This window comes from Capsicum annuum, chromosome 4 (genome assembly GCF_002878395.1).
Source record: "Capsicum annuum cultivar UCD-10X-F1 chromosome 4, UCD10Xv1.1, whole genome shotgun sequence".
In the NCBI taxonomy this organism is placed as follows: domain Eukaryota; kingdom Viridiplantae; phylum Streptophyta; class Magnoliopsida; order Solanales; family Solanaceae; genus Capsicum; species Capsicum annuum.
The window spans coordinates 223,968,597-224,029,249 of NC_061114.1; the positions used below are offsets into that span (position 1 = coordinate 223,968,597).

The 60,653-nt window shown below is 31.8% G+C and overlaps 5 protein-coding genes, 1 long non-coding RNA gene and 1 pseudogene across 8 annotated transcripts in view; 5 read left to right on the forward strand and 2 right to left on the reverse strand.

Annotated features, from left to right (window-relative positions):
- LOC107867125 overlaps positions 1-3,681 on the forward strand; it is a 4,130-nt gene extending 449 nt beyond the window's left edge. The window contains exons 2-12 of one of the 3 annotated variants that reach the window (XM_016713239.2): positions 16-88; positions 662-763; positions 853-969; positions 1,151-1,406; positions 1,527-1,681; positions 1,765-2,126; positions 2,219-2,318; positions 2,460-2,519; positions 2,656-2,739; positions 2,831-2,962; positions 3,012-3,273. In XM_016713239.2, coding sequence (XP_016568725.2) covers positions 29-88; positions 662-763; positions 853-969; positions 1,151-1,406; positions 1,527-1,681; positions 1,765-2,126; positions 2,219-2,318; positions 2,460-2,519; positions 2,656-2,739; positions 2,831-2,962; positions 3,012-3,038 — 1,455 coding nt within the window. In that variant the 5' untranslated portion in view covers positions 16-28 and the 3' untranslated portion in view covers positions 3,039-3,273. Of the gene's footprint in view, positions 1-15; positions 89-661; positions 764-852; positions 970-1,150; positions 1,407-1,526; positions 1,682-1,764; positions 2,127-2,218; positions 2,319-2,459; positions 2,520-2,655; positions 2,740-2,830; positions 2,963-3,011 lie in introns of all 3 variants that reach the window. The other 2 variants (XM_016713238.2, XM_047411193.1) reach the window with 2 other exon arrangements.
- A 7,664-nt stretch (positions 3,682-11,345) lies between these two features.
- Positions 11,346-18,090, reverse strand: LOC107868594 (histone-lysine N-methyltransferase ATXR6-like). The gene is made up of 3 exons (XM_016715276.1): positions 18,082-18,090; positions 11,707-11,807; positions 11,346-11,619 (listed from the first exon to the last, which is right to left on the reverse strand). Exons 1-3 carry the CDS (start codon positions 18,088-18,090, stop codon positions 11,346-11,348), a joined length of 384 nt encoding a protein of 127 aa, XP_016570762.1.
- Positions 17,967-19,557, forward strand: LOC107867124. The gene has a single exon (XM_016713237.2). It carries the CDS (start codon positions 18,177-18,179, stop codon positions 19,131-19,133), a length of 957 nt encoding a protein of 318 aa, XP_016568723.1. The 5' UTR covers positions 17,967-18,176; the 3' UTR covers positions 19,134-19,557.
- Positions 19,558-23,793: 4,236 nt separating this feature from the next.
- Positions 23,794-25,544, reverse strand: LOC124897786. The gene is made up of 2 exons (XR_007054733.1): positions 24,474-25,544; positions 23,794-24,063 (listed from the first exon to the last, which is right to left on the reverse strand). It is a non-coding gene; the product is annotated as an uncharacterized LOC124897786 (long non-coding RNA).
- A 15,221-nt stretch (positions 25,545-40,765) lies between these two features.
- On the forward strand, positions 40,766-42,055 carry LOC107869439 (transcription factor MYB73). Its single transcript, XM_016715976.2, has one exon. It carries the CDS (start codon positions 41,084-41,086, stop codon positions 41,870-41,872), a length of 789 nt encoding a protein of 262 aa, XP_016571462.1. The 5' UTR covers positions 40,766-41,083; the 3' UTR covers positions 41,873-42,055.
- Positions 42,056-45,902: 3,847 nt separating this feature from the next.
- On the forward strand, positions 45,903-49,425 carry LOC107868593 (serpin-ZX-like). The gene is made up of 3 exons (XM_047411716.1): positions 45,903-46,172; positions 47,271-48,074; positions 49,150-49,425. Exons 1-3 carry the CDS (start codon positions 45,903-45,905, stop codon positions 49,423-49,425), a joined length of 1,350 nt encoding a protein of 449 aa, XP_047267672.1.
- Positions 49,426-56,891: 7,466 nt separating this feature from the next.
- LOC107869438 overlaps positions 56,892-60,653 on the forward strand; it is a 7,664-nt pseudogene continuing 3,902 nt past the window's right edge.

Consider the following 60,653-nt stretch of genomic DNA (forward strand, 5'->3'; position numbering starts at 1 on the left):
GGGGGGGGCTTGTAGGGAGTGAAAAAAGATGAATGCCAGAGTTAGGACTAGTCTGCAGTCTATGAAAACTCCATCAAAAAATGTAAAGGTGAGGCTTTTTATTGAATTTTTGAGTAGAAAAATTGTGGGTGTTGATTTGTTCTTCTTTTGTTATGGAAATTATGCTGAAATATTGTTAAATGCGTTTGAGGGAAAAAAATTGAATCTTTATTTGATTAGCATAGAGTGGTTCTAAATCTTGTTGCTGGTTGTTTTCTTTTTTATAACGTGTTCGGGCTAGCTTTCGCACACCTCGACTAATTTTATGGGATACGTGTCACCTCGAGATGACAGTTTTCATCTTCGCTAGGATTTGAACTCGAGAGCTCATGGTTAAATCTTGTTGCAGTTTAAATGATCCAAAAGATTGAATCTTTATTTGATTTTGGGTTTGTGATTTGTGTTTTGCAGAATTAAATTTGAAAAAATGGAAAAAAGAAAAAGAAAGAAAGTTGGAAGTTTTCATTTGATTCTTATCCATATCAGTTTCATATTGTTGTTTGCTTTTTTTTATTTTCCTCCCATTTTTATGTGCATTGTTTGTGCTTTATGCTTTTCAGTTGCATCTATAATTCCTTACTTGTGGAAGCTGAATTGTTTTGTCTGCTTTTCTTGTTTGTAGGAGAAAGTGGAAATGCAAGGAAACAGGAAAATGGGTACTGAGAAAACACCGATAAATAGACGAAAAGCAATCAGGGAGAGAAAGATGGCATTGTTACAAGATGTACACACCTTTGATTCTTGAATTCTTTAGCTTTGCAGTAAATGTGTAATTAGTTTGTATGATTTGTTGTACTTATGCGTAAATTGTAGGTTGATAAGCTAAAGAAGAAACTCAGGCATGAGGAAAATGTCCATAGAGCTCTTGAAAGGGCGTTTACTCGACCTCTCGGTGCTCTTCCTCGTCTTCCTCCTTATCTCCCTCCAAATGTTAGTATTACTTGGTTCTTCATTGATGTTATTGCAATGCACAATTTAGAGTAACTTGAATATAGTTGATGTTGTCATAAGTTTGAAGATGATGTTTTCTTGTTTCTACTTAGTTCGTTTGTGGCTCAAAGATTTGAGAATTGCAATTCTAAGTGTAATTCTTGTAATTGGAAATTCATAGACACTGGAGCTTCTTGCTGAAGTGGCTGTTTTGGAGGAGGAAGTCATTAGGCTAGAAGAGAAAGTTGTGCATTTCAGGCAAGGATTGTATCACGAGGCTGTGTATATTTCGTCATCCAAGAGGAATATGGATAATGTGACTGATGCCATTGATCAAAATCAAGTAAAGAGTCCGAAGCAGAAGCAAACGAAGTTATCACCTCAACTGGAATCAAATTCAGCTTCATTTTCCGGAAGACATGCGCCTTCTCTGTCTGGTAATCTATTGGGACTGGAATTCATCGTTGGTCAAATTTTAAAAGACAACTGATGTTCATGCTTGTCAAGGTAACGGAGTAAGAGAGTAATTTCACCGTTATGAAATTTATGTTTTTCAGATGATAGCTGCTTAAAAGAGAACCACTCATGGTCTACCACAAAAAGCAAGCATCAATCAGTAAATGCGAAAGTGAAAACTGGCAGAACTCCCGCCAAGAAGATTCCTGCTGAGAACAAATTATCAGAGAAGCGTGTAGATCCTCAGAAATTGCAGGTTGATAATTCAGTGACCTTCATTTTTTTCCAAACTAAGAATCTTGTGCAGCATAACGGATATTGAACTTTTATGATTTCCAGCTGGAGGACCAAGCAATGTACCACGGGAGTCTGGAAGAGAGAATTTTCGTTACTCAAGATAGAAAACCGTCATCAGATGAAAGTCCAAACACAATCTCGGAAAATGTATTGAAATGCTTGTTGAATATTTTCCTCAGGATGAGCTCCAGGAAGGGCAGGACTACAGCAGATACATTACCTTCGTTGACAGGATATAATTCATGTGAGAGCATTGAGAAGAAAGAGTTTGGAGATCCTTTTGGAATATGTTCAAAGTTTGAAAGGAGAGATATCGGTCCATATAAGCATTTATATGTAGTTGAAGCTTCTTCTATAAATCCAAATCGAACAACAATATCCGTTTTCCTAGTTCGTAGACTGAAGTAAGTTGGTAAATATATTGCTTAATGAAGTTATATTATCTTTCAAGATATTCTATTAGGATGTTTTCTCACATTTTCAGTCTTATTTTCAGACTTCTGCTTGAGAAACTTGTATCAGCGAATTTACAGGGCCTTAGCCACCAAGAAAAGCTCGCTTTCTGGATCAACATTTACAACTCATGCATGATGAATGTAAGATTTAGATTCCTACAGTTTATTGTGCTCTGTGTATATCTTACCAATAGGAATATGTGTTATTCTGTTTTATGAATATGCCGCCTTCCAAATTTTTTTTTATTTTTTACTCATTCCATCCTTTGGTTAACATTTCAGGCCTTCCTGGAGTATGGCCTACCTGAGAACCCTGAAATGGTTGTAGCATTGATGCAAAAGGTAATGCTTCGGCGTCCTATCCTATCCGTGCAATCACCTGTACTCTCTCATACGATAAGCCTGCTAATTCAATCAGTTGATAATGATATGATGCATATTCTTCGCTTTTTAATTGGTGAAATTCCACCTTATACAGGCAACAATAAATGTTAGTGGACACTTGCTTAATGCCATAACCATTGAGCATTTCATTCTGAGGTTGCCTTATCACTCAAAATTTGTAAGTCTTATATCAACTTTAGGGGGGAATTACATTTTTTCCTGTTCACGTATAACTTAAAAGTCCGCCCTGTTTGATTTGCTCTCACCAGACTTTTGCAAAGGGTGTAAAGAATGATGAGATGACTGCACGCAGCATCTTCGGTTTGGAGTTTTCTGAACCCTTGGTGACATTTGCGCTCTCTTGTGGAAGTTTTTCGTCTCCTGCTGTAAGTTATAAGCGCCTTTTTCCTTGAAGTATTACACTTGAGAAAACTTAATGTATTTAAATCTAACATTGGAAACGTTAAATCATTGTAACAATCTCAATTCTGTTACATAATTTTCAACTCGTAAACAACACAAGTGGTTTAATATAACAGTACCATGCACTGACCAGCCTGTATCTTCATATTTTGCATAAAAAGAGCCACTTTATCTAGTTTTCAACTCTTCCGTGCCTTTATTATACACAACAGTGCTAATTCCGGTGCTGTCTTAAATAGGTGAGAGTATACACTGCAGCAAATATTGAAAATGAGCTTCAAGTTGCAAAGAAGGAGTATTTGCAAGCATCCATTGGCATTTCAACATCAAAGAAGTTGGTAGCAATACCAAAGTTGTTGGACTGGTATCTTCTAGATTTTGCAAAGGATCTAGAGTCCCTACTTGATTGGATATGTCTTCAACTTCCGAACGAACATGGAAAAGAAGCAATCAACTGTCTCGAGAGAAGGAATAACGAGCCCCTATCCCATGTTCTTAAGATAGTACCGTATGAATTTAGTTTCCGGTACCTTTTACACATGTAAGTTTTGTTTTTCAACAATATATTAGACTTTAAGTTTTTGGTGGTGGTATAGAGGGGGGATTCAAATACATAGTTAAGTTTTAAGTGTATATCTTGTAAGTAAATTTTGACACTTGGGAGGAGTAATTATTTATAGAATTACCATTACATTAACTAGCTGAGTTCTTCATTATCCATCTTTTAGATCAAAGATACAATGTGGGGTGAATTCTTGATTAGGCTTTCCTTCTGTTTTAGTTTTTTGGTTTGTTTTTATTTTGTTTTGTGTTAGACCTCGCTTCTGAGGTACTGGTACGGACTGCCTATGCTCTACCCTCCCCCGACCCCATTGTTTGGAAATACACTGTGTACGTTGTTGTTGTTGTTTTGTATGTGAAAACTCCGATCTTTTTGGCTCAGTTTCCTTCTGCTTTACCTTTCTGAAAAATGTTGACTTCCAAAAACATGACAAGCTAACAACTCTTTAGTATAAATAACAAGAAATATTTTAATCTATTTTAATTTGATCTCCAAGAACTGAAAAGATTGCCAACTGTATACTTTAATAGAAAGTGGCATCAAGCAGATTTGTTCATTAAAAGAGCATTGGTGTGAATTGAGACATACCATTATACAATTCTGTCAAAGCATTGAATTCTATTGGATTTGTTTCAAATATAATTTGAAGAGAGATATGCAGCTGGATCTTCCCATAATGTTTACTAGAGACAAATATGGACACTAGAATCCCAATTGCCATCAACTTATGTCCTTTTGCAGTAGTACTTCTCATAATATCTATGCTGCTCGGACTCTAAAACGATGAAGAATAGGTGTCAGATTCTTCAAAAGTAGTGCATTTTTTAGGATCCGACACAAATGTGGTTACATATCTGGAGAGTCCGAGCAACACAAAATAACACAATCAACTGATCAAGTGCATTTTTTTAGCGACATGGTGTTTCGATTAATTTGCATGCATCACTATTACATCGAGCATATGCGTTAGGTAACTGTATCCACCAAAACTCACTTAACTTAATTAGGTTTTGACATAATTTTGAATTAGTTTGACTCTGTCAAGAGTGAAAGAAAATGAGGTTAGAATTAATAAGAATGAGTAGCTTGAATGGGATTGGCTGAGTTATATGGCATTTGTGCACATAGTTATGGATAGAACATGCCAAATGATGCTAGGCTGTTAATAATGTGCTGCTATTTATTGGATAGTGACTAGGTCAGAAATTTGTTTCATGAATTATTCAACTTTGACTTTATTTAAGTGTTAAATATTATAACATTCATAAATATATTTACCCTCCACTTCCCCCTTATGCTTTACCTTTGTACAAATGATGCATGCAAGTTTCGACTAGGATGATTGAGAAAAATTTGATCAATTTAAATCACTCACATAACAATAGTAATAGTGTAAAAGTCGTAAGCCGGAGGGCGGCTATAACACAAGGCTATTACTTTCATCACAAACAATATTGTTTGAACAAAAGATATTGAATTTGATCGGGTCGTAGCTGGTCTTCTACCTTTGCCCCTTGCTTAATAAGGTTATAAAAGTAATAAATTTTCCTTGAACCAACCTAAGCTAAGATAGGATTGTTCTTAAATGTGGCATAGCTTGCTAGAGATAATTGGTATTTAATAATTTATAGAACAGACCACGTTAGATGGTTGTTAAATGCACTATATTAATGCATCATTAAGAGACTATATTATATAGTTGCTTGTATATACATCAATCGAAAATGAATTAAATTGTTGTTAATAAGGAGAAACTTCATTTTAATAAGGCACTTAAATTTAGCCCCAAAAATGGTTCTTACTTATATTGTGAGCAATTCAAATCAAAAATTAAAAATTAGAGAGTAAGTTCATACTTCTATCACAAAAACCCAACAAAATATGGTTCTAGTTTGTCATATAAATAAGAGTAAAGCATCTAGTATTCCTAAACTTTGACTAAATTTGTTACAACACACTTCAACTTTATGGAGTTCTATTACCCCTGAACTAAATTTTAACATATTTTTATTATCTTTTTTAGTTGACGTGATGCCTTTTATCAGCCTTTTGAGCTGATGTGGCACCTTTGATGTGGGCTCCATTTTATGTAAAAAAAAGTGTCACATCAGCATAAAAGGGTAACAAAAATATGCAAAAATTGAGTTCAGAGGAGGTAATGAGAACCTTATAAAGTTGGAGTGTGTCGTAGCAACTTTGGCCATAGTTCGAAGATACTAGATGCTTATCTATTATTTATACAAACAAAACTTTTGCTATAAATGTGTGCTTAGTTCATCATGAACATAATGCAAACAAATTGTTTGGTTGATATTGCTTTTCGTTAACATGGGCTAGCTTACTATGTATAAATATACAATTTCCTTCTAAAATCCAACGAAAAAAAAATCTTTGTTTTAAAAAAGATTTTTGTTTTTATAGATGTTGGAATATAAAGTATACATATAATACGATTGCAATATATAATTTAGTTTGCATGCATCTCGGTTATTTCACAATATCCATCACCTTTGATCAGCAGAACTTATAAGTACTCAATAGCTCTTGTTCATTAAATAAAAAAAAAAGAATTTGTATGAAATTGATCTATCGTGTTTTTGTCATAAAAAATATCAACCTTATTATACTATAATTTTCATCATTTTATTATTGTTGGACCTTGGAAGGATGTAATTGGACTTTTACCTCTTAAAGATACAAGCGTCAACTACCCTCTCACTTGGGCAGAGCTAAGGTATCCGAAGAGTTCATTTGAACTCCCCTCATCAAAAAATTTATTATATATATAAGGTTACTTATTGTTTTGGGGCATGATACATTAACGTGTCTGTTAATTCGGCTTCAGCTGACATATGTGTCCTTCAACTTTGGTTTTGAAAAAATAGACATTTAAGCTTTCGTAAAGTTGATCAAGTAGACATAGGTATCCTACATGGTAAATCGCGTGAGGTGCACGCTTCCCACATGTCAAATAGCATGAGACGTGCCATGTAGAAGGATGTGTCTACTTGTTCAATTTTATGATAGTTTAAGTGTCTACTTGTGCACACTAAAGTTGGAGGACAGGTCATGTTTATCTATTATGTCTATCTTTTAATCTATTTTTAGTTGTTGTTGAATTCTCTCGACTTCTTCATATGTTCATATCTTGATATTTAAATCCTCTTACTGAAAATTCTGACTTCGACCTTCACCTTTTTTTTTCTATTTTTTGTTTTTGGCAAAGAGCAAAGAGTATGATTGAAGAAAGACACATGCTAATTCAGAAAAGGACTTGACAAGTTCATCTAGAATCCAACTTTGTCTCTAGCTCCACAAAAAATCAAAGTCTCCTTAATTAATTAGACGTAATAAAAAGTCTTTTTCAATGTGGGCCGGGTCATCAATATACCTTCTTTGTATAGTAAAGAACAAAATGCCTTTTCCACCCAAAGTAGACAGTTGCAGAGATAACAGTAGACAGAAAATGGGCCTAGGCCTGTACTTTCAAGGCCCATTACATTTGCATGCTTCTGAATTTCTTGCAGTAGGTGATTGTTTGTCTGTTTCTTGTTTTTGTCTAGACAAAATTATTTATAATTTCTCTGCAAGTCATAAATATATATAAATACACGTTGCTGACTAACAAAAAAGAATTACACATGTAATATTAGATTTTAAAAAAAAAAAAGATAATAAGTTATGAGTAAAAACATTGGGGGTAAAATAAATTTACAGATAGTGCGTAATAACATAAAGTGTAATCTATGGAGAGTAAGTGTACGTAAACCATATCCTTACCATAGAGATAATAGACTCTCAACTCAGAAAAAATAAAAAAGCTACTTCAATAGGTTTCAAATTTCATTTCTGAAACTATAAGATATTGTCGCGAAAATGAATTTGTGGAATTTGAAATACCTTTCAATTTTAGAAAGTAAAAGCCATAACTCCAACGGTAAAAGTTCAAACGAAAATATAGAAATATTGAAAGTACAAACAAGGATAGACTGAAGGAGTTAGGGAAACTAAATTCGGAGAAAGCGAGATGAGAAACATAAACTTTGTCTAAGCATGATCATAATTCTCGTAATCCTTTCTTGTTGGAGTCCCATATCGGTGGGTTAAAAGGTCCTTGATCTCCTTATATGATTTTGGGTAATCCTCCCCTCATGAGCTAGCTTTTGAGGTTGAGTTAGGCCCAAGGTCCATTTCTTATCATGGTATTAGAGCCAGGCCCACCCAGTTCATTATTTTCGATGTTGGGCCCCCCGTCTTATATTGTCCACGCTCCAGATGTCTATCCTCCTGGGCGTGCGGGGGGTGTTGGAGTCCCACATCGGTGGGTTAAAGACTCCTTAGCCTCCTTATATCGTCTTGGGTAATCCTCCCCTCGTGAGCTAGCTTTTGAGGTTAAGTTAGGCCCAAAGTCTATTTCTTTATCATTTCTTTCCAATACACGGTTGTATTTAAGTTGTTTCTAGTTGAGCCTGGATCCCGAACCAGTCTTTTTAAAGGCCTTTTGATCTTATTGCTACTTCTCGGCCCTATAATTTCTTTTGTGACATTCGTATTTAAGTTGGGCTGCAACTGATTGATTCATAACATTCCTACAAGCCCAACCTAATAGTTATAAGCCCATAAGACTTGTTTTAGGCCCAATGAAGCATTTCTCTCTGTTTCTTTTCTTTATTTTTCTTGAAATTTCTCGATGACTCGATTTAACCCACAAGTGAAAAAATGATGAAAAAATTTCTTACGTTTGGAGATAGGTGCAAAATGCTCTTTTAAATATAGTATTGAGTAACTTTAGTCAATTGAATTTGTTGTAAGTAAGCACTTTTTTATTTTTGTCAAATATTTAATAAATTTTAATTGTTAAATTTAATGAAAACTATAGTTATACAACGTGTCCAAGGAGGAGGAGAACCACATTGAGGTAATTTTAGTCAGCAATAGTTTGCATTTTCTGCAAATTTAAGTATTTTCTAGATACGTGATGGAAATAAAATCAATGCCATGAACCTCATACATTTACCTATTTTTTAAAAGCTCTTTTTGTTGCATGTAAATTAATTATTTCGAGATTAACGATATTTAAATATCTATCATACTCATTAAATCAAATGAGAAATTTCAGATAAAATATATTTATTAATAATTTTGGAAGTGTTCCAGCTGCTAATCAAACTAATAAAGATTAAAGAAGACCAAACACTTGCTTATTCGTTCGTTTGGGCTTCTATTTCAAATGTGATTGATTATGCTTTTTTTTTTTTTTTTGCTTTTGGTGGAAGATTGGCTTGAAAAATTGGGATATAAACAATAGTGCACCCAAACAAAATTGGTACTTCAAGATCGATCCTCGGGTAGCGCGGCAACCTTGTTGTATGATGAACACAACTTCACCATTAAGCTACCACAACCAATTGCTCAAAATGTTAAAAGTCAACATATTAAAGTTATTAGCTTAGAACTCATATCTGGTTTATATATTTATTTTTTTAGTATTATTCATATCATTGACGACCAATCGAATATGCTAATATTCTTTAATCGACACTGAAGGTTTTGCTAACGTCTATGTTAAGATAATATTAGTGCATCACAGTATTATCGAAAACAAAAAAACGCAAAAAAATATCAAGGTCCATTGTGTTTAAACACAGAGTATATATAAAACGTGAGATTAAACAAAAAAGGTATAAAGGGAGAAGAATATTAATATATATATATATAATCCAAGACTAATAATATAAGCATAAATGACAAATATATGAACAAAGAAAATAATATTTTTTTATAAAGTGAAATATCTTCGTCTCTTCAAAAAGCCTAATTGACACGGGAAAGAGCGCTCAACATATTTTAAGTCTTGCTTCAGGGCTTATGCACGTCTTTGACAACACTGATGCACCCACATATTTCAAATCCTGGGTTCGCCTCTACTACAAAATTTATCATTCGTAAAAGAGAAAATAAAAAACAAGTGAGGAATCCAGAAAATAAAATATTTATTCCGGTAACGAAAACGTTTATTCCTCTGATCTTAGTTTCAGCCTAGCACGTGTGTCCAATATGTCGTATTATCTAGTTGTAGTATCTATTTAAGCCAGAATTAATTTGCCACCTAAAACCCCCTAACCTTTTTTCTCTCTCTTAATTAAGAGGATAAATTGACTAATCCGTAAAGTTAGATGTTTAACACCCTAGTGACTAGTGCACAAAATGGAGAGTATTTTAATTATTATTTATTTTCATTTGATGTTTAATATTCATTTAAAGCATCATAATCTAAGCTAAATTCGCAAAAGAAATTTTTCTTTGGAATAAAACACATTCTATTAAATGTGATTTTATTTTTCAATCTCAACTCCAAAGTTACTCCATCACAAACTTTAGCTGTAAATATCCAAAATTAGGTTCTCCTCACGCATTAAATTAAATGGAATTATAATATAAGGAAAAAAAAGTCCAAATAACAGAGCAAACCACACTTGCACGAGTTGGATATTTTTTTAATAGTTGTATGAATATATTGTTCAGATATAAAATTAATTCAGTAGATCTCATATCTTATTATATATATTTTTTTTTCAACAAACTTTAGTAGTAGTTGATACACGTATTCTTGCGTTCTAGAAGGTGACTTTGAAAGACAATTTTGTCGTAGGAATCTAGAAATTGAAGTCTGAGACTTGCAATTTTCATTATACATCTATTACTTTGTAATAAAAAAAATTACTGTATTAAATTTTATCAAATACAGTCTATATTGTTTTTAAGATACTTTTATTCATTTTTTTACTTGATGGTCGATATCGATTTTGAATTCAACTAATTGATATTCGTGTCGAAAAGTTTTACTTTAATGGATAAAATATTCTCAATCAAAGGCGACTTGATATGCAGCCATGACTCAAGTTCGAAATATCTGATTAAGAATGAAAGAATATTTATCACTCCACCATGACCTTCGGCGATTTTAACTTCCCTTATATATCACATTACATATTCAATAGAAGAAAATAGAAAAGTGAAAATTATCCCAAATATACTTTTTAGATTGTTAATTATAAGTTATAACATAACTTTTCATTAATTACTAAATTTAAAGAAATAATTACAAGTTATGATGACTTTTGAGAAAAGCATATTTTAATTAAATTTTTGAAAATCATTTTATCAATATTTATTATTTATGTTATTTCCTTATATTTAGCATTTAACATTTATCACTCTTAATTAAAAGTCTTGGATAATTATGGCAAGTTAAGGTATCAATATTTTTTTTTAATAATTAAATATCAAAGTTTGTTCATAATTTAAGGAGTTATCTATGGTAAATATATTTTGTAAAGTTAAGAACTGATTTCATACTTTTTATTAAATTGAACGATTAACTTGATTATACACTTTTTCATATTTTACTATCTTTAATTATCAATAGAAGTCTTATCTCTTTATCTTTTTTAACTTCTTTTTTTCTTTTTTTTTACCCTTTTCTACAGAGCATTTTACCATAGTTGTATATCCAAAACATACGCAAGATCTTTAAATTTTTACCAAATATCAATAAAAGTCTTTATCTCATTATTATTCACTCTTTTCAACTTATTTTCCCTTCTTTTGATTATGACTATTGGTTTCCAACATTCATTCACTCTTGAGCTTAGTTTAATATCTTAAACGTTTTTTTATTTTCTTGAGACAGTGTCCGAAAAAATCAAGTTTGATTATACCCCTATTAGGAAAAGCCCTAGAATTATACAACAAAATAGTCCGATTAATCTTTCAAGACCTCGTTTCATTGTCTTTATTCATTGAGCATCGTTTGTTATTGATAGTATGTTATTGGTATTGTGCAAATACCATGTACTGCCCGATTTCAAATGCTTGTTATTGATGAAACGAGCAATATTATTGCGCTTATCAGGACAAATGACGAGGTCCTTTGATGTATCATTAGTACTTAAAAGAGTCATCATGCTATCTCCATCATCAGCTTCACGGTTATTCAAGTAATCAACATCTCCAACATACTCTGTAATTATTATCCAGTTTCTTATGAACACATCTGCTTCAACAGTAAATCTGAAAAATGAAAAACAAATAGATAAATGAAGCATCCCATATTGATCATATACACAGTAAAAATTCAACGTCTGTTCAAGCACATACCTTTCTTTGGGATAAAAAACAACCATAAGTTGTGGCCATTCACCTTGTTTCATCATGTTCTTGCACAAATCTAAAGTTTCGATATCATCTTTACATAATACCTGGAATTGAATAACAAAAGCATTAAGATATGAAACAAACAATTCAAAGATCGTGTTAAGAAACTTGAACCTTTTTTTCTCTAAATAAAAGGTCTATCCAAAATTTCTCCTTTTAATGTTTTATATATTTTCCACTGAGGGCATACTAAGTTGCTAAATAATATTATCTCCTTGTGAAAATTTTGAGCATCACAGGGAAGGCATCATATCCGTGTAAAACACTCCATTTCTTTTCATCAAAAAAACTTGAAAATTTTTTATTGAGCATATATGAATGTCACAATACTTTCTTATCTTAAAAATCTTTGGTTTGTTAATTCTTGAAGAACAAAGAAACAAAGTGTAGTCCTCCACCACATAAATCAAATAATAATTGTTAAATTTTTATTTTTTTAAAAAAAATCAATACTCAGAAAACAGATATCCGATTTACATACAAATATAATATCCAATTAAATACACTAAAAATACACAATTGTTTTTACCTGCTTGTGCTTGACCTTTCAGTTCGAGAATGTAACAATAACGAATTGAAGAAACACAAAAAATAGTGAATTGAAGAAATACAAAAAAAATAAATCTTTAAATTCGTTTTGAATGAAAAATACTCATTTTCATAAAAAAAAATTTAACAAACCTAACGAATTTCATCTCCCTCCATGACGTATCATGATTGAATGCAAATTAACAAAATTCATATTTGTTATCAAAAGAAATACTACTTGTTTTTGCATTTTTTTCAAATTATAATCCTCAGCAATTTGTTGACGCCGAAATTATAATATTTTTATTTATTGACAGAAATTAATCGTGTACAAAGAGGAAGATAGTGTATGAAGATGAAATTCTTAATGCAAGCATTAAAATAGGAGGAAAAACAACTGTTAGAGGGATTTAGGGTGGATAAAGATCACTAATTAAGGTTCACTATATTTGTATATTAATTGTATTAAATCTTAATTTTTCTTTTTCATTAATTACTTTTTTGTATTTTCAACAAAACAAAAAACCCTCTCTTATATATATTTTTTTAAATGAAAGTTGCTATAACTTGAAAACTTAAAAGTTTTGTTATAACTTGTAATAACTAATCTAATAAATTTATATAGTTAATTTTTCCTAAAGAAAATGATGATATAATAAGCTAATTTCAGATATCTGATGTAGCAACGTCATATATGTCAGTTGTTATACTTATTAGGCTCTTGAATTTCGATTTCTGAGGAACTCAGTGATCTATAAATTTTGGTTCTTTTACTAGTCTTGATATTACGTTAGTGCGAAGGAAAAAATACTAATCGAAACGCATTTTGTTCAGAGTCTCACATCGAAAGATAAATAAATAATTAGTCTTGAATTTAAATAATATTTTCCTCGTGAGTTAGCTTTTGGAGTAAAGTCAAACCTAAAATCATTTTCTTTCCAACCCCGCTCCACATCATCACCTACCCCGGTTATGTTATTGGTGATTAATCATACAAATTTACTATATCATTTTTTTAATAAATATAATAATAATGTCATTTTCAATGTTATGACCTATTATTTAACAAAGCAGGTGAAGTGATGGCCTCATAAGAAAAAGTTAGCCGATCGATAAGACTTTAAATGCACCTGAATGCATGTATAGAAAAAATATCAAGGTCTATTTTTGACATTCTAATTATAGTGTACATTTTAACTGCCTAATATCATCAAGGGGAATAGGGTACTACTATGGGTTCCTGATATAGTGATGAGATTACTCCATTCTTAATTAGAAGTCTTGGATTTGAGTTCTGAGTATGAAGAAAATCATGTTGAACGTGTCACTCCCAGAATGAGCCCTACAGTGCGCAATTCAAATTAGTCGAGGCTCCAATATGGATACCAGACATCGGGCGGAAACCCAAAAAAAAAGGGGTAAATAGGGTAGATCTAGTGGTATATGCTTTAAGTATGAAAGGATTTTGTAGTTTTGTTTTATATTTGGGTCCACATGGGGCTTTATGATTTGCTAAATACAATCTTAATTAGTCAATATGTCATAGGTTGATCCAACATATCTCATGCTAATTATTATAAACCCTATCTAGCATCTAGAAGTTATGAATTAGTATTTAGTCATGAACAACCTCATACTTAAACACACAATTTGAACATTCAATTAAAAATATAAATGTCAAAGTAGAATAATAGGTGTAGTTGTTAGTTTACTTCCAAAATTGGAGGATTAATAAATATAGATCGGCTGAAAATAGGTAGAAGGAATTTTTTGTGTAGGGGGTGGGTGAGGATTGTTTTAAAAGAAAATTAGGAATTTCTATCTAGAATTAGTTTGACATTTGGCAGTTAACTTCTCTAATTAGGAATTTATCATCTAGAATTAGTCTGACTTTTGATGGTTAACTAATTCTCTAGTTAATTAATCACACGTTTATAGTCAACCATGAGCTAGATTTACATTACCATCTAGGGTTGTGATGGACATGGGTGGATCTAGGTAGAAAGAATCGGTTTATTCGAACTCTCTTTGTCGAAAAATTACATATTGTATAGGATTAAATTTTTGTATGTACTAGTTTAATCGCACATGTAATGTTTGATTCTTTAAAATTAAATGATTTTATTCATTGCAGAGATTTTTAATGAAGTGTAAAAAATTTAAATCTTTTTTCAAAGATCCTTCACACTTTAACATAATAATTTAAACATAAATATATATTTTAGTGTAAGTACATATATATTTTACTATCAGAAGTTTCAAGTGATTGATGGATCGTCAATTTTACGTTTGCAATGCAATACCTCTTTCCTTTGCTGTCAAAGGCTAAGAGAGACGCATCGATTTGAACTATATTTGTGATACAATTATTTTTTTTTCTATATTTAAAATCTTTTATTATTTTTAAAGTCAAATCTTTACAAATCATTGATTACATTTTTATTAAGTACTTAAAACTTTCAAAAATTTGATACTTCTTAAATTTTTCATATTCTAATGTTTTTATATTCATTTCTAGATTTTTTTAATTTTCTTAAAATCAAATTTAGTTTATTTAGAATTCTTAAATTAATGAAAAAAATATTACTTGTGATTAATTCTGATGATTTCTAATAAGAAAATGTTTTACCATAAATTTATTTAATTAATTTTCAGCTCTAAAATATTAGAAAAAATTGTGAAAAGACGATTTTGTCTAAAATAAAGACTTTTAATGAAGGACAAAAAGTTCAAACAACATTTCTAAGGCCCTTCACACTTTTATATAATATATTTAAATATATATTATATATTATATTATATATTATATAAATTATAAATATAAATATAAATTAAAGATTTAGGTATAGATATAAATATAGATTATAGATTTATATGTTACAGATGTAGATATCAATTAAATGTTTAATTTCGTCCATACAAGCCGAAAGCTGACCCCAATGATAAAAAGGTTCAATTTTCTTAGAGGACAAAAGGTTCAATTCTTGCCAACCACAATTTTTAATCTTTTTAGCTTTAGGCGTTTTAATTTATTTTTTTTAATCTTTTTTAATCTTCTTGCAATTTTGTTTTTCTTTTTAATTCCTTCACAGCTTCACTTTTAATAAAGGGACGCAAATTCGAGAGTTGAAAATGTTTTTTTTTTCTTTTTTTTTTTTGAGAGGAAGCATTTTTCTCTTTTAATCAGTCTTTGCAGATTTGGATTATTAAAAATAAACAATAAGTATCGAACATCAAATATAAACTAAGAAGGAAAAAAAAGAACTATATTCACCATCATAAGGAAATAGTTCAATAAGAAGTCACTGTTAATCAAAACTGTTGTGTCATTAGTTGGAAATTCAGTGAAGATCAATGCTATCATTCGTATTTCAACCTTTTGCAAAAATATACTAGAGCAACATATTTGACTAATGATACATGTGAATAGCAATATTCACCTTAGCTTACCATCTGCACGCAATTTTTTTTTTTTTAAAAAAAAAATAAAAATTGATGTCCGCTATTAATATTAGAATTCGACTAAATCTAAATCAAACATTGAGGGGTCTATTTCCGAAGGCGGCGCTCCCAACAAAAACTTTTTTCATATTCAAGAATTCAAATTTGACACTTCTAATTCAGAGTGGAGAAATCTCAACCATCCTACCAGAACCGATATTGATCATCATTTGCATGCAATGGTCAACACAAAATAACAATTAGTCAAAAGTAAATCTGTATAAGTGCTTGACAAGGAAGAATTTACTTTTTATTCACTAGTTAAGCAGCAGTAATTTTGAAGCCTCACTTTCCCTTATTTAATTGCAACTAATAATCTTGCTTCCCACGTTAATTATATATAATATAATATGATTAAGAATAATGACAGTCTTACCTCTTATTATTCTAATTATCTCACTTACAATCAATTTGTCTTCACATTGGCCAACCTACTACGACTGTTTGAATATTACTGTGTGATACATCACATGAGCTCCAAACTCCAAGACTTATTTACTATAAACAACCCTTAATCTGCAAAATTAAGGAGATTTCCCCTTTTATTTCTTAAATACAAAATTAGTCCCTTTTTTTTTTTTTTGGAATTTGATACCATTTGGTCACTTACCATTATAAATAACATTTCTACTATTAACTAATCCTAAGTATTTGGAGTATACTATATAAATCTTCATTATGTATATCTCTCTGTTTATTATATATTAGTCCAATATTATTTACAATTTTTAACTTTCGTTATCAGAGCTCAAACATGATGAAGCTATGAAACCTTTTATTCGTTGTTTTGAAATTTTAAAAAGAAAGTAGAATGTTCTTCATTAATGTCTAATCCTACTGTTTTATTTCTTAGACTCCATCGCCTTTAATTCTTCTGAATAACTTATAACACGGTCACAACGATTTCATGTCGATACTTTTAATAATATAGTCACTTTTGATAGTGTTCATTTTATTTAAATATATCTTATCGACGTAAATTCAAATTAGTTAGGCCCGAAACAAGTATCGAATATCGACGAGCAGGAGTTATTCGGACAGTAAGCATTCCTCACTTTCAACACTGAGATTCTAAGTTTGAATTATCAAGGAAGCAAAAAGGATAAAAACTTGAATTGAGGAGTAAAAAAAGGAAAAGTATCGAACACCGTATAAAAACTTTAATAAAGGAGTAAAAAAAGAAAAAGTATCGAACACCATGCGCTAAACAAAAAGAAAAGAAAATTTTAACACTAATGAAAAATCTATGACTACGAGGATGCCAATATAATTATATAAACTATATAGGGTGTTTTTTGCAATTACAAATAAAAGAAAGAGGAAAATCAACATAACTACACAAGATGATGAAGCTCATTACGCATGGCTCTACCCCCTTCAATTAACTAATTCTTCATGTCATTTTCCAAATATCTTTAACTTTTACTTGAAGGACAATCCAAAATTTATATTCGTATATAATTTTGCGGGGACATCATTTACGTCAAAATCGAAATTCGAGTTTGAGCTACGAATTCAGTAACAATAACAATAAAATGTGCAGTTAATTTCATAAAATACAGACTACAAAGAATAGGGTGACTCAAGCTTATCTATACCTCAGAGATGAGACAGAAATATTATTTTTGATAAATTCAAAATAAAAATAGATGATAAAAAAATGTAATATAAGCAGAAGAGATAATAAATAACAATAAAAATCATGTACAGCAATAGAAAACTACACTCTCTTAGTTTTGTTTTAATTGATCAACTTTATAAAAATATTTGTTTCAATTTAGTTATTTCTTTGATGAAATTAAGAAAATTTTATTATATTTTTTCAATATTATCCTTAACATTAAATGACTAAACAAAATGAATTTACTTAAATTTATTTTTTTAAAATATAATTAATAAAACTAATTTAATAAAATGAATTCATAATTAATACTATTTATTTAATAAATATATTAAATTATTAAAAGATAACTAATATAAAACGAAGAAAGTAGAATCAAATAATACAATAATCGAACTGTACAAGATAACATATACTTATATATTACTTGTCCGAAGTTCAAATCAGAAACTCACTTTCTAGAAATTTATAATTTATATTAAACATTATAGGAGTATAAAAATCAAGAATACATGTGAAGCAAGAAAGCATGGCAAATATAATATTGTCACGTAGATAGAAAGGTAATAAAAGGCGGCTCTTTCTTGATTAGAATTTATACTCATTTGCCCCACATTAGTCAATTATATTTGCCTCTCCCATTTCTTTGCTCTTTCTAATCCTCTTACCTTCTCCATTTCTTTATATACGCCTTGTTCAAAAACTCCATTTTACTCTGTTTCTCTTAATTCAATTTAACAGAAACCAGCAAGAGATAAAAAAAATGGAAGTTATGATACCATATAATGAAAAGGATAATTTTGATTTCAATAGTGCAAGATCAACACCATTTACAAGTCCACCAGCAACACCAAAGCCATTTAATGGCGAATTTTACTTCAGCGCACCTCCAAGCCCTACTCATTTGTCCCAATTTTATCGTGAATTTGAAAGCTTATTCGTTGCTGATGGTGATGATGATGATAAAGATAAGGGTGAAATTAGTAGTCATGTCGATGAATTTGCGTTCGATGTTGGTCAAGAATTGGAAACTGGCTCTGTTTCAGCTGAAGATTTGTTCGATGGTGGTATGATCAAGCCGTCTCCTGTTATGGAAACTCGAAAGAAAAGAATAGGATTTTCTTCGACAAATAAACAAGTTGAAGAAGCAGAGCAGCAAAGGGAGAGCAGGGGAAAACAGAGAGGTTCGTTGTCGAACTCGTCAAGTAGAAGATCAGCAAGGTCACTTTCACCTATGAGAAGAACTTCACAGTATCTATGGCAAGAAGAGGAGGTAGAAGAAGAGGAAGAAAACGGAGAAATGAAAAAGCAATCGTGTTCATTATTGTCTTCTTCATCATCATCTAAAGGAAGCAAAAAATGGAGATTCAAAGATTTATTCTTGTTTAGGAGTGCATCAGAAGGAAGAGCATCAGATAAAGATCCATTAAAGAAATATACAGTTGCGGGTTATAGAGAAGGAAAATATTCGAGCATTAAGGGTAATAACGAAACCTCTTCTTCTTCTTCGAAATCGTCATCAAAATCGATCGTTACATCAAGAACAACAAAAAGGGGAAAAGTATCAGCTCATGAATTGCATTACACAGTAAACAGAGCAGTTTCATCTGATTTGAAAAAGAAGACTTTTTTACCATATAAGCAGGGGATTTTGGGACAATTGGCTTTTAATCCTGCTGTTCATGCATTGGCCAATGGGTTCGGATTATCAAAAAAATAGACTCGAGTGGTTCGGTCTTCCTGAATTCCTCGCATACCTAGGGCTCTAGTGGTTCGGTCCTCTTGAATCTCGTACATAGCTGAAGCTTTAATTTTGCATCAGGCATCGGACTGTCCTTTTGATGTTTTGAGATATGAAATCAGTTGCTCAAATCATACCTCTGGGTTGCACGGAGATGCTTTCTTTTGATATTAATTCCATTTGTTCTTTTAAAAAAAAAAAAAAAAAAATTGTATAGACAATATTTGTCTTCTTTTTTTCTTTCTTGTTTATGTAATGTTATTTTGTTTATGAGTTGAAGGAGTGGCTATTGTCAAAAAAAGTAGGTGACATATATCCATATTCCTATGTAAGTTTTGTAAGTTTTACTGTTGTAAGTTTATAAGATGAATAATTCCTTTTCTCATAAGGGATTTAACTTCAATTTATATGTCTATATATACACAAATAACAAATTTTAGCAAAATTTAGTTCTCTCACTCTTTAGGTGATTGCACTAACAGTTTGAGTTCTAATTGAATGTTCATCTTGATCAATAATAACTGTAACATTATTATTAGTAGTAGTAATCACATTAGAATTCTTTATATGTATGTATTCACAACAATTACATATCATATACTTTTGATCTTTCTAGGGGTGTATTGATGTTGCTTCTTTGATTGAAACAACAATAACATCACAATACGAGCATATTAATGATTTTGCTAGATCCTATTATTTGAATACACATTTACATTGATTCTCAAATATAGTTATTATCCGCTGCATTTTAAATGTGTGTGAGATTGAATTAATTTTTTTAATCTATTCTTGGACTACAAAGGATGAAGAAGAAGACAAAATGTGTGTTTAACCTATTACTCCCACCATTTCAAAATAAATAAATTATTAACTATTTTTTAATGTTCAAAATAAATAAATTGTTCATCCTTTAAGAGAAATGTTGGAAATTTCTTCCAACTTACTCTTTCATTTAATGAGGTTAGTAAGTACTTTACATTTTTCTAGGAGAGTAATTAGAACAATTAAAAGGATAATAGTGAAAAGTAATCAATAATTTATATACTAAAAAATTTTTCATAAAGAATGTGTCATACTCAAATAATTTAATTATTTTAAAATGGGGAGTATAGAATAACAATTATTGTTATTTTTATTAGCCTGTCGTTTTTACACCTTACAATTGTTTTGGTTATGTAAACTTTTTTCACGCCCTTCGATCAGTGTATATGATTAAATTACATTTTAGATTAATTTATATTTTATAAGAAATCGTAGATATGAATTTTTTATTTTTTTTTGGAAAGTAATCTTTCTATCGCTACTCTTTAAATACACAAGATAAATTTTATTTTGATATTTACGACAGTATAAATCTCGCTTCAATATAATAATTCACAAATTATATCGAGGAGGTAAAACTCTATTTCCTTTATATTTTCCTAGCATTAAGGGTGGACCTAGATACAAAAATTTAATTCTCCTCATCTATTAAATTTGATGTAAATTAAATATAATTATATAAAAAAATATATAAATATTAATATATAATTAAAAAATATCCTTAAAATCTATAATATAGCTGAATACTTTAATTTTTATGCAAAATCTTAAAATTTTAAATGTCAATTTTCTGAACAACCAAGCAAAACATGAGCATGTGCAAAATCCAAGACAAAAATGTGAGTACTACAATTTAGTCAACATTACGTGCAGTATTTTTTTGACAATTTGCAACCCTTTAATAATGACAACATGGATCCATCATATATTGAAAATTTGTTTTCCTCATGGATTGTTCGTTGAGATGTCATTTTTATTTGTTTTCTAGCCACTCAAAAAATCATGAAAATATCAAATCTATTTGAAATATAGTTTTATTTTTTGTAATGATTTTTAATTTGAAGAATTTGTGTTTTTCCTCTAAAAATCAACTATTAGATTGACTTCGACTTTTTCAATGTTATTCAATTACTTTCAGAAAAATTAGATCACACAAATAAATCTTATTGATAATGCTGTTCTAATCAGTTTTTCGTTGATTGATCTGAACTTTTTTTCTTTTTTGGTTATAGAAAGTACATATTATTTAAAAAAAAAGATAGATCAAAATTGCCAATAAATTATCTAAATTATTCTCATACCTTCCTATTTTATCTTTCTATGTAATAATAATATTATAAAATCCATATTATTTGGGCATCTACATGCTTTTAACCATTGTCAAAATTAACACCAATGGATTTTTGATTTTGTATTTTTTGATCACTTTATCCCAAAAGTTGCTCTATAAAGTAGACACAGAAGTAAATTAAAGGAATTGAATGTCAACAAAATAAGCCGTGTTACACCAATAAGTGACAAATTTGACAGAAGGACATTTTTGAAAAGTAGTGAATTAACTAATTTTGTATTTATTTCCTGCAACTTGATGTGTATGATTATTCTGACAGTTCTATAAAATTAGTTATGTATAGAAAATTATTTTCTTGGAACTTCTAGAAGAGCCCAAATTTCTATCTATAAATAAATAGAATATTCAAAACAGAATATGACAGATATCTTACTTAATTGAATTTGTTTAGAATTTAAACAATTAAAAATTCTAGCTCACCAGATGTGATGGACCATTAATATTGTTTAGTTAATAATTTGTCATACTTGTTGTAAAGTTTGTTAATGACACTTAATATAATTTCGAACTTCTCCATTAAGCTAGATTTTGTATTAGTTTATCTCTTGAACTTTTATTAGTGTAATGTGGTCATGTGTAGGTAACGTACATGAACCTCTTTGTTTGATTTTCTATTTAGTGCTTGATGCGTTTACGCTTTCTAATTAACGCGACTCCATATTTAGAGCTCGAATTCGAAACTTCTAACTAAGAATGAAGAATAATTTACCACTTTATCATAACTTCTTGTTGGTATATATGAACCTCTTTATGATCCCATTGTTGCGTTTTTTACAGTACAGAAAAAAAAAACACAAAGATGGATAATAACAAAACACGTTTAAAATAGAGGCAGATAATTTATTTTTACTATTTTTATCTGCGAAAAATAAACTTGGATTTATATTATAGCTTACAAATATATATATATATATTTTGTAATTTCTAATGCAGTTATCTCATTGCACGTGCCTCAATTGCTTCCCTTGAAGGTTTACTCCAAGATTAAGAAATGGTCAAATTTGCAAATCTTACATGTGCATATAGTGTCTATTATCTCACTTGAAAGTTCTAGATTATAGTTAAAACTCGTTTAATAAAGTGCTAATTAACTTATTAAACTGCTAGTTATTTCCATCCTAAACCTTATTTATAACGTTTAATATGACGGTTAGGGTTTACAAAGAGAAGGTTATAAATCTTCCAAGGATATTTAGACTAGACAAAGAAAATTTATCTATTCCATAAGAATTCTTAACAATCTAGTAACATGAGTCATGAACGTTATTACATGCAGATCTGCTAATTCCACTATTAAGAAAACTATAAGTCTCCTAAATCTGTATTTATTTATGTTTAAAATAAGACAATTTTGTAACAAGTATATTTAGTACTGTTTAGCTAGTTATATCATATTGCTCATTCTTGTCCATTATTCAAATTAATTTCCTAATCCAAATCATTCTTTTCTTTGTATTCTTACCTTCTGTCACACTATTATTAGGCAGAATTGGAATAATATATGATACCAATATAATATGGACAAGATTTGATTACCTTATGTTCCCCAATCCTTGATTTGTCGAAACAGACAGGATATATATAGTTTTATAAACGATAAACTTATGCACATGTAGTGTTTGCAAGTCATTCAACAACAACAACCAACCAAAAAAAAAAAGACTAGGTTAATTATAGCATGAAATTTACCAAATTGTTATTACTTGCATGATATAGTTACCACATTGATTTACTGTGCGTGTCGGACGACTAACGAACTCTGGTGCTGAAAGTGCCAACGAATACTTAAATTGATAGTCTGTCCCTTGAGCCTCGTCTGTGGTGTGTGTTTGGGGGAGGGGGGAGGGAGGGGAGGAGCTATGCTTCTTTTGAAACAAAAACGACTCTCAACAATGGATATCTCGGGTCTCGCATTAATGAAGAACGTAACAAAATGCGATGCTTTGTGTGAATTGCAGAATACAGAGGCAGATCCAGGATTCGGACTCTCCGGGTGTCAAGTAAAATTATCAACTGGTACATTTACGACGCGTGTTGCCCGCTTGCCCAGTTTTATCAACAATGCTTAAACTGGTATATTTACAATACTTGTTGCCCTGTTTTAATTGTCACACCCTTCTGTTTCGTACTCCAAAAAAAGATTTCATTTAAGTTCGAAAAGATTTTTATTATTAAGTGACAAAAGAAAACGATTTTTGCTTCGAAAAAGGATTATTTTTTACATTCAAACTCAGAGTCGCCACTTGGCATAATCCGGTGTGCCAAGTCACCTTTGGAAAATCCTTTACAAAATGATTTGACTCTTAAAAAGACTGATTTGCGAACAGAGATTCCAGCTAAGGAATTCTATTGACCGAGGGGAAGGTGTTAGGCACCCCTCGATCCCGTGGTTTGACCACGATCGCTTGGTGGAGTGTATTGGATATTTTGGCATTACGAATGTATAAACCACACAAAAACGCATAGAACAATCAAACCAACAAACCAAACAAAACGAATAAAAGTATAGTGTTCAGTCCAATTATACAATCCCAAAATAAATAAAAATGAGAAAATGAATCCTATCTAGCCTATACTAATCCTAACTATGCTCCAAGGTTCTATCCGATACCTCGGGCCTTAATCACGAGCATCCTCCGAGTACAAGATACCTCGGAGCATTCCTCGGTGAATAAATACATAAGGCCTCGGGGCATTCCCCGATTAAATGAATACATTTCTCAACCTTGTGCGCTAAAAAATAGAAAGAACCAATCACCAAATATTCACACATTCAACAAATCACCAAGAGTCCTAAATTTTTCTTACCCAAAACCTATTTTGCCTATTCATTCTAACATATCATAATTCTATCGCGTTCCAACAACATTCATGCGTGTTTCGAATTTAACAAAAAAACTACAATAAACCAAAATTGATCCTATTCAACCATTTTTATCAAGTTTTCAACTCTCACTCCCAACTTCATTTTTATCCACATGATTTAACCAATTTCGATGAAGAATCAACAAGTGGATATCAACAAACATTCACGGTGGTCCAAAATATATCAACATCAACAAACAAGTATTCACACATAATGAATTTAACAAGTAAAATATCAAACAATTAGAAATTAATAAAGAAGGAGATAAAAATTGGACCTCAATGTCGCTTTCATTCAGTCAAACGGAGGAGCTTTCGTGGATTCGAAACCTCGACTTAAACCGAATTCGAACGAAACCCAATACCAAAAATCCGAACAGCAGCTTCGAAGAAGAAACACGGACCAAACCTCGACATGAAAAAAAAAAAAAAACGAACCCAGAACGACGACTAATGAACTCAAAGTTCGATTTTTGATCTCGAATCACTAAAATAGACGAACCCAAAGCTTCAAAAATCGGGTAGAAAACAAAAAATCCACACGACTTGAATTCCAGTGAGATAACAGTGACCAAAACAGACGGAAGTAAGTCGGATTCCGGAGACGCAGAATGTTTCCTAAATGGGGGTGCTTGAAAACGTTCAAAATGGACTGTTCCGACGAGATTATCGTCTCCCTATCGGATTCGTCCAGAAGTCAAGAGAGAACGACAATGTTCCGGCGAAGGAGTCGCCGGAACAGCTACCAAACCCATCGGAACCCGTTTTCAAGTAACCCGAAATCAACCCCGCTTTCTTCTATGTTACAGATCTCGACCTCGAATCCCTCTCTCTCTCGATGCTCTATCTCTCTCCCTCTTTCGTTTTTCTCTGTTTTTTCTCCTCAGACCAGTTCTCTCTCTCCACCACAACAATGACGTTTTCTCCCTATATCTCTCTCAATCTATCTCCCTCCATCTTCTCCGATCTATGTGTGTGCGTGCGGTGAAGGGAGTGTGGATCCGATGAGTTTATCTCCTATCGATTATTGTACAAACATTATGGGCCTATTGCAAAATAGGTAGACAGGACTAAGAAGTAAAGCACCAAAAGAACAAAAAGGTCATTTTCTGGCCTGTTTACCAAACCAGACTGCTAAACTGAGTTTGTATGGATGGCATTATATTGGGCTTATGTTCTTATTATCCCATTTTTGATTAGGGATTATTGAAGAAAATTTACCAGCCCACTAAATTGGTATAGCTCATTGCTCAGTTTGGACTACAGCCCAATACAAAAGGCCCAATAAAGAAATTTAATGAAAAAATTACGTAAAACCACAACATAACTATCCAAACTTCTAAAAATCCCCCCACTTCTTAAAAATTACTTAAATCCCAACATTTCATATTTTTTACTATTTCTGAGATACAAGTTAATCTACTGTGATACAAGTTAATCACATTAGATACATGTATCAGCAATATGTATCTAATGTAATTAACTTGTATCATCAAATGTCAAATGTTGAGATTTTAGGAGATTTTGAAAGATGTTGAGATTTTTAGTAATTAATGGTAAACACGTCGGTATATATGTAAAATTTACTATTTTAATTTCAATGGAATGAATCAGCAGGCAATGCACAATAAATTATAGGAAAATAACATAAATATATACTTTAACTTAGCATATTTACACAAATTTCTACCCTTGTAAAAATAATTAGAAAAATTCGAACTACTTATATATATTCGTTGGATATATCGAGAGCTAATTACGTATCTCGACAGACACGAAATTAGAAAAAATATATCGGGAACTAATTATGAATCTTTACACAGGAAAAAATGTATCTTCGTTGGATGTATTATGTATCTCGACTGAATCAAAATAAAAAAAGAACTATCTGGAGCTAGTTATGTATCGTTACAAATAAAAAAAAATGTATATTCGTTGGATGTATCGGAAGCTAATTATGTATCTCGACAGACCCAAAATCAAAATTTTCTGTAATTATGCAAAATGTCAAAATTTTCTATAATTAAGCTCCAACTGTCGAAATTTATGTTGTTTGACCTATATTGTAACTGGAAATACCTAAGCCTTTAGCATGCTCTGCAAGTATTCTCCGTTTCATTTACTTGGCCTCTATATAATGATGTTTCATTCTACTTGTATTTTAGCAAAGAAAAAGAGTTTTATTATTTCTTTCAAATACTATCCTTAGTATTAAATAATAACTACATAAAGTAATAATATAATGAAAATTGATTCTAAAATATTATTAATAAGGTTAGTATCAATACACCTCTAATTAAAGTATTTTTAAGAAATGCATCAGGTCGGAAAAAGCCAAGTCGTATGAAACGAAGGGGGTATAAGAAAGTGTCATTTGCATTTTGTCCCTGTTTTGTGTTATTTTTTCGCGAGGCATAAGTTTATATATTTGTATCTCATAAGTTGTATATGGGCATGCCTACATTTTATGCCCCAATAAACATAAATATAATTGATAAAATATTCAAAAGAATATACTATATGAAATAACCTAAGTAGCTGCTGGAACCTTCTTGGTAATGACATTTCAAATAATTTTCAGTATTATAAAAGTTTCCAGTAAGGCATGTGTAAGAGCTCTATTGTTGAATGATTATCTTATCCTATTTTCATTTTATATAATATTTTTTTTTCCATAGTTCATATCTTGTTTGATTCTCTTTTCATTTTACAAATATACTTGATCCATTTGCGCATCTACAAGCAGCAGAATTGTACCAAAATTAGGTGACATTTTATAGAAAATGGGAATAAAAAAGATAAATAAATATTTGTGAAGATCGTTTTTTCGCCAAATTAATTAGTATCAATGGGTGCATTGTACTAAGACTTGTGTGGGATTTTTGTATAGGATGAAGGGAACCTAATAGATAATTGTTACTTCCTATAAATGGTAAAATATCCAAAGGTACGTAATATGCTAATTTATTATGACATTTCACAAAATGTAGTGATAAAAAAAAAGAAAGGAATATAATAATACTCTTGGCCCTTTAATTGTTGCTAAATGTAATTTTGATCCTTACAATATATGACTATATATATTTAAAACTATTATTCTGTACTGAATCCATCTCATATTAATTGTCATGTTTTGCTTCTCCAGATCAATTTCATTAATTTTTGGAGTTAAATTGAATCAAATATTTAAAATTATTACTTAGATACAGAAAATTTATTGGAAAAGTACTATAAATTTTAATTTTTCTCATATCAATATGATGGAAAAATATATATTAATATATTAATCCAAGCTAATTTGATTTGACGGCAAAAAAGTAAAACATGTTAAGTAGCCGTTTGAGTATGAAAATTACTTTTTTTCCGAAGTTGGAGTTGAGGTTGAAGTTGAAGATGAAGTTGGAGTTGGAGTTGTGTTTGACCATGTTTTTTTGAAATTTTTGTTTAGACTTTTGAAAAATCTTTTTTAAATATGATTTTATGCCTTCAACTTTTAAAAATTATCAAAATCATTCAACTACTAATTTACCTACTAACATACAACCAAATATTGAGAAAATAATTTATATGTCTTCAATTGATAAAATAATCAGCAACAAACTAATTATTATGATTGTTATTCTTCTAAAATTTGAATATAAAAGTCACAAGCACGAGCTAAATAAGTTTATTTAACTATAATCGATTAAATAGAGAAAAATATATTTTGATAAATATGATTGATAGATATAAATATATTTTATATATTCTTAAATTTGTTGATGAAAATTCTTAATTATTTTCACTTGAATTAATTATTTTATTAAATTTGATCTTTTTAAAAAAAATTACGGAATTTAGTTAATAAGATGGGTTTGTGTAAAAATTTAAAGATAGGAGTTATATGTACCAATAATGGAAGTTGAAATTGGAAGTGGAAAAAGGGGAAAACAACAAAAAGTTGTTTTCCATTTTCGGAATTTTATTCCGAAATTGTTTTTCAAAGTTTCATGGTCAAACACCATAATTTTTAATTCCGAAATTTTTTTTTGGAAAAAAAAAAAGAAAAAATATCTATGATCAAACTGGCCCAAAATACCACGAATGAGTGTTAAGTTAATGAGCTGGATGTGGCCCATTTGCACCAACAAATTGACAGTGCTATTGTACTCAAAGACCAAAAATATTACTACTAACATTCTAAAGAAGTCAAATGGTGAATTTAATAGATCCGATATGCTTAGAGACATTGGGGCAAAGGGATCTTCTCTCATTATTATTACTTTGAAATACTTGGAGACAAAATAACCATATTTTATCTTCTCCATATATTATTTTAATTCTGTATATCAAGTTGTTTCAAAGACACAGTTTTAAATGTTAGAAAATGAAGAACGAAGAAAAAGGGAGAGGATAATAATAACTTGTAAGTAAAATTCCACAAGTAAGGCCTTCGAAAAGTAGAGTGTACACAAACTTTATCACTATTTCATAGAGATAGAATGAGTCTGTTTTCAAAAGACCCTCGGCTCAAACGCAACAAATTCAAGAAAAAAAATGGAAGAGGATAAAGAATACGAAAAGGCTTATGACGTCATATTAATTTAGGGGCGGAGCCAGCCCTTTATTAGGGATTTACACGAACCCTCTTCGACGGAAAAAATATATCATTTATATATGATTAAAATTTATTTTACGTATCTATAGTAAGTGTTGAACCTCCTTTAATAAGATTTTTTTCAAATATTGAACTTCCTTAATTAAAATTCTGACTCCGCCTTTAGATATTATTATTGTCTTAACGAGGGTGATTGTTTATTTATGAGATCAGCAGATAATGCTTCTTTTCAATTCAACAAGTTTACTATTACATAAATCTATGTTAGTAACCATGATAAATTGAATTGTGTCTCTTTTGCAAAGAACTTGCATAATATATTTAAGGTTGCAAAGAAATAATTATGAGTTCAACGAATGATACCTGATTAATTATCACGCTACTTAACTTAGTATTTAAGTTATACTTTAATGTTATTTTACTCATATTATCCAAAAATAAATCTTTAGAACTTTCATTCTCAGGTACTTCCAGAAATAACTCTTTAATATATTACTTTTTGCATATTTCAAGCTATAAAATAACAAATTCTTTAATTTAAAACATGTTGGAACACCTCAAATGGACAAACGAGCAATTTTCGAGCCACATTTGTATAAGCTAAATGGTTTCCTTATGTTAAAGAGATTCAATTAAACTTATATATATATATATATTGCATGCATGCATACACAAACCAAAAACTACTCTTTTTATAACATATTTTTAAGGAAAAAAGGTTCAAATATGTCGAAAATTTATTGTAACACACCTGAATTTTGTGAGGGTCCTATGAACTCCCTCGATTATTTATTATCGTATTTCTGTGACATATTTGTGTCTAGCTACATCACTGCGTGAATACACGAACACTGAGTTCGTAAGGGTTTGGTCCAAATGGATAAATATAAGCCACAAAAATACGGTAATAAATAGTCGAGGGGGGTCATAGGATCCCCGCAAAATTAAGTGGTGTTAGAACAATTTTTTTTCAATATTTAGATATATTTCTAACTCTTTTATACCTATTATTAATTTATACATAATCACCTCCTTCCCACGCTTTATTAGTGAAATTACCTCGAATATGTTGTTGTTAAGCAAATTAACCTTCTTTCATATGAATTAAAGTTGCTATTGTTGGGTTCATAGTATATAAAAGAAGTATAAATGAAAAATGGAGAATAAAATGGTGGAGGGGAAGGAGACACTAAAATGAAAAGTGTACTCCCAAATTAGAAAGATTACTCTTTCTCCCACATTGGTGGAAGAAGAGATCTTGAAAGTGTTTATAATCAAGAACACTTACTACACATGACAAGTGAAGTAAGAAATAATAGATGCCTCGCGCTGTCGTTGTTGCTTGCTCGGCTCGACTTCAGATTTGGATTTGGAAAATGATCGATTGATGAGATCTATCTTTTTGGACAAACTTTATTTGAATTTCGAAGAATGCCAAGGAAAAACGCAGTAAAATTTTTCTGCAGTGTTTCGAACCTCCATTAATATATACATGCAGTAACAGTTACACTGTTTCAAGTGAACTAATGCATTGTTTTCGAACTGGTGTTTCAGAAATGATACATTGTTCTGAACTGATGCTACAGAAGGTTGCAATGGTTCGAAATGATGTTTCAGAAGGATGTAATCCTTCAATGAAGTGACACACTGTTTCATGAAATGAGATGACTGTTCAGGAAAAGATGCAATCTTTGATGAACAGACATGAACTTACAACAAAGGTGTAACCTTTGGAGTGAACCATTGCCTCTTTCCAGAAAAGGCATGTTATGGCTATATAAACCTGTTTTCATCCACAGGTTTTAAAACAAAAAATTCAGAATAGAAAATTACTTCTTGTCTTTCAAATTATTCTGTGTGATCAATCAAAACGTTCTGTGAGTTTGAAGATATTCCAACTGTTTGAGGTACCACGACAGTTGGTCTGTTTAACCATTTTATTCTGCGAGGAAAAATTTCACAACCTCAGGTACAGTAAGGGGAATTATTTCTTAAGGAAACTCCGTGAATTCGGACGACTTGGCTATTTTCTATTTCATCTTAATTTTTTAAAGAATAAAATACACCTCTTGAAAAAGTCATTTTGATCTTGTGTTGAGGGTAGTTGATATACTTCATTGTGTTCTTGTTTATATACTTGAACTTGTTTTGCATATACTGATTCTGTGTACCTAAGTACAAACGAAAATAAAAGCTAACCTCTAACGCTGACACTGTCTAGTAACTTTTTGTCAATTGGAAAAATATACTATGGTAAACATGATCCTCAATAATATTCCTACTCCTATATAGTATTCAGCAAAATTAACACGTTTTCAATCACAAAGAGGAAAGAGTGTAAGTTAGTCAAAAAAGTGAATATTTTTCTTAAAAAGGCATGGCGGTGGTCCTTCACATCAATGTAGATAGTTTTGGAGCATATGTTAAAATTCAATTTCAAAATTGACCTGAATGACTTTTTGTCCTAATTAACAGCTCATGAATGATAGAGACAACATGTCTACTAGGTGTTTTGGATAATATTTGGTTAAGAAGAAAATATATTACAAGATAAAGTTTAGTACCTTATTTTTTCTATTCATCAGTTCAACACTTCAGGGAAAAATAGTTAGAAGAATTTAAGCGAAAAGTATTATTTCATTTCAAATATAATATAATTCTCTACTTTGAAGTTAATGTTATATAATTCTCTAAGATAATGGGATCAGATTGTATTAAAAAATATTTTGTTAACATATTCCAAATATTTTCACTACTCAAGCTCATGACACTATGTGTTAAGTATCTCACATCGGAAAAGGGATAAATAATTAATCTCCTTATATGGATTTGAACAATCCTCCCCTCATGAGCTAACTTTTAAGGTTGAATTAGGTCTAAGATCCATTTCTTTATCATAGTATCAGAGAGTCAGGTTTACCCAATTCATTTATTTCCGATATTGGGCCCCCATCTTATATTGTTCACGCTCCAGATGTCCAGTCCTGGGCGTGCGAAAGAGTTCTTGGTCTCCTTATATGGTCTTGAGCAATCCCCCTCATGAGCTAGCTTTTGAAGTTGAGTTAGGTCCAAGATCCATTTCTCTTTCATGATATCAGAGTCAGGCTCATCCCAAATCTTTGTTCACCGATGTTGGCCCCCATATTATATTTTCTACGCTCCAGTTAACGAGGACTGGGCGTGCAGGGGAGCGTTAAGTATCCCATATCGGAAATGAGATGGGTAATTGGTTTCCTTATATGGACTTAGACAATCCTCCCCCGACCTAACTTTTGAGGTTCAGTTAGGATCAAGATCCATTTCTTTATCGCTATGCTTTCATCCAACAACTTTTATGTATTTTTCTTTGAATTATGTCATCATCGGACCCAAAAATAAGCATACCATGTGAACTTCTGATATATTGTAAATATCTATTGACCCGTCCTCCGTCTTAGACGTAGAAAAAAGTCGCCAGGGAAATTAAATTGCCGTCTGATACAGATAACGGAAGGATAAAAGAAGACGGTGCAACTACCATAACCAAATTTTGTTGACTAGGAAGAATAGAAAGGACAACATATTGTACTTTATTCATGTGGAATTAAAGAGAGGGAAATGGAAAATTGGAAATACAACAACGATAACAACATATACTTAATATTGTCACAAGGTAGAGTTTTGGGAGAATAAGTATATGTTGTCCACAGTGTTACTTCAGAAGTGATATAGAAAGATTACGTTATTTTCGATGGACTCAAGCTAGATGGGGAAATGGTAATGCTAACAAATATTAAAATTTCATGATATGCCACAAATAGCCTTAGGACTTTGACAAAATTGTCCTATTACAAATAATTCAAGGGTGAAATTGACATTTTCTACTATGTACTAAGTGTTTTTGCGTTATACTTGGGTAATTAGATGATACTTTTGAGAATTGAGATAGCGGCGAGAATTTTTTTGTGCCAACAACATAACAGAAAGTAAAATTGACCTATTTTGAATAGTTTGGAATATTTTGACCATCTTCCATTGATATTTTCTTACAAATCAATTAACTAAATGAACCTTTTGGAAAACGTTTATAACTAAACTATACTACATTTTTCACCATCTACAATTAAGCTAAATAATACCTGGTGGTAACCTTCTTGGTAATGGCTTTTCATAAGATTTATATATACAGTATTTATAGTTTCGAGCTCTATTATTGAATGATGGTTTCTTTTTTTTGTTTTCATACGATTTTCATATAATTTTAAAAGTGTACTTAATCCAATTGCGTATCTACAAGCAGCAGAAATGGACCAAATTTAGGAGACATTTCATAGAAAATGGAATTAAAGGTTGAATTAATGTGTAAATATCTTTTTGCAAGAGTATCAATGGGGATACATTGTACTCAGACTAGTGTGAGGTTTTGTATATAGGATGAAGGAACCTTAAATATAATTTGTCTGGTGAATAAAGCTTAGGCAAAGCATTTCCTATAAATGATAAAATATGAAAAGGTTAACGTACTATTATTAGATGCTGATATTTCACTTAATGTACTGAGTTATCCTAAAATGATACTCTAAAAATATAAATAATGAGCTGGATCTTCTAGATCTATATTGTTTTATAAGTTGAATAATGGGCAATTTAACATGTCTAAAAAAAAATTAAAGGCTCCCTCATAGGGAATTTAATAGATAAGTTAAAGGAAAAGATGACACGCTTGATACTGAAAATGTTATCTCATAGCACGAGCCTATGTTCTGACTAGTTCTGACTCCTCACTTGAAGTTGATTGGCGCATGTGAGCATCCGGCACTCTAGATTGATGCTGATCTAACTAGATGTTTGAATCTAATAAAGTGCTTGCTCTTGGCCTCATCTATTGAGTAATTAACTATCGTGTATTCAGGGTAAACAAACACTAGCTAATGCATGCAATTTCTCGAAGGACATATAATAACAAATTTCCTTGAAACCATGTAATATGATGCCCTTTTTCTTTTTCTAAATTTTGATTTCTTTTTTATCGTGCAGAAAGTTTGTACAAAATGTGAAGTTTTGTCTAGTAGCTTTTTGTCATTTCCAATTCCAAAATATACAATATGTAATATATTATGTCTCTCAATATTACTATATATGTTTATGGGAAAATGGCGGTGATATATCGTTCATTTCAATGTAGAATTTTGGAGCATACGTTAATAGGAAAAATTAATTTCAAAATTGACCATAATGACTTGTTGTCCTAATTATAACAGCTCATAATCGATAGAGACAAGACGAAAGCCAAATTGCCTCACTGCCTCACTTTCCTTTTATTTTAACTCATAGTCTACTATTCCCAGTTTATCATGAAGAAAATAAATGGTCTAGTATGTTTATATAGAGTGTGAAATAAATAAATTTTGGACTTTATATAGAAGTAGAAAAAGAATGGTACAACCACCGTAACCAATTGTGTTGACTATGAAGAAGATTTTCCAAAGGACAAAATATTGTACGCCCCCCCATGCATGTCTCACGCGTAAACAAACCAGTATTAACGGTGGTGATGGAGCGATAAGTATTACTCTCTTTATTTCATAATAAGTGAGTTGTTGGAGTATTTTTTTAGTGTTTAAAATAATTGAATTGTTCATAATGCAAAATATATGTTGAAATTTTTTTCTAAATTTACCTTCTATTAATTAAAATTTTGATCGAAGTTCCAAAGACTTTATATTAGCAGCTTTCTTGTGTTCCCCATTAATTGAAGGGGTACTTTATATTAGCAACTTTTAAGTACTTCCTCAATTAAAAGTTTTAGCATCTTTTAAGTACTTAGCAGCTTCCAAGGACTTTAAATGTGTATTGAAAGAAATGTATCGTTATTAATGTTTTGTAATTTGAAAAGAGTAAAAATGAAGAAACGTGATAAATTTATGTCTTTGATTTTTTTTCTTAACATGAGTGTTAAACTCCAATAATTCACTTATTGTGGAACGGAGGAAGTATCATTCTTAATTGAATGTATTTCGTTCGAATCTCGAGTACAGAAACACATTTATTCTAGAGTGGTTTTACCTTTAGTGTAGAATTTTAAGATGGAAAAGATTAGTTGGACCTCAATTTGAATATTGGAGATTAGGGGAGAAATAAAAAAAAAATGCTAACAAACAACTAGTGTAAATTAGGCAGTTAGGTTGGAAGGGAACACTGTGGGTCATTTTTATTTGTATATATATGCACCTCCCTAGCTTAACATTATTGGTACGGTACCTATTTCTCATAAAGGACACATACTGTAGACAATACTGCTGGATGATTGATCTTTTTTAGTGTTAACAACACTCTTCTTAAAAGTGTATGGGCCATGAGACTTCTCTTTCGAGATGAGTTAAGGGTGATCTCTTGAAAATAATCTCCAAACTCTATAAATGTAGTGATAAAGCCTACGTTATTTTAACTTTGTCTGACTCTACTTATAAAATTACATTAGATGTCAACGTTGTTGACCCTACAAAAGTCTTGGTAAGGCCTAAGTATATTCTATCATCATCATACTCCACCTGTAAAATTTCACTAGATGTTAATTGTACAATAGTCAATAATATCCCATATCGTTTCAAAGCCGAGGGTCGATCAGAAACAGGCCGTAGATCTGTCAACCGTACAAAGATAGCATTAAGGCATATATTCTATCTTTACCACTAGATGTTAATTAATTGTACAATTGTCAATACCCCATGTCGTTTCAAAGTCGAGGGTCGATAAAAAACAGGTCAACCGTATAAAGATAACATTAAGGCATATATTCTATCTTTACCATACCTCACTTGTGAAAGAACTTGTTATTGTTGTACAAGACCCCACTAATTACTACTCGAATTACGTACTTCTGATTGTTGTTTGGGTCACGAGATGGCACAACGTATTGTTCAGCAATATGCAGTCAAGATTTGTTTATAATGTAATTAACCGTTTCATAAGTCAACAAAATTTATGATCAGAAATAAACTTCGAGACAGTACAAATCCTTTGTAGTAATTGTTAAAGTCCAATACTTACAACTTTGGCGTGGATCTAGAAAAATTCTACTGTATTGGTTGATTTTTAATATAGAAAAAATACTTATTCACCAAAAAGTATAATTATACGGTCCTTAATAATCTAGTGTAAGTATATGATTATGTTTATTTCACTAGAAAAATGATTATATGCACTAGCTAGTTGCAAACTAAGATTGCAAAAATCAATATATTATTCGGATAGTTGGGAAAAAAAGTAAGCAAATAATCATGCAAGCCATTGATATTTTTGTCTTCTTTCGTGAGCTACTAACATGTCGACTTCATTAGTGAATTACAAAAAGAGTTAGAGAAGGGTCATTTTCTAATATAAATAAAGTCTGAAGAACAATTTATGAAATACATTTGATTCAAGAGTCCTAGAAGGATATATTCGATTAATTTTATGGGTGCTCATTCAATTTCAATCTATACTTAATTACATGAAATTACCTTTTTGTAACATAAAAATCATTCAACTTAATTCATCACATAAAAAGTTAATTTTCTATCTTTTATCATATAAAAGTAATAAAACTTTAAAACCTTAAAGTTTGTTACAAAAACCACATTTTCTATTTTTTTTTTTCACATAAAAACATCTAATCTTAACCAGCTTCATTAAAAAGTAATTTTACTTTAATTTTCATATTTTTTACGTGAAATATACTTGCCACAAGCAAAACAAGATGCACATAACAAGATATCATTCATTCAAGCTTAATAACTTTAATTCACGACATGTATACATATGTGTTGAAATATTTATTGAATATGTATAAATAATTTCAAATATTGTAACCAGATGAAATCTGATAGAATTTTTAAATCATATTTATAAAGTTAAATTTTAAATTCAATTATGCAGATCAGTTTGAATTATAATAATGTCCATATCAGCTCAACATAAAGGCAAAAGTGTATATAATACTGTAATAAACTAAGTACTACTTATGAAGGAAATAAAATAATGAGAGGACAAAAAAAAGAGTGATTTAACGAGTGAAAGGACAAGGTAGTTTCGTCATGTAGGAGAAATAAACAACAAGTCGGTGACGTCCAGCTGTTGATCAACTGCCCAACTGCTGCATCTCATTTTCTAACAATCAATCTAACTGCCGCAAAAGTTTTGAGTTTGAGTCACGAAAATAAAGAATAAGTGTACACATCTCGTATCATTCGGTTCAAGACAAAAAAGATAGTTCATAAAACTTAATGAGAAATTCAAATTTGAACATAATAGTGTGTAAATTAAAATTTTATATAATGTTGATATGAATATAGAATAGGGAATAGAGATTTTAAATTAAAGGATAAAAGAATAGAAATGGTGACACAATTATTGAAATGCTAATTTATCTGACAATTGGGCGGCTCTACCATATTCCTTTCGGTTTCAGATTTGCAAACGTGCATCTCCTATTTCATCAATCTTTGTAGAGCGTGCAATGCAGCTACCCCCTTCATTAGGATTTTCTTTTACTATTATACGGTATATATATTGAAGTATTTTTTGAGAATAAGTGTAATAGTTTAAGAGCTATGATAATGTACTCTTTTCATTATCATACAACTTTCCTAGTACAGAGCTGAGCTAAAATAGTTAACCAGTGGTGGAGCTAGAATTTTCAATAAGGGAGTTCATAAGTGAACAACGAACTAACCGAATGGGGTTCAACATTAATTATATATACATAAAAAAATAATTTTAGCCATGTAAATATAGTATAATTTTCCGCCGAAGAGGGTTCAGATGAACCCTTATATAAAGGGTAGCTCCGCCCCTGTAGTTAACTGTGTGTCTTCTTACAACTCGTTCTTTTGCTGCATATAGTGTTATTAGGTTTTACTTAAACGAATACTTATCAAATATATTTAGTACGCTTTAATTCATTTAACATCCTTAACATACCGTTAAAAATGATTTGAAGGTATCTTTTTTTTTTTTTTTTAATAATCTACAACAGCAGCAACATGCTTAGTATACTCCTGCAGTATTCTTTTTTAACCTACCGACTCGAATCAAAATTGTCATTAGTCCTCCTACACAGGGCGGAGCAACCCTTGGGCCAGGGTTCGTCCAAACTTTCTTCGACGAAAAATTATACTATATACATAGTTGAAATTATTTTTCATCTACATATAGTAGATGTTGAAAGATTTTCGATTAATTCGTTTGTTTACTTGTTAATCCTCATAGTGAAAAATTCTACACACCTATTATAGTTTCACGAGTTAGAAGATGGTGAGATATACGCATATTTTATCACCATTCTTATGAACATACGGTGTTAACAGACAACACTAAATTAACTTTTTCTTTTCGATTTCTCACTCAATTTTCAATATTGATATAGAAACTTGACTAGCTTCGTAAAATTGCATGAGAATAGAGCGTAGGGAGCGCACAACGAAACAGCAAGTGGAACAAATACCATACATATATTTCACCAGATAAAAACAAAGGCTCAAAAGTCAATAAAATTCAGACTTCGAATCACGTGAGATTCTTCCAGCCTGTTAGTGGGACCCAGTCCTACGTGGACCCATTTGAAGTCATCTTCAACCTCCTTACATTTATTGGTTGATCTCATCACTTTTTCACTCATCACTTAATCTCAACCGTTGATTATAGGAAATAAAGATCTAGATTTGGATACCCAGCTGTTAATTAAGTCTGATAAAGTTAGTCAAAAAGTTGCAACCCCACTTGACATTTTCATCCTGTTTTAATTTTAAAACAAATGTTTTAAGTATTAATAGTAGGATTATTTTTTACCATTAATATACGGCGTTAAAGTTTGATTATGTTAGTATTGTTGATTAAACAGCTAGTTTGGCTTTACTGTCCCTCATGTTTTAAACGCTCCCTGGTTTTATGTAATAAAACTCTACCTAGGCTAACTAGCTAGCTAGTACGAGAATGATTGGTACTTTACAATTTTTTTTAGTCCTTGCATTTTCCTTTATTTCCATATTTCCCCCCACTCTTGGTTGGGTGGGGGGGCGCTTATTGCATATGACTCCTACTATTAAAATTGTCACAATCAATTGGTAAAGTTTGAGATGAATCAAAGTATGTTCTTTGTTATGTGTCATGTGAATTGTTCAAAAGTTTCTAACAAATGTTTTGATGAAGAAGCACAAGTTATATCGATGCGATCATAAGGCTTTTTAAAGAATTGTTTTTTCTTTTTTATATTCTTTCTTCATAGAAAGAGCAGATAAATTATTGGATCAGATAGTTTCAGATAATAACTTGATCGCATTATGTGTAACAAAAACACAAGTTGGATGGATACATTCGTCAAAGTATTGATGGACAAATATATTTGAAAGAACTTAATAAAGCTTAAAACGAAGATTACAATGCTCTTCCTTGGAAGAACACAAATGTAAAACAAAATAAAATGAAAGTGTTTATTTGAGCGGCAAGGATCTATCGAAAAGAACATGTTTACTTTCATGAAAGTGGTATAGGTAAAGTCAAGTACAAACGACTCTCTCCAAACTCTACTTGTGTAATTTCATTAAGTACGTTATCGTTGTTTTGGTTATATTAGGTCATAGAAATATCAAAGATGAGTAGTTCTTGCTTTCGTCAACGTCAAGTAACAATCTGTTGTTGAAGTAATTAACTTATTTTTTTTGGTAAAAAATAAGAAACCGTGTGACATAACTTTAGGATTAATTGTGACTGACGTAATATTGATCCTTTCTGTGATTCTTGTAGGAACTATGTACCATTTTTGTTGTACGGAAGTTGTACATAATTAAAGATCCCAACGATTCATTTATGAATCTGGACTATATGACAAAATAAAATGCAATGAAATTGAAGCAATAATAATACTTAAAAAGAAGTTTCAATAACAATACTCTATTCAATGTATCCACAATTCCTCTCATTTTCTTAGACCTAATGTTTATAATAAAAATAGTAATTATCTTCCTCCCCTAGATTATTGGACATCCAAATTTGTCAAATCTACGTGCTAATAACGACAAAACATCACCAGCTGCGACAAATCTGTTCATATCACATTTAAAATTGTTTATTGATAGGACTATGTGATTATTGGAAATTAGATTAGAAGATTGTAAATGGTTGAACGTATTTATTTATTTTTATTTGTAAACTTATCTTTTTTTTTTCGTAAATTTTTAGATTTATGTTACTACATACTTCTTGTTATTTTAGCCTTGGTTGTCTAATTATCTTTCTGTATCGTTTCAGTTTGTTATTATTGCTTATTTTTATGCTTTTTTAAGTTGAGGGTTCATCATAAACAACCCTTTTATCTATTTAAGGTGGAAGGGTGAATTAAAAAGAATTTTCAAGAGTGAAAATAAAGAAAATAGGAGACAACTTTTAAGAATAAAGTAAAAGGAACACTTATTTTAATTAGTGATAATGAAATATATTTTCAAAACACGCACAAGTTCTTCTATATTTGGCTATTTGCACTACCCCTACTATTTTTTCCCTGCTCCCTCCTTCACCTCTTCCGCCCATCCCAAGGTTTTACAAATCATAATTAAGTCCCAAATTCACTTAATTGGCTGTTATTCACTATCAAAATTCGAATCTTTCCGACTGCAAATATCGACTAGTTGACTGTGAATCCCTTTTAACTCATTTTTTCTTTTAAGGTAACAGTAAGATCTACGTACATTTTATTCTCAAAGACTCCATCTATGAGATAAACTAATAAGTTTTTTTATTGTTGTGTTTAACAACCGTTTTGATTATAGTTGAGTAATAAGTACTTTTTCATCCTTAATTAAAGATTTCAAGTCTCAAGTTTAAGTATATAGATAAAATCGTTTTTGATAAACAATATTTCATCCAATATATCAGCTAGTTTTTTGACACGAATATGAATTCAATGGAGTCATAATGCAAGTACAACCAAATAAGAAAAGAAAGAAACAGCTGGTTTGCAGATCTACGCACCCTTTTTAGTTATACAAAGTTATAACCCCTACCAACTTTACACAAGGCTCTTTCCAAGAACCAACCCTTCACCACAGTCCAAAAAACTCCAATTCTACCTAAAAGGGGCTATAAAAAAAAAATAAAAATAAAGCCATTCCCTTACATTCATGCATTTCTTCCTCACATAAATCTCTATATATACACCCTTTACATCACTTAACCCCACTAATTAACTCACAAAACTAACCATTCTTATTATTATTATTATTCACATATATCACCTTCAATTATTCAACCTCCCATTTTCAAAAATCCCCCTAGCTAATGGACTTCTTTAATAGGTGTTCTACATCCACTTCTTCATCTTCAGAATCATCGTCATCTGAATCAACACCGCGTAATGATAACAAAGCAGAGAAGATAAAAGGACCATGGAGTGCTGAAGAAGATAAGATATTAACGAAACTTGTTGAACGTTACGGTGCACGTAACTGGTCTTTGATAAGTAAATATATTAAAGGTAGGTCTGGCAAATCTTGCAGGCTTCGTTGGTGTAATCAGTTAAGTCCCAACGTTGAACATCGACCATTTTCTCCATCTGAGGATGAGACCATACTAGCTGCTCATGCTAAATATGGCAATCGTTGGGCTACCATTGCACGTTTACTACCGGGTCGGACTGATAATGCAGTTAAAAATCACTGGAATTCAACGTTAAAAAGACGTTATCAACAATTGCTTCAGCAGCAAAATTCGGGTCAAATGGTTAACGGGTTGGAATTCCGGTCCGGGTCAGGATCCGGGTCGGGTATGGAGTATATGAATGTTGATGAGAGTCCAAAGGGGAATACCAACAATTATGCTACAACAATGACGACGATGGCTCAGTGTAATTATACAAGTGGGGTTTGGAGGAATAATAATAATAACTACGGTGGCGGTGAATGTGATGATCCAATGACGACTTTGTCCTTGGCACCACCGGGGATGGCCGGAGAAGAGATGCCGGAGAGGAAAACGGAGAGTTTTCCGGCGGGATTTTGGGATGTAATGAGAGATGTGATTGCTAAAGAAGTGAGGGAATATGTTGCTTCTACGGGGTTTCCTAATTAGAATATAAAAAAATAATTGTCTTTTTTTAAAAAAAAAAATTATTTGTCAATTTTAAAGTTGGCTTTAAGCTTTGATAATCACTTTTAATTGTTGATAAGTTTGCTTATAAATTGATTAATTATATGTTAAATATGTTCTGGAAGCTTAATCTTGAATTCCATCCTTATCAACTCTTTTTAAGTATTACTTTTTTATTTGCTGCCTAAAATTTTGTCTCCCTAACTCCTAATTAAGGTACCACACAACCAAATTCCTAATTATATGTCCTTTGATTTGATATATAAGGGAGAAGAATTTCCTATTCAATTTATCAAAAAGTAGGGGGACCTAACCTACTTTTTATTTTAGATAATAATGTTGTTGCCTGTTTGCATTTGTCCAAAATAAATTAGAGGAAATGATGAAGCATGTTGTTGAAATTCTATCATATATAGTATATGAATTAGTCACCAATAATTGTCCTAAACAGTATCCCCCTCCTTCCCCCCAAACATTTAGCCTCATTGATGGACTCAGAATTTAAGGATAGTGGGTGGTTAAAAAATTTTAAAACTGAAAAAAATAAAAATTTACCTCAATAATAAGGTTTAGGTTTCCCTTTCAATGAAGAACCTTGAGGTTAACCTAAATGTCAATGCATCCAATCAACTTTTGTTTTCATTGGTGCTTTTATTATCTATTTCGTGTCGAGTTTAATGGGTGCCGGAGCATTCTAAATGTTGGTCCACCCCTGGTTGTCCTAAATTCTATCATATGATGATGTAAGTTCTAAGTTCAAAGTATGTGCTCAAAATTAGTTATTTAGTAATATATATCTAACCAGCAAATTTATATCCATCACTTGTTATCCAAACTAGTAATTAAGTGATCATACAAGTTTTTTTTTGTTCGTAGCAGTGATCATACAAGTTATGTCTCCAAATTTTGATAAAGTCAAAGTATGAAAAATATTTATTTAATTTATATCAAACCGACGAATTTCTATTTATCACTTATTATCCAAATTAGTAATTAGGTGATCATACAAGTTATAATTCTCTGTAGAACTCTAATTCTGAAAAATAAGTCGGAGCTCTCTAGATAAATTTACAAAGTAGAAGATAATATAAATTAAAGGGCCAATTGTAATTGCATTGCATAAGATACACCTTTTCACTACGAATTTTGTTTTTCGTAGTCAAATCAAATGATATATATTTACCATGATGACAAAATTAAAAAAAATTGCCTTTATTTGGTATGGCACAATTTTATAAAGGAAATTCATTGGAATTCCCCTCTCTATGGCCGATGTATCTCTTTCGAGGCTTTAGATTGGTAAACCATCAACAATTAGTCATTGAAGATGTTTACATTAAATCACATAAATTTATCATAGTAACGTGATTTAATTAGATAATTATGTAAGTTAATTAAGCATAGTGTAATTAAGTGTATGCTAATACACATAATTCATCTCTATTGATTTGTTATCTCTTTATCCTTTGGCTTTTAGTTAACAAGTCGCTCTTATCCAAATGGATGATTTGATCGTTATTTTGATTGCTACGCGAACTATCTCGTGTTAGCAGAAAACATTTCATCATGTGTTACTAACTCTTTATATTTTGGATGTTAGCTAAAAAGTCGCTCTTATTCAATTGGATGATTTGATGACTATTTTCATTAATGCACGAAATATCTCACGTAAGCAGAAAATATTTCATCATGTGTTATAACTCTTTATCTTTTGGATTTTAGCTAACCAGTCGCGCTTAGCCGATCGGATGATTTGATGGTTATTTTGATCGCTACACGAAATATCTCGCGTCAACGAAAAACATTTCTATCATGTGATCTTTTAGGAAGAATGGGACAAAGAAAAAAAAAAAGGAATATAAAGAATATTTTCATGTTTTGTCTTTTTATTTTCGACACAAAGTGGTGTTAGATGTAATGTTCCTACTTTCTTCTTTACATAATTTGATTAAAGGCAAAAATATGATCCATATTTTGAACGTGCTCTAGCCCTCTGTTCATGTGAACGCGTTTTTTTCTTAAAAAGTTTTAATAAACGTTACTAACTTGAAATAATTAGTCAGTGTATAACTTATAGTATATGAATAAAGTAACAAAAGGATAAAACTATCTTTATCGTTTTCCTCATTACTTTCTAGTTTATAATACAAAAGCAATCTGTTAGTATTGGCATTTTTAGTATTTTTAAGCTCATTTTGTATCTGCTTTAGTATAATACGACTTGTGACTTGTACACATTAATCAATTTTCTCTTCTTCTTGGTCTGCCATGGCTTTTGACTTTTGTGAAGAAAGTTGAAAGTTATTATAATAATAAAATCCCTAGTCACTCTGAAGAAAATCTTTTTTAAGACTTCGATATTTTTGGACGTAGAACTCGTAGGAGGCTTCTCTTTATGGTAGTTTTTTCCAATAACGACCAACAAAATAGGCCTTGATTCTAATAACGCCTCCTAACCCCGATGTGTGGCTAGCATCCATCGAAAGTCAAAAAAATTGTGAGTTCTGTCGTTACGCTCGTTTGACTTGAAAAATGGCTCCTCTCCCCTCCAAGGCAACCCGATCTATTTAATAGCCCATCTAAGAACCGTCCAAAAAGTTTCACCCAAAATATTTTTCGAAGCGCGCACCCACCCCCAATTCGTGGGCTAACGATTACTTTGCGGATTTTGTGTAAAACTTCAGGCGAAGCTTGACCAAGCATGCTATTTCATAGCCACACAAATATGTTTATAATTTTTGTATATCATAACACTCATGGATATATTTTCTTTAAAAAGAATATCTTGCCCTATCAAATTTATATCACAGTAGGATTGGCATAAGTATTGAAAATTTGAAATATCCTATAGAATCGAACTATTTCTGTTCTTCGATTCTTCCATTCGATTACGATTTTATTTTTTTTCCAAAATTTCAATGTTTGATTATGTGGCAAATTACATTAGTTTAATGTATACACCAGGTGTGGGTAAGTTTTTTTCGGGTTCTGATTCTTCGATGTACCGAACTTGAATTAGATGTGTTAAACTACATAATTACCCCTCATACTAATACTCAGCCTTGGACCCAATAAATTACTGATCCAGCCTCACTACGAAAGCCCATCCCTAGCTTATGGGCTGTGCACTAAATCATATCCAAACAACAGCCCTAGTTAACATCATCTTCCTCTGCATGCACCAAATTAGTTTGTGAGTGCAAAAATCTATTCAACCGAGAAATCGAATCGATAAAAATATTATTGATCTATCAACATTGGGTTAACGACTTTTTAATGAATTTATAAATTTTTTAATTGGGATATCAATTCAATTTTTAATTTTAAGGTTTTAGTTAATGATTAAATCGATAACCTAATAAGATTATATTATAATTAAGTTTTTATTCACACTATATAATAATGACTTTAGATTCTATAGACATAACTCATTGTGTATTGTAAAAATTTAGGGGAGTATTTTCTGATCGGTTAAACCTCGAAAATCGATCTGTAAAGACCAAAAATCGATTAATCAAAAAACGATAATGAATATCTTAGTGGTTCGATTATCTGTTTAGCGTGTTTACAAATTGAAATCTATAATGCAGAAAGCCGAACCGAAATGACCGCTACTCACCTCTATTTGTTACTACATTGTTGATATGTGTTGTATCATGTATGTTTGCTTGTTGCCCGTTTCATGTAATGCCAGATCACGGGTTCAAGCCGTGTAAACAAACATCTTATAGAAATAAAAGATAATATTGCGAATAATAGACCTATTTGGTGTGGCATAACGAAAGCTTTAACATAATGGCTAAATAGTCCATTTTAAAACTAAAATAGTAGCCTATCATACTAATTTTACGTTAACAGATTCCTAAGATCTCGTAACAGAGTAGAGTTTACAGCAAAAACAAACAGAATTTGTTCATAGTAACTGATATTTATAGCTAAAAATCGGCAGGGATTAATAGGGTTAGGGTTATTATTATACCTTTCATCTTCCTCCCTATCGATCACACAAGCCATGTCGAGACGAAAAGAAGAGAAAGTTGATTCATGTGCACTGGTGACTAGTCGAATTATACTAAAGCAGATTCAAAATACTAAAAATGCCAAGACTAACATATTGCTTTCTCCACTATCATTCCACGCTGTAATGAACATGATGGCTGCTGGAGCAAGGGCAGATACATTAGATCAGATGCTTCAATTTCTCGGTGTTCGGGACATTGGTGATTTGAATTCAAAATTCTTGAATATGTGTCTACTGTCATTGAGAGCAATGCTAATGATGGTCCTGATTTGAGTTTTCTTAATGGAATGTGGGTGGCTCATACACATAAACTCAGAGATTCTTTCAAGGAATTAGCCAGCATTCTTTTTAAGATTGAGCCTAAAGTTGTTGATTTTAAACTCAAGGTGAGTGCCTCGTTTGATTTTCGTTGTTGTTACTGTTCTTTTTTCTGAAAGCGTTGTATTGCTTGCCTTACTAGTGTCATGCTTTCTTTAATATTGTATATCCTTTTCCATAACTACTTTGATGCACTTGAGTCGAGGATCTTATGGAGATTGTCTCTCTACCTCCACGAATTAGGATAAGTTCTTCATATACTCTATCCTTTCTAGGCCTCACTTATGTGATTACACGGTATATATTGTTGTAGTAGTTGTTATTATGTTAGCATCAATGGTGGAGTCAGAATTTTCATTGAGGTTCAACATTTACTGTATATGCATAAAAAGATATTTTTAACAATGTAAAAATAATATAAGAATAGTAGAATTTTCCGTCGAGGGGAACCCTAGAGCAAAGGTAGCTCCGCCACTGGTTAGCATATGCCTTAAATTTGAGGTTTGCTTACAGAAAAGATCACCGTAGGTTGCTGGTTTAATTGTTCTTTAAAACTTGCCATTATTGTGTCGAATAGTTCTGACTATATTTTTTTTTTTTTTTGAAGAATTAATGTAAATAGAAGTCCACCCAACTGATTTAACTAAAAACAGCAAGCAGACATATAATAAATGTATGATCGGGTATAATGAGTGCATAATCTATGTATACTGGATAGGAAAAGTAAATAGTAAGCAGTAAATCTGTGTAGAGATCCTTTATTTGTATTTCATCGATACAACATCATTACTCAATATCCACAAATGATACTTTTATTATTCCAGGATCTTGTTAGTGGATCAAGGATTTGAACTTGTAGGTTCAATCTTTTAACATTACGTTGGAATATGAACCGCGTACTTCCACATGGTTTTCTTGTCATCTGTTTTAGCTATTTCGTGTACAATGCTGAATTTCATAAATAAATTGAGTTCAGTATTATCGTATGGATCGATTCTTACATAGCAAATATACACAATGAATTCATTATATATTCTGCAGGAAGAGGTTGTAAAAGATGTTAACACCTGGGCGGAGTCCGCATCAAGAGGCCTTATCAAAGATATTCTAAAGCCAGATCACATCAGAGAAGAAACAAAGGTCCTTTTAGCAAACGCCTTGTATTTTAAAGGTACATGGAAATTTGATGAAAAATACACCAAAGACAGAGACTTTTATCTACTCAACGGTGACAAAATCTCTGGATCATTTAGAGGCTATCAATTTGTTAAAATTCCATATGACATTGGAAAAGAAGTCGATAGCAAAGAGTTCTCTATGTTTATCTTCCTTCCAAATGAACAAAATAGATTGCCTAGCTTATTGGAAAAAGTGAATTCTGACCCGAAGTTCTTTACTAAAAAATTCAGGCTTCGGTATGAATCACTTGATGAATTCTACATCCCAAAGTTCAAATTCACATACACTGCTATGAAACAAATTGTAAGAACCGTGAAGAAAATGGGACTGACTCTTCCTTTTGATGATGAATGCACAGAAATAACAGAGATTGTCGACCCCGATGGACAGTCATTCTATATCAACGGGATAATACAAAAGGCATTTATCGAAGTAAATGAGAAGGGTACTGAAGCAGCAGCTGTTACTGTGTTGTCCGATGATGACACATGTTGTATGTATGAATCCCCTGGTCCAAGATTTGTAGCAGATCACCCTTTCTTGTTCATGGTAAGGGAAGAGGTTTCAAGATTGGTGCTATTTACTGGAGCTGTACTTAATCCATCAAATGATCATTCAGATCCTAGTTCATCAAGTGAAGGGATGATTACTAAGTACAAAAAAGAGGCATGGGAAGAATGTTTTAGTACTGTTTTTCTGAAACATTTCAATTTGTTTTAGGAACTTTTGAGTGTTTATGTTTTCCTTATTAATCTTTCAAAGGTTCAACTTAGTTGATTAATATTACAAATGCTGGCTTTAGAGTTGCACATGTTGGTTTTTCTTATGTGTATACGAAGTATGATAGGGCGTGTTGGGGTTCATTACTCGGGACTCTGACTAGTACTTATACGGGTACCGGTATATTTTGTGATGGTACTACGTACAATTAGTGATCAAGTGTGACCTTGAGTTGGCCAAAAGGAAGGACTGTCTTCATATTTCATCAATGAATAGAGAAACACATCCTTATTAGAAAGTAGAAAGTAGAAGTGGGAAATTTTCTTTTACCAAAATTTAGAACATCCTTGTGATTTGGAGCACTCAAGAATCTAAGGGGTAGTTTGGTGTGACGTATAAGGGATAAATAGTCCCGGAATAAAATGAAGTACTGTTTTATCCCCTGTTTGGTTGGGTTATTAGTTAGTACCGGTTATATTTATCCCACCATTTACACCATAGTGATAGGAATAAATTATCACATATACGTGGTGTGATAGTGATGGGAATAAGTTTTCCAACCAAACGAGATTTGGTCTTTTATATATGTTAGCTTTGCATGAAGGCTAATTACATGTTATTTTGTATACTCCTATCTAATATTAGTGCGATGAACCGGAAAATTCGATCAAACATAGACTTGTTTGAATCATTATCCAAATCTGAAAAGTGTATATAAATTGGACGGAGGATATACTATATATACATTTTTTTAAAGAAAAAGTTAAGAGGCGTTATTAGAATCAAAGCCTATTTTGTTGGACGTGATTGGAAAAAACTACCATAAAGAGAAGCCTCATACGTGTTCTACGTCCTAAGATATCCAAGTCTCGAAAGGATTTTGTATAGCGAAATCAGCAGTGACTATAGGGTTTTTATTATATAATACCTTTCAACTTTCTTCACAAAAGCCATTGCTAACCAAGAAGAAGAGAAAGTTGATTCATGTGCACTGGTGAATAGTCGAATTATACTAAAGCAGATTCAAAATACTAAAAATGCCAATACTAACATTTTGCTTTCTCCACTATCATTCCATGCTGTACTGAGCATGACAGCTGCTGGAGCAACTGGACATACACTGAATCAAATGATTCAATTTCTGGGTGTTAGCGATATCAATGAATTAAATTCAAAGTTTGCAAATATGGCTGATGTTATTGACAGCAATGGTAATGGTGGTCCTGATTTGAGTTTCCTTAATGGAATGTGGGTGGCTCATACACATCAACGTAGAGATACTCTTACAAAGATTTAGCCAATGCTGTATACAAAACTGAGCCTAAAGTTGTTGATTTTAAACGCAAGGTAAGTGATCTGTTTATCTTATGAAGCTTTACAGCTTGTTTGGATGATTGTTATATATCGTTTCATAACTTGCATATCGTGTTTTTTGAGTTTCGTACCTGAACCATAAGTATGTGAGAAAAAGAGAACAATTGATAGTCGAGGTGTGTTTTGATAAATAGTTGGTGATAGTCCAGTTAGGAAACTCGTACACCTAATCGTTTAGGTACGGAACTCAAAAACAGAATACTTTAAGTGTGTTTTTGTCCATTAACTCTTTGAACTAACAATAAAATCGGTAACAACCATCCAAACAAGCTGAAATTGTTGGTGTTTTCAATGGAAAGTGAAATTATTTGTATTGGTGCTTTAGATGAAAAGTAGATCTTGAAATTTTAGAATCAAGATCATTCACTACCAAGAATGCTACCTCTTTATTTGTAAAGTTCATGTCACTTCATACATTATCATTGTACAATGTAGTCAAGGTATAAGTTTCTCTCGGCTAAATACATATACAAGTCCCTTAACTATTTCACTTTTCCCGTATAGGCACCTCAATTAAGACAGGTACCTATTGAACCCTTTACTCCTTCACAAATGGTTTCAATTGAGCCCAATTGTCCGACATGGCACCTTTTTAAAGCCTTCTTTTTTAACGTGTTGAGCGCGTGTATGTAGTCGCCGCCTACGTGTAAATTTTGACCAATTATAACCAATTATATTTTACACCTCACCTTTTCTTTTAATTAATACATAAATATAATTTCCACTTCATCTCCCCCCTTATAACGTCAAATCCCTCGTAGAAGAAAGTGAGGTGGAATATGTAAGTATGGACAAGGATCACTTTTCTATATTCGAGTTGCTTTATTATACTAAAGAATTTGGGTATATGACTGTTGGTGGGTTCTACTTTAAAGACCCCAAAAAGAAAGTCTTTATTGAAGTAGAAAATGACTTGAATTTGGTAAGTCTTTTTGAAGACCTAAAAGATGGGGATTTTTTAGACTTGTATGTGAATTATGTTGTGGATGAGTTAGAAGTGGTAGAAGATGGGGTCCCATCTGATTTTCTTTGTGGTACAGTAGGTGATCAAAGTAGTAATGTGGTTGGTGAAAATAGTAATGTGGGTGAGAACATATCAACAGTTCATGATATTAATGTTGAAGGGTTACATGAGTAACCAACCCAAACTGACAACATAGATATAGAATCTGGTGCAGATGAACTCTTAGATCTAGAGGGGGCTAAAACAGATCTTGATAATAGTGCTGATTCTCAGGAGTTTAATATACCGGAAGATGATGATTCTGAGGTTGATGAAGATTTAAGAACTCTTAGAAATGAAAGAAGAAACTATGTGAAACAAAAAAAACTTGTCCAAAATGAAGAAATAAAACTTAGATCAACAGGTTTTGATAGGGGATTTGGAGATATTGGAAGGAATAAGGCTGCTAGATACAATGGAAAATTAGGGGGAGATGAGGAGTATATAGATAGCTCAGAAGTTGATAGTGATGACAGTGCTGATGGACTGGAACTTGAAGCTGTCAGGGGTGTTGATTTACCAGCAAGAAGGAAAAGTAAAAAGGTAAGATTTGATCCTGATTATGTTGTGACTATATTTGAGCTTGGTATGATATTTGAAAATGCTAAGCAATTTAGAAAGGCTGTGGCTAAGTATGCTGTTGAATACAAAGTTAGATTGAAGCTTAAGCCTAATGAAAAACATAGAGTTAGAGTTAGGTGTGAGGACAAGAAATGTAAATGGTTGTTGTTTGCTAGTATTGATAAGCATTCTGGTGACTTTGTTGTGAAGCACTACTATCTTGTACATGTATGTACTACTAAAAAAAATTAAGTTGTGTACATCTAAGTTTATTGCAAGTAAGTTCAAGAATGAAATAACTTTACAACCTTATATAAAACTGTGGGAAATTCAGGAATTGGTGAGAAAAAAGTTGGGTTTATATGTGGGAAAAACTGTCTGTAGCAGGACAAAGCATAGAATCATTAAATAATTCTTGGGTGATTGTAAGATGGAATTTTCAAAGTTGTGTGACTATGCAGACATGATAAAACATACTAATCTTGACAGTTCTTGTTGGGTGAGGATAGATAGAGAATCTCAACCTGAAAAAAATCTATTTGTTTATTTTTATTTATGCTTTGATGCATTAAAAAAAGGCTGGCTGGCAGGGTGCAGAAAAATTATTGGGTTAGATGGTTGTTTTTTGAAAGGTTCTTGCAAGGATGAATTGTTAGTTGCAGTTGGGAGAAATGAAAATAATCAAATGTATCCAATAGCCTGGGCAGTGGTTGATCAAGAGACAAAACATAGCTGGAGTTTCTTCATTAACCACTTGATTCAAGATTTGAACTTAGGCACTGGACATGGATTGACTGTCATGTCAGATATGCAAAAGGTTAGTGTATTTTTTAAACTTTAATTTTGATGTCTTCTATTTATTTCCTATAAAGTCCATATTTATATATTTTGTGTTTTGATTTTGTATTTATGTTGATGTAGGGTGTTGTACCTACTATACTTGAGTTGCCACCACACTGTGAAATGAGGTGGTGTGCAAGACACATCTGATCCAATTGGCATTAAATCTGGAGAGGAGAAGAAAGAAGAAAAAATTTTTGGAGGTGTGCTAAATCCAGTTTTGAAGTAAAGTTTTTGGATGAGATGGGCAAACTCAGTCAACTTGGTAAGGATATTTGTGAGGACTTATTATATTATGAAAAAAAATCATGGTGCAGGGCATATTTTAGGGAGCATTCTAAATGTGACATTGTTGAGAATAATATGTGTGAGACATTTAATTCATGGATTTTAACTGCTAGACATAAATCTATAATTAGTATGTTAGAGGAGATTAGACACAAGATAATGGATAGAAATGTTGAAATGAGAAAGTTTGTTGATACGTGGATTTCAGACATCTCTCCTATGGCTTTTTTAGTACTTGAAGAAAACAAAAATATGACTAGAAATTGCACAGTTAGGTTCAATGGACAGATTGGGTATGGAATTTTAGATGGTCCTTATAGGCATATAGTTGATATTAGGGCAAGGACTTGCACTTGTAGAAGCTAGCAATTGAGAGGCATGACATGCTGTATTAGCTTATCAGCATAAAGGTATAGAGCCTGAATTTTATGTGGAAGAGTGGTATAAGAAAGATACATTCTTGAAGGCTTATGACTACTTTCTTCAACCAATACCTAATATGAAAATGTGGCCTAACACAAGTGGTGAAGTGATTGATCCTCCTGAGTTTAGACCAATGCCTGGCAGACCAAGAAAGAATAGAAAAAAAGGAAAGAATAAGCCTAAAAAGAAGTATGGGAAGCTATCTAGGAAAAGACTGAAAATTTCTTGCTCCAAATGTCATCAAATTGGTCATAACAGAACTCTTTGTAAAGCTCAGGTAATGCATTCATTTCTTTTAATTCAATAATTAAATTTAGATATTTATAATATATATTTAATAGCCTTTATTGTTAGGATGAAATGGGACAACTTGAAAGCTCTAGCCAGCCACCAAGTTCTAGCAAGCCACTAAGCTTCAACCAGCCACCAAGCTCTAGCAGGACACCAAGCTTCAGCCATCCACCAGGCTATACCATGCCACCAGGTTTCTGCTAGTAACCAAGTTTCAGCAGTTCTATGTGTGTTGATACCTCAGCAGTTATAAGAATGCAGCTAGTTGGAAGAGGTAGAGGTAGAGGTAAAGGTACTGACAGGTAGGTGAGCTGGCAAAGGCAAAGGATTTTGAAGAGGCACTGGCAGAGGTAGAGGAAAAGAAAGTGTATCTGATCAGCAACTTGGGGAAAAAAGGACCATTGTAGTATCAACATCATCAGTAGGACAAAAGAGGTCTAAGACAATAGGAATTGGTATCTACATTGATCAAATGAGTGGCATTCAAACATTAAATGTAAGTCTGAATTACAACTTTAATTCATGTAATTCTTAATTATCTTTTGAAAAAGCTAATTTTACTTCATTTTATACAGCCTGGAACTAGAGGTGAAACAATTGTCACTCCGGATATTTACAAAGATGCAACTCAAACAAATATTGATATTGGTTATAAGCCTCGAGGAATGAAGAGGAAGGGAAAGAATGATGTCACAACTTCTCAATTGAATCATATGAGTCAGTCGAAAAAGAAGCCAACTTGAAAGTTCTAGTGCACCAGGAAGAAAATGAAGTTGTTAAATTAATTGTGTTTTTAGTACAATGTATAGTTTGGTGATTAGTTGTATGGCTACGTTGGTATTTTGTTGGGGTTTTTGAAGATTCTGAACTATATTTTGTGGTCAGTTTAGATTAGTTTTTGATGAACACTAAATGTATGGTTGGAGCTCATTTTGAGCAGTTGAATAGTACATTATTGTGTTTAAAATGTCCATCAGTTGGACTTGTGCTCTTGTGCTTTATATAATTATTGAATGGTGGTTCCTTTTGTGTGAAACATTTGACAACTTTGTATCATTTAAATGAATCATTTGAACTCTAAAAAAATAGACTACAGTAACCTAACTAAACCAATTACAAAGTAAAGCAAAATCAAAGCATAGTAAGAGTAATATTTCACAACTTATCTTCATTCTTACTTAATTGTTTCATACACAACATTCTCACTACAACAGGAAACCCAAAGAAAAACAGTCCCATACAAGTAATATGTTTCAGAATTAGCCAAATCAAAGAAACCTAAGCCAATATTTGTCAAAATCTAAGAACATTTCTTGAAGAAATTCCATGTAGCCAAAATCACTATCGCCCCAACGCATATCACTTTAAATTTTCTTGATTGATTCCTCTCTTCTTCAAATAATTTGACTTTTTTCAATAAACCCCACATCAACCTCTTTGCTTGAGGAGGCATTTCATCATCATACCTATCGAAGTAATTGCATCCACCTCTCGCCTATAGGTTTAGAGAAAAAATTAAACTAAAAAATTGCATCCACGAATCAAAGTAATTGCATTTAGTCTAATGAAGCAGTAAAAGACGAATTCCTTTGAAATTTTGCAGCAAAAGAATCTCCGACCAGTGTTGAGTTGTGTCCACAAGGTCTTAATTTCAGCTTTCACCCCACATAAACATACTCCTTTTGGAATTGAAGAAGATGAAGACAATGAAAATGATGAATTGGACATTACTACTAAAAACGTGTAATAAGAAGATATTAATAAGAGTAGAACAGTTTAAATGGAGAAAGAGAAAAGGCAAAAAAGAAATTTAGGAGGAGAAGGAAAATTCCTATTAATTTCTTCTTAGGAGACAAAAATGGTGGATATTAAGAATTGGGTATAAAAAGAGGAAGAAAGAGGCAATTAAGGTTTTAATTGAAAGAAATTGGGTATAAAAAGAGGAAGAACGATCCTCTGGGTTCCACATAAGTTGGTTCCATGACATTTCACGCGCGTCACAGACGTGCGTACACGCAAAGTGCCACGTCGGACAATTGGGCTCAATTGAAATCATTTGTGAAGGAGTAAAGGGTTCAATATGTACCTGTCTTAATTGAGGTGCCTATACGAGAAAAGTGAAATATTTTAGGGGCCTGTATATGTATTCCATCGTTTCTCTGAATCATCAATGATGTTGTTGTCATTCTGGAAACTCTATCTGTAGACCTAGTGAAATCTAATGGTTTCGTAGTCTATGAATTTCCATAAACATTATTTCAAAGAACTATTTGATACAATACAAACTTGGTATGTATAAAAAAAACACCCAAAAACAGTCCACAAACACAACACAAACCCGAGAACCAAAGAGAACAACTCTCGACTTCACCATCAACAACAAAGAACGACGAGATATAAGGTGTTTCACACCAAAAAATAGTAAGGACACGAGATGAACAAGATAAGAACAACAACAAAAATAAGTTAACAACATGACAGGAGGAACAACAATAACAAGATAAAAACAACACACGGTTTTACTAACAAAAGAACAAACGATTACAAGAACACAAACTACTACAAGATTATAATGAAAGTAAAGGGATAGATAGATAGACAATTGAAAATGTAATCTTATGAATCCAAAAGCTTATTCTACTCTTGGACGTACCCTTAACACCACACACGACAAAAACCTATCTCTTACGTGACACTAGATTGGAATCCACCTCCCAAGCATCAACGTTTCTATCAAAATGCAAACACAAGTGATTCCACACTTGTATAAGCCCTAGTTACGGTTTGGTGGCTATTCCAAGCCCTACAACTAAAGGGTGTTACAAGTTTGATCTTTCTTCAATATTCAACAACTTCGTAAATAAACCCTACAATGTTCTATTTATACTACATTACAATAATAGACAAATAACTAAAGGGCCTTTGGTGACTAGTTTTCAAAATGGGTGCCCATTGAGTGCACCATATGGGAGGCTTTGGGCCTCCTTCACACTTAGACTTGTGCACTCTCTCGGTTGCCTTTATCATACTCAAATTTTTTTTATGATGACGATAGTACTCATATAATCCTCTCCATTTTGAGAGGAATTTGCCCACAAATTCATGACCTCACCTCGTTCAATTAGCCATTTTTATTGGTATTGGGTTATTGAATTAACGATTTATATTCCCTCTGTCCCAAATTACCCGTCTCAAATTTCCTAATTTGATGTTTCATTTTACTTGTCTTTTTTCATTAATCAAGAAGAGACAATTTTTTTTTTCATGTTTTACCCTTTGCATTAATTACTTTTCTTTCAAATTAAAATGTAAACACCATTTAATAGGGGTACTATGGTAAACTAGCCATGTTATTAATTATTTTTTCTTAATCAATGTGCCACCTCAATTTGAGACTGGTAATTTGCGACGGAGGGAGTATATTTTTTTATTAGGCTATCAGTTCGATTTCCCGAGTTAATTGTTAAACCAATAGTCTAATAAGATTATATTAAAATTATATTTTTAGTCGCACTTATATAATATTGGTTTTAGATTCTATATACATACTTTATTGTCTTTTGTATTTTATAGTTGTTGTCTTAGTTTTTTTTTTAAATTTGTTTAGACTTTATACGTTAAGAAAGTGTAGAACAACGAAAATAAGAGAATGTAAAGAAAATTAAGGTTATATTTTCTTATTGGTTAAACCAAAAATCGAACCAATAAAGACCAAAAATCGATTAATCGAAAATCGATAACTAATATCTTATTGGTTCAGTTATCAATTTAGCATGTTTACAAATCGAAAACTATAAACCGAATCGATCGATGCACACTCAAAGAATGATTGGGAAAAATTACCATAACAAGAAAACCATCATACGGGTTCTACGTAACTGTTGGGATCGAAATTGATAGAACAAGCAAGAATAAAAATCAGAAAATTGAGAAACAAACTTGGTGAGAATAACTCTTATTTATAGGGCAAGGGTTAGGGTTTATATTATATCTTTCAACTTTCTACGTATCAATCACAACGCCATGGCCAAACAAATAGAAGAGAAAGTTGATTCATGTGAACTTGTCACAAGTCGAATCATACTAAAGGAGATTCAAAAGGAGGTTAAAAAAACTAAAAACGCCAGTACTAACATATTGCTTTCTCCATTATCACTCCATGCTGTAATGAACATGATGCCCGCCGGAGCAACGGGAGATACATTGAATCAGATGCTTCAGTTTCTTGGTTGTAGAGACATTGCTGAATTAAATTCAAAGTTTGCAAATATGGCTGCTGTTCTTTCTAGCAATTCTAATGGTGGTCCTGATTTGAGTTTTCTTAATGGAATGTGGGTGGCTCATACACATCAACTCAGAGACTCTTTCAAGGAATTAGCTATCAGTCTTTATAAGATTGAGCCTAAAGTTGTTGATTTTAAACTAAAGGTGAGTGCCTCATTTAATTTCGTTGTTGTTACTGTTCTTTTTTCTGAAAGCGTCTATATCTCTCTACCTCCACGAATTAGGGTAAGTTTTTCATACACTCTATTCTTTCTAGACCTCACTTATCCTTTTTAGCCGACATATAATATTGTTTGCAATAAATTTTACAGCGAATGAAACAAATTGCAATAACAAATAAAATATGAAGAAACAAGAATTTTATTGATAAATATGTGGGTATAAATTTATTCCTTCCTTGATTCTTCTACCATTAGTAGCATGTAGCTATAGGAAGATTTAGATTTGATCTCCAAGAAAGGAGGGTATGTGGATCTTCTTGATCTATTTGATCAAGGATAGAGGGTTTTTAACCTTTGTGATATTGTAGCCACCAAGCTAGGTTTAGGGTCGTAGCCTACAAAAACTCTAAAAGAAATTGGATTCTTCTTATAGAGTACACAAAATTTCAATGTCTAAAAATATATGTATAATATGTGTATGATCATGTATAATGAGTGTATAATCTATGTTTATCGGCTAGAAACAGTAAATAAGTAAACAGTAAATCTGCATAGAGATCATTTTTTTGTATTTCATTGATACAACGTCAAAAAATTTCAAGTGGGAGAGGGAGAAATACTAAATTAAATTACTCAATATCCACAAATGATACTTTTATTATTCCAGGAAGTCACTGATGGATCAAGGATAAGGTTTTGCTGGTATTTGAACCGCGTACTTCCAAATGGTTTTCTTGTCATCTGTTTTAGCTATTTTGTGTACAATGCTGAATTTCATAAATAAATTGAGTTCAGTATTGGCTTATGGATCGATTTTTACATAGCAAATAAACACAATGAATTCATTATATATTCTGCAGGAAGAGGTTGTAAAAGATGTTAACACCTGGGCGGAGTCCGCATCAAGAGGCCTTATCAAAGATATTCTAAAGCCAGATCACATCAAAGAAGAAACAAAGGTCCTTTTAGCAAACGCCTTGTATTTTAAAGGTACATGGAAATTTGATGAAAAATACACAACAGACAAATACTTTCACCTACTCAACGGTGACAAAATCTCAGTTCCCTTCATGACTGTCTGCAATGAGTTCACCTATGGATCATTTAAAGGCTGTCAAGTTGTTAAAATTCCATATGATATTGGAAAAGAAGTGATTCAGATGATTATTAAGGACAAAAAAGTGGCATGGAAAGAATGTTTTAGTATTGGAATTTGTTTAGTGTTTATGTTTTCGTTATTAGTCTTTCAAAGGTTCAACTTATTTGATTAATATTACAAAGGCTGGCTTTGTGATGGTACTACGTACAATTAGTGATGAAGTGCGACATTGATTTGGTTCATCAATGAATTGTGAAGCACCTTCACCTTCCTATTAGGAAGTAAAAGTGGGAAATTTTCTTATACCAAAATTTAGAACATCCTTTTGATTTGGAGCTCTCCCAAGATTCTAGAAGACTTGGTCTTTTATATATGTTAGCTTTCTATGAAGGCTAATAACATGTTATTTTGTATACTCCTATCTAATATTAGTGTGATGAACCAATCATCCAATAAGAACTAATCCTTATAACTAATTTTGTATAACTAATTCCTACACCTTTGCTTTTTTCATTGTAATCTCAGTATAACTTGTCTCTTCGAATCAAACACCTCCTGATAAATACTTTCTTTAAAAAATAAAATTATTAGCGAAGCTTGACCAAGCTAATATCTCTAGATTTTTTAATCATAAATCTCAAAAATCTTTCTATTTTTTTTTTTTTTAAATAATACCTCACCCAATCAAATATTGAAATTAATTTCTCAAATGCCCACTCGATCAACGCCACAGTCAATTTGCTTTGCTCTTTTTATTAGAGTTTAAGTTTTATGCATCGTCATTACACAAAATATTCTAGACTATCAGTTAACTTGACCTGCTATTGCAGGTTATCCAATTATTTACATAAAAATTAAAAAATAAAAAAAATAGGTTACCTGCAATAGCAAGTCAAGTTTACCTTGATAGTGTAGAATATTTTGTACACAGACGGTGCACAGAACTTAAACTCTAATAAAAACTGACCTCTCTATAATATCACTATGTTATAACGACACTATGCTATAGCAGTTTGATTTTTCCCGGAATCGATTTTTTATGTTATATTTTACTTTTCTATAATAAAATTCTACATATGACAATAATGTTGCTTATTATAGTGGTACACTCTTTGTAAAATTTTCTCTCTATAACGACACACTCAAATATTATGTAATAATATTTAGTTGGAAATGTATTATGTACAAAATAAAATATCAAAATGTTTATGTTAATCATCATTAATGTCATGCATACTAAATTTCATGTACGAATATCTTAAAGGAAAAATTGTGTTTAAGTGGCGCACATCAGTTATCTCATAACTTTACAAGGAAAAGACTACTAATATTTACATTTTTTTAAATTCGTACTCTTTCTAATTTTACATAATTTTGTTTACAATAGCTAAATGAGATCTGAACGTCAAATGTCAGTATACATATATCAAAACACATCTCTAAGTAGTCATGAAATACAATAAGTAGTCATGAAATCCATTGTAGAGAGTTTTGATGGTATAAGTCATAATCAATGACAATTCAAAATAATTAAAAGATATATGAAAAAATTAGGTAAACTTTAGACTTGTTTGAATCGTCATCAAAATTCGAAAAGTGCACATAAAAAATATAAAAAAGGTTAAGAACGTTATTAGAATGAAGGCCTATTTTGTTGGACGTGATTGGAAAAAAACTACCATAAAGAGAAGCCTCGTAACTGTCACGATCCAAGCCGAGGCCTTGGCTGTAATGGACATCCCGAACCACTAAGACCCGAGAGATCCCTCTTAACTCAGCCCACTAGTGATATTATCCACTCTACCCAAACCTGCACTGCTTTAAAATGCGTCACTAGGGAGTAAGACTTGCTTACTTATATACCCAGCATCCCTCCTGTGTTTTGCCGATGTGAGACACCTTATCCTAAGTTGGGGTGTTACATCCTCTCCCCACCAAATGAGATATGTTTTGGCGATGTGAGACACCTTATCCTAAATTGGGGTGTTACATACATCCTCCCTTATGGACTTAGCATCCTCGCCCCACCAAATGAGATTTGCCTAGACTATGGCTGTCAAGTGGGCCGGGCCAGTTAAAACCGAAACCGGCCCAGAATAGTTATCCGGGTTGGTGGGCAGGTTCCGGTCCGGGTTGGGCTTAAGTGGGCCGGGCCGATTCCGGGTTCAACAGTAAAATTTGTAAAAACAACCCTGAACCGG

Coding starts and splice junctions, on each gene's coding strand:
- LOC107868594 (XM_016715276.1), bottom strand. Junction 11,620..11,706: donor GTTTTTTATCCCAAAGAAAG/GTATGTGCTTGA, acceptor TTCATTTTTCAG/ATTTACTGTTGAAGCAGATG.
- LOC107867124 (XM_016713237.2), top strand. CDS start 18,177: ATGGAAGTTATGATACCATATAATGAAAAGGATAATTTTGATTTCAAT.
- LOC107869439 (XM_016715976.2), top strand. CDS start 41,084: ATGGACTTCTTTAATAGGTGTTCTACATCCACTTCTTCATCTTCAGAA.
- LOC107868593 (XM_047411716.1), top strand. CDS start 45,903: ATGTCGAGACGAAAAGAAGAGAAAGTTGATTCATGTGCACTGGTGACT. Junction 46,173..47,270: donor TGAGAGCAATGCTAATGATG/GTCCTGATTTGA, acceptor TATATTCTGCAG/GAAGAGGTTGTAAAAGATGT. Junction 48,075..49,149: donor TTACTAAGTACAAAAAAGAG/GCATGGGAAGAA, acceptor ATACTAAAGCAG/ATTCAAAATACTAAAAATGC.